The sequence below is a fragment of the Spinacia oleracea genome, chromosome 6 (genome assembly GCF_020520425.1).
Source record: "Spinacia oleracea cultivar Varoflay chromosome 6, BTI_SOV_V1, whole genome shotgun sequence".
NCBI lineage: Eukaryota > Viridiplantae > Streptophyta > Magnoliopsida > Caryophyllales > Amaranthaceae > Spinacia > Spinacia oleracea.
The window spans coordinates 30,592,730-30,664,818 of NC_079492.1; the positions used below are offsets into that span (position 1 = coordinate 30,592,730).

Here is a 72,089-nt window from a genome sequence, read left to right on the forward strand (position 1 = left end):
GCCGGGCCGCGAGTTTTAATTTAATATTTCATAATTAATTATCCGGAATAATTATTGGTTTGAGTGGGAGCCACTAAATGAAATTAAAATGAAATAATTATTTTAATTATTACGTAGGTCGCATTATTTTAATTAAATTCAATTTTAATTAGAATAAAGTCTAAGGATTAATAATTTGGAAATTGATTAATCTTTTAGGACGCGTTTATGTGAACGTGAATTTTAATTACTTCACGTAAATACTTGCATATTAACATGGGCCATTCGTTTTAGCATACGAATGGGTGAATGCGTAGAATATATATTTTATGTAATGCAGGTACTCCAAGTGACTATGGCCAAATTTAGGATAGTTAAATACGGTCTGCGCACCGTTCTATCTTTGAATGTAAAGTTTTAAAATATGGTCTGCGTACCATGGAAATTTTGATGTAATTTATTATTTTGAAGTATTTCTAGTTTAGAACTTTAAGTTAGCATTTGAACGAAGATTCAAGACGATGCCAAGTTTACAAGGAGGTGATGAAGATTGGATGCTTCAAGACAAGAAGTTTTGGGCCATACTAGATCACCAATTATTTATGAAATTTAATATATATATATTATGCGTGAATGTATGAATGTATGTATGCTTTGCATGAACAGGTTGTTTACTATGAATCGATTAGTTTTAAGTTCACTAAATAATCGAACCAACCTAGAAACAACTAGGTCCAAGTAATATTGAATTTTAAAAATTGCCTTTCAAATCAACACTTACAAAAATCTAGGGATCTAAGATAGTAGGTTTACGCTAAAGCGAGGTGCTATTTTAGTTGACTTAGGTGGTAAGGCATCCTAAAGGAGCACGTTGATTGTGGTTACAACTCAAACAACAATGGCATTAAGTTGTGGCAATGGGATAAATTATGGCATTAATTTATTAACCAAGAGTAATTTGGAGATTACTAGCAATAGGTTTTGCTTACCTAAAATCTTCAACTACTTAAGACATGCTAAAGCTGCTTAAGGATTTAGGACTTTTGGGGTCTTGGAATCGTTTCATTCATTTCGGACCATGTTTTTGCTTTTTGCCTGAATGAAATGTTTTAATAGCTTTAATGATTGCATGTTTTTCTTTTATTTCAAAGTTATTGAATTGTATGAATGGTTATTTATTGCAAATTCTTTTCGATTGTAGTAATCAAAATGGTCGCAAACATAACAACAATCATATCATCTGAAATTCTGGATGTCGAGTTAGACTTGACTAATTTTCTTGAATGGAAAGGGAAACTTGTCGAAGTTTTGAAAGTTAATGGCATACATTATGTCATTGAACAACCTTTCCCTAGCTATGATGCGCGAGGCATGACTCCTGAAAGGTACAGAAGTTGGGCACTTCACAAGTACCTTGTCACGGAGTTCATCCTTAAGTCTATCCCTGAGAGTTGGAGAGGGAGGTTCATTACTTTTGAACCTCAAGCTCTCCTAAGTAGCCTCGAGGATAAGTGTGCGGGTTTTCGACCCTTGTGCCAAACTGATGGCAATGGGGTTGACGAATTGGCTAATTCGATGAGCAATCTCAAGCTCGTAACCCCACGCAAGTCGTGCCTAGAAATCGAACTTTTGGAGGCACAAAGGCGCATCTACTCTGTCAAGATGGACAAAAACACATCAATTCGGTCTCATGTGGATATGATGTCTGGATTATTTTTCACAATTGAGAGACTTGGTGGTTCCATCAAAGAGTCGGTAGCTATTGCACTAGTGCTGAATTCTCTTCATAAGGATTATGAGGGTTTTAAGATGCACTATCTCTTTCATCAGAAAGAGAGCACATTCTCTGAACTTGTGGAATTACTCATGAAATGTGAGAAAATCCTTAAGTTCAATCAAGACCCTTTGAATGTGAGGTGCACTAAATTCAAGAAAGTAGGCAAGGGGAAGAAAAGCAAGGCTACATCTTCGTCCACTCCCGGAGGGCATCTGGAGCCTTCCAAGAGCAAGATGAAGAAGAATGCTTCTCCTTCCACATCGCAATGCTTCAATTGTAGTGAAATTGGTCATTATAAGCGAGATTGCCCCAAACTAAAGGAAGAGAAGAAGGACGGAAACGTTGCTTCTCCTTCTGGTATGTATGTTATACATTGTAATCTAGCTAATTCTACTTCTTGGGTATTAGATACTGGTTGTGGCTCACACTTATGTTCCAATCCACAGGGACTAAGGAGAAGTAGAAATCTTGATAAAGGCGAGATGGATCTACGCGTGGGAAATGGAGCACGGATTGTTGCATTAGCCGTAGGATCTTATTTTATTTCTTTGCCTAGTGGGTTTGTTTTGGAACTAGAAAACTGTTACTATGTTCCTAGTATCACCAGAAACATCATTTCCGTTTCAAGTTTGGATTCTAAAGGTTTTAGTTTTCAATTTAAAGACAATAGTTGTTCTTTTGCTTTGAATGGAATGTTTTATGGTTCAGCACAACAAGAAAAACGGTCTTTACGTGCTAGATACGAGCAAACACATTTATAACATAAATACCAAAAAGGCTAAAACTGGTGATTTGAATCTCACATTTCTGTGGCATTGTCGATTAGGCCATATAAACATAAAGCGCATGGAATTACTTCAACGCAAAGGAATTCTAGAATCATTCGACTTAGAGAAGATTGATCAATGCGAATCTTGTTTACTTGGCAAAATGACAAAGCAACCTTTCTCAAAGGTAGGAGAAAGAGCAAGCGAACTACTAGGGCTAATACATACCGACGTATGTGGGCCTATGAGTACGAAAGCTAGAGGTGAGTTCAGCTATTTCATAACGTTTACGGACGACTTCAGTAGATATATGGCTATATTTACTTAATGAAGCACAAGTCTGAATCGTTTGAGAAATTCCGAGAATTTCAAAATGAAGTAGAGAATCAACATGGCAATAAAATCAAAGCTCTAAGATCGGATCGAGGAGGTGAATATCTTAGCCACGAGTTTGATGACCATCTAAAAGAATGTGGTATTCTTTCTGAATTGACTGCTCCGGGGACACCTCAATGGAGTGTCGGAACGGAGAAACAGGACCTTACTCGATATGGTCAGGTCAATGATGCGTCAGGCCGAACTTCCTTTACAGTTCTAGGGACATGCGTTGCAAACTGCAGCACTCACACTGAATCGTGCTCCGTCAAAAGCTGTTGAAAAAACTCCACACGAATTATGGACTGGGAAACTTCCAAAGTTATCTTTTCTGAAGATTTGGGGTTGCGAAGCATATGTCAAGCGATTAATTTCGGACAAGCTAAAACCTAAATCTGACAAATGTTTCTTCGTTGGGTATCCAAAAGAAACTATGGGGTATTACTTCTACAACAAGTCAGACAACAAGGTATACGTTGCTCGTGATGGTGTCTTTTTGGAAAGAAATCATATTTCCAAATTGACAAGTGGGAGAATAATAGACCTCGAAGAGATTCGAGACGAACAACGAACTCAGAACTCTTTAGAAGCAGTTCAAGTTGATGAACCTCCAAGGTCTTTAGAAGAGACAGTTGGAGTAGTTCCTCAAAACGTTGTTGCCCCTCGTAGGTCAAATAGAACTATTTTTCAGCCGGACAGATGGACATGCGTCCTCTTGACTGAAAACTTAGACGTTCTCATATTGGATAGTGATGAACCTTTGACTTAAAAGTAAGCTATGACGAGCCCAAGCTCCATTAAATGGTTAGAGGCCATGCAATCTGAAATAGACTCCATGTCTGAAAATCAAGTCTGGGATTTGGTTGATTTGCCGGATGGGTTCACACCTATCGGATGCAAATGGGTCTTCAAATTGAAGAAAGACAAAGATGGAATTCTATACATATACAAGGCTAGATTGGTAGCAAAAGGTTACAGGCAAGTTCACGGCGTTGACTACGATGAAACCTTTTCTCCAGTCGCGATGCTTAAGTCTATTCGGATAATCCTTGCGATTGCCGCTTTTCATGACTATGAAATATGGCAAATGGATGTCAAAACTGCCTTCTTGAACGGTGTTCTTGAAGAGACTGTGTTCATGACACAGCCGGAGGGTTTTGTTGATCAAAAGAACCAAGGAAAGATATGCAAGCTTAAGAAGTCCATCTACGGACTAAAGCAGGCATCAAGGAGTTGGAATAAACGATTTGATGAAGCAGTAAATAAGTTTGGCTTCATCAAGAATCAGGACGAATCTTGTGTATACAAGAAGGTCAGTGGGAGTAAAATTGCATTCCTAGTCTTGTATGTTGACGACACACTGCTTATTGGAAACGACATTCCTATGTTGGAGTCTGTAAAGACTTGGCTCGGGAAGTGTTTCTCAATGAAGGACTTAGAAGAGGCACAGTACATATTGGGCATCAAGATCTATAGGGATAGATCTAAAAGGATGATTGGACTAAGCCAAAGAACTTACATTGACAAAGTGCTAGCTAGGTTCAATATGATGGAAGCCAAGAGAGGACATCTACCCATGTCACATGGCGTATATCTAAGCAAGAATCAGTGTCCCAAAACATCTGATGAGCGTAGAAAGATGAGTGGAATTCCATACGCTTCGGCTATTGGATCCATCATGTATGCTTTGATTTGTACAAGGCCGGATGTTTCGTTCGCACTCAGTGCAACGAGCAGGTACCAGTCAGAATCAGGTGAGGCGCATTGGACTGCTGCCAAGAACATCCTAAAGTACCTGAAAAGGACCAAGGATCAGTTTCTGGTTTATGGTGGTACAGATGAGTTGATTGTTAAGGGCTATGCGGACGCAAGCTTTCAAACCGACAAAGATGATTTCAGATCACAGTCTGGGTTTGTGTTCTGCCTCAACGGCGGAGCAGTAAGCTGGAAAAGTGCTAAGCAAAGTACTATTGCGGATTCTACAACTAAAGCCGAGTACATTGCTACCTTAGAAGCAGCAAAGGAAGTTGTTTGGATTCGGAAGTTCATCGAAGAACTTGGTGTTGTCCCCTCCATTAAAGGACCAGTGGCTTTGTATTGTGACAATAGCGGAGCCATTGCCCAGGCAAAGGAGCCTAGGAGCCACCAGAAGTCCAATCACGTACTGCGGCTCGATTTCATATACTTCGAGAGATCGTTGAAAGAAAAGAAATCGAGATTTGCAAGGTTGGAACTGACGACAACGTCGCGGATCCATTGACTAAACCGTTGCCACAAGTGAAACACAACGCACATGTAGCAACCATGGGAATCAAGCATGCTGGAGAATGGCTTTGATTTTCTAAGTATTATTTTAGAACATCTGTTAGATCTATGTTTAAAACAATTGGTTTAACCATTTCATATTTATGAAATTTATTATTTCATATTCATTTAATTGTGGTTTAGAATTAAATGATAAGTCCATGTGATTCAAATCATTCAAATGGGATGTCAAGATGGATTCTTTGACAAAGAAACACCCATAAGTGAACTTGAATATTGAAGTCACAAAGGATCCCTAATCCAGGTCATTAAAAAGTGGACGACCAATGAGTAATGAAGATTCGATTGCAAGTAGATTACTTAGTTCTTTTTCTTAAACTAGAGTGACTGGATGTCAGAATCTTTTGCATAGATACTTATTGGCTCTTGTATCGGATTGACCATGAGAACGCTTTAAGAGATTAAAGTCATGTCATAGGTAGTTCTCATTAATGGTGATTAGAAACCGTTCCTCGGAACATGAGCGATTATGTCTGCTCGTTTGAGAATTAGTTCGCTTTGATACTAGCTAAACGTCGCACCGTAAAAGGAGGCTATGAAAGCAGTTATTGGGCGTACTATGAATCAAAGTGAGTGTTCATAGATTGCAAGAATGGATTGTCCTCCTATCTTTGATAGGATATGGTGTTGTTGTGTAACAAGGCCTCTTGGAGAGTTAGATACTGTAAAATGCATGGCCGTGCTCAGAATGGTTAGGCTTAACCTTCTGCAAAAGTTTGACAGTTGAACTCTGTAATCCGAGAAACACTTTTGGACCTAATAAGGATGGCTTGGATCTTACCTTATGTTCAGTAAGTAACACTAAGCGACAAAGGAATGTGGATGCACACTTGTCTGAATTACAAGTGGGAGATTGAAGGAAATATGTCCTTGACCCAAGGTGCATTAAGTCTAATACCAAGGTTCAGATTAATTGCAAACAATTAATTCAGTGAGATCAAGTGATCGGAACAGCTAGCTGGAGCAATGCTTCCGATCAGTGAGTTCTAATGGATATTGAACTCACAACTTACTCTTGACTGAACCTACAAGGTCACACCAATGACACGTAACAGATCACCGGATTAAATGAATATGAAATTCATTTAATAGCTTTTCGGGATTTAAGTTGGAAACGTATTATACGATACGACCTTGCATCGGAATCATATATTGTATCGCGAATATTCGTAAGCTAGGCGAAACGAATAAATCGTATCGTACGACGGTGATTCGTCGTATACGAAACGATAAATAATATTTCGGAAATATATTAAACGCGAATACGAGGAGCGGCCCACGAGCCGAGTGCACGAAGCACTCAAGGCCCATGGGCGCGCGCGCTTGGCAAGCAAGCAAGGCGACACAACAGCGTTGGCCCATGGCCGAGCAGCTGTGTGCGCGCGCGGGCCAAGACCACGACACAGCAGCAGCAGCGCGGCCCACGGCCCAGCTCGCTATGCGTGTCCGTGTGATGCTGCGTGGGCTTGCTAGCCGGCCTTGCCTTATGGCTTGGTCGGTTAGTAAGGTTATGTAAATAACCTTATGACCTAATTTCCAACTTACTGCAATCACAATTCAGATTACACACAACCCTAGGAGAAAACAGAGAACCCTAATTCTCTCTGTGCCTCCATAGTGTGTTCATCCCAAAAAGCAAATCTCTTGATCAATTGTCTAAGCTACGATAATCAAGACGGATCTGATCGTGTCGGTGAACCATGTAGAGGAACGACAAGTGGAGTTCTTTGTTCGTGTTCGTTGACGGATTATTGTGGAAAACACGCTTCGAATGTAAGTTTGCTTAATCTGTGCTTTATACATGTTTCCTGGCTTTGGGGATTGTTCCGCACATGTTATTATGTTTAACTGTATTCCCCAACATAATTGTCGACTAAAAACGATTCCTAAAATAAGTTATTGGTCTTCTAAATAAAACTTGTGTTTGGAATAATACCATTCATAAAATAGTTTTGAAGTTCACCTAAGCTACATTTTCCAAAATCACTTGTACAAAAATCAAATCATTCTGAGTCTGAACCAAAATTTAGTCCAAATGTAAAATCCATTATCCTGAAATAGTTGTTTTATACATAGCACCAGTTTTACTGCTTGGCGTCCGGCTGAAGGTCAACGATTAACACGTGTCAAGTCTTCCACTCCAATTGCTAATCGGATTGCAGAAATAGTAACTCTTGTCTCCACCCGTCATTCTCCTTTTCCAGGGCCTCCAATCTTCCAACCTCATTTCTCTCCTACACCAACCAACAACATGTCGCTCGATTACATGCAACCACAGCTCAAACTAATGGCTACGTCTATGGAACAGCTCTGCATACAAAATCAAAACATAGAATCTACTCAGTTCCAGAATTAACAAAAAGAAACTCGAGAAAATGGTCCTTCAGCAGACCATGGGAAGAAAATACTACTCAATCGATATCCAACCTCTTTTTGCCAAACTACCAGAAAAGTTCAATACATCTGATATTCCCAAATTCAAGGTGACTGATACCCCAGGAACCACATGTTAAGCTTTGTGGGTGCGATGAACCTCAAGGGCATGGACAAGTCTATGTACTTACCAGCCTTCCCTTTTTCCTTGGAATCAACTCCACTTCAGCGGTTTTATCACCAGGACCCTAAAACCTTCCCCGCTTGGGAAGATTTTACCAACATCTTAATACAGCAATACTCATCCAACATGGACTTCCAAGTAACCATGCACGAATTAGAAGTTCTTTCTCAGAAGAAAAAAAAATCAAGGATTCACCACCTACTTCGCCAGTTAGAGAGATCAGGCTGCCCATGAAGGAAATATGTCCTTCACCCAAGGTGCATTAAGTCTAATACCAAGGTTCATATTAATTGCGAACAATTAATTCAGTGAGATCAAGTGATCGGAACAGCTAGCTGGAGCAATGCTTCCGATCAGTGAGTTCTAATGGATATTGAACTCACAGCTTACTCTTGACTGAACCTACAAGGTCACACCAATGACACGTAACAGATCACCGGATTAAATGAATCGGAAATTCATTTAATAGCTTTTCGGGAATTAGTTGGAAAACGTATTATACGATACGACCTTGCATCGGAATCGTATATCGTATCGCGAATATTCGTAAGCTGGGCGACACGAATAAATCGTATTGTACGACGGTGATTCGTCGTATAAGAAACGATAAATAATATATCGGAAATATATTAAATCGCGAATACGAAGGGCATCGGAGTTGCCGGCCCGTCGAGCCAAGCACGTAAGCGTGCAAGGCCCAACGAGCCAGCAAGCTCGCGAGCAAAACCGAGCAAGGCCAGCCCATTGGGCGCGAGCACGCAACAGCACCCAACAGCAGCAACGCATCGACGAGGGAGCAGGCCCATGGCCCAGCTGCTCGGCGCGCGCGCTGTGGGCTTCGGCCTACAGTGCGTGTTGCTGGGCGGCTGGCTGTGTGGTCCGTGTGCTCGTATGTGGCCGGTCAAGGCTCTTTAGTCTTGGCCGGTTATGTCATTAATACAATAGGTCAATTGTATTATTCCAACACACATAATTCATTTACTCAAACCCTAGACACAGAGAACCCTAATTCTCTCTGTGCCTCCAAAGTGAGTTCTTCCCAAAAGCACAAACTCTTGATCGATTGTCTAAGCTACGATAATAAAGACGGATCTGATCGTGTCGGTGAACCGAGTAGAGGAACGACAAGTGGAGTTCTTTATTCGTGTTCGTTGACAGATTATTGTGGAAAACGCGCTTGATGTAAGTTTGCTTAATCTGTGCTTTATACATGTTTCCTTGCTTTGGGGATTGTTTCCGCACATGTTATTATGTTTAACTGTATTCCCCTACAGCCCAAATAATTCAAACGCTTCCCAAACCTAAACTTTTCGAAAATCTTATTGATAACTTAGATCAAATTTACAAGAATCTCGTTTGGTACCTTGGTCTAGATTCTTTCAAAAGATTCTACAACGTAGGCATCAAAAATGAGGATGAAATCTTCAAGAATGCCAAAAATACTACGACAAAACCTAAGTATGCGCCCAGAAACAACAAATACAAAAAAGGCGAATCGTCTCAAGCACAAAAAGTCCATGTTGTTGAGGGAAATATTCAAAGGACTTAACGCTGGGTTAGAGACCGGAAATTAACCCCACTCAGGTCTACTCTAGAGACGGCTTACGATCGACTCTACGCTCAAGGCAAAATGGCTCCCATAGGGTCAACACTTGATCCTACAAATAAAAATAGATGATGGAACGCCTCTGCCCACTGCAAATACCAAAGAGGCAACGACCACACCACCGAGGATTGTTGGTATCTCAAAATACAATCCAAGATATAATAGAGGAAAACAGCATTCCTTGACCCAGTGTTAGCAAGCCAAGTAACGAAAAGAGTCCTCTGGGAATTTGCTGCAAATCACTGGACCCCCTTGAGTGCGTAAAATTTGATCCTTTGATCTACATCACACCTCAAGGAAAGCCATTAGCTAAAGTACCAGTATTCGATTATGCCGGAAACATCTGCGGCATATGGGATGACGATACTGAAGACGACTACCTATTCCAGGCTGAGACCACATGCCGAAATTACTTCACCGAATCCTGGCCAGCACAGGGTCTCTATTCTTATATTGAGCAAGCTGAGATCGACAACCTGGCTCGATCTGGAAGAATATACCAGCCGGATATCAACCCACCACCCGTAAGGAGTATCCCAGTTCGGCAGAACCCCGAAAACGCCGGGCCTAATACTGTGGCTGAAGTCACAGAGGACCCTTTTATGAAGCAGCTAAAGAAAACCAAAGCGGAAATAACCATTTGGGATCTGACGTGCACCTCAAAAGTACATCGTGACAAGGTGATTAGGTCACTCGACCACGTCTCAGTCCCTACTGACATCATTTCAGACTCACTGGTAAACCAAGTTCCTGGGGACATAGAGGATTGGGTAATAGTACTGAGAATGGAAGTGCGCACAAGTAAGGAAGGAAGTGCGCACAATAAAGTACTTTATCTAGTAATTGAATGCAAAGGGAAAAACATCCCCCTCGGGCTAGTAGACAACGATTCAGCCGTAAACATCTGCCCCCTCCGTACAACCAGGTTCCTAGGCCAAAAAGATGCCGACTTTCAAACGTCTAACCAAGGAATAAGGGCTTACGACAATTCCAAGCGAACAGTGTGTGGAAAAGTCAAACTTACCATTCAAACCGGACCCGTAGCAAGGACTACCGAATTTCAAGTAGTGGACATCAAACCGACATTGAATCTCCTACTAGGACGCCCATGGCTCCACGATTTAGGAGGTGTAGCATCAATTCTGCACCAAATGGTTAAATTTAACCACCACGGAGTAACAATATCCATCCATGCCCCTCCACTTGACGTCAGTTGTTCCATGACTGAAGTCACGGGCAAAGTAGATGACTTATATGGCTTCCAAATGGAAAAATCCGTCTAAGCCATCGAGTCATACGATCCGACATTCTTGGATCCACGAGCATCATAAATCATAGTTGCGAAGGGGTCAAAAAACACGACGGGGCGCCTTTAAAAGAGTATAAGGCCCACAAAACTTTTCCCCTCTGGTTGTGGCAAGCATATTAAGTAAATAGGAACTAACTGTTGGTGTTAGCCTCTTTTTACTAGCCTATAGGAGTCTCCATTCAGTTTAAGAAAACTGACAACCCCCGGTTATCGTGATATGCTTGGAGTGCAAACATATTTGACTAACAACGGGCATAGGTTCCCTTGTGATACCTGGTGTTGAGATCCCTCAACGTACATCCAGCGGAGCAGAGATTGAGAATTCGGGGAACGTTTACTAATACGGGGAGTGCCCAGCATTAGCCCACGCGGCGGTCCTTACTAGTTCAATGTGACGATGATGGGACGTGCGTTATGCTACATTACTACTCTGAGTTGATTTTAATGCACATACATGAAGTAAAAACAGTCATCAAACTAGTGATTTAGGTTAATTCAAGGTGCTTAACAAGAATCAGATTTGTCTAGAGATTATCTTATTAGGCGTGATTAAATAAACAGATTAAGTGAATAGATTTATAAAGGTGGTGAAAGCAATAAAAAAAAAGGTAGATTTCAGGTTACAGTATAGCGTAGGCTATACTACGGTTCTCTGGAACACCTACCACTCGCCTTAGCAGAGCCTCCTTTTAGCTTTAGAACGACCTTTATACTGACTTTCAGATTCTTATCCTTCCTTCAACTCCGGCAGATTTTTCTCTTAGATTTCTTGGTTTTGGCTTATGAATTGGCTAAAACTTCTGTAGTAGTTGGGATGGTTTGAATAATTATACGGACAGAGTTCTGCTTGACAAGAGTTAATACGGCAGAACTATTACGAATACGGGGTGGGACGTCAACAGAATTTTAGTATATCGGAGAGGCAAGAGAGAAATCAGAATATCAGAGGAGTGAAACTGAATTGATGATTGAAAACGGGGTGCATAATGGTTGTATTTATAGTGTAGGTAGTCAAAATAGGATAGATATGGATGCGCTAGAAAAAAGTAGCGCTCGCTATGTGAGCGCTGGAAAAAAGCAGCACTGCCACTGTGCACGCTAGAAATTTCTAGCGCGCATAAAGTGAAAGTCAAAATGAAGCGCTAGAAAAAATTTGCGCTGACATGTGAAGCGCTAAAAAATAACAGCGCTTCTAATCCAAGCGCTGGAAATTTCCAGCGCAGGCAGATCTGCGGGTTTACTAAAAATTCAAACTTTAACAGCTCATAACTTCTTTATACGAACTCAGATTCTTGCAAATAATATCTTTTTGGAATTCTACAAAATCTAGCTTTCTAATGCCGCCGTTCTCACATCAATGAGATTCGTAAATCTTAAGTTATGACCCAAAGAGAGGAGGTCGGTCTGTTTTGGCGAAGCCCAAGTAAAAGTCTTATAACTTATTCGTTTTAAATCGGATTTGGGCATATGATAAGTCTATGGAATGATTATTCTAAGGCATATTCAATCATGTGATGTTCGTGATCCAAATCATAATTTATAAGACAGACTTTGATTTCTTAAGCACGTATCATTTGTTAAACGGGCTAACGAGCGTATTATAGGCACTCGTAAGCATTTTTAAGTAACTTGGGTTAAAATTTACATGTATTGTGCCCAATAATTATGATTTAGAGAAGTTCTATTGTTCGAGCTATGTTATTCTAGAGTCTGGAGGCAGGCACTAGAACATTGTGGCGAGTACAGGTGTGTTGTAATGCGGATAATCATATTCTATATTTCTATTAACGTAACCACATATTAAGTCGTATAGGGATGCGAATGAGACTAAATATATTTCCAATCTATTTCAGAATGCTTTCTATTTATGAAAGTTATTATATTTAACAGGTTTCGCTCTGGATGGTCTCTTCAGTCAGTTGAGGGTCTTTCTTCAGCTAATAAGAGTGTTTTGTTGGCGAGCGGGTTATGGTTTCATCATCGAACATACCTCTTTGGGCCTAGGGGAAAATGTAGGCGTCTATAGTTAGCCCTCACTTTGATTGAGTCTGGGCAAGACGATAATCAAAGTATTGGTAAACGGAGTGCCTCTGGGAACTTAGTCTGATTAAGACTAAGTTGAGGCGAGGGTCTCACAAGCCCCAGAGTGATAACATTTGACTTAAGTGTCATCACTAGGAATGTCAATAGTTCCCTCACGAATTATTGGGAATCTATTGACTTTAACTGACTTCTCACAAAGTCATCAAAGAGGTCCAAATAGTGAATGGAGTTTTTCGAAAACAGATACTTAACTTTGACTTGGGATGACGGGATATAAAGTAAAAGATCAGAAATGAAGACGGGTAACGAGTAAACTTTTTAAACTGGAAATGAGGAATCTGGCGACCTCTAACTGGGACGTTAGTTATCCGTAAGTAATATGAGGTGTCTGGTAACCTAGATCTAGGACTTCTGGTAATCCGTAAATAGGAATGAGGTATCTGGTAACCTCGGTCTAGGATTTTAGGTAATCCTTAAATGGGAATGAGGTATCTGGTAACCTCGGTCTGGGACTTCTGGTAATCCTTAAATGTGAATGAGGTATCTGGTAACCTCGATCTGGGACTTCTGGTAATCCTTAAATGAAAATGAGGCGTCTAGTACCTCGATCTGGGACATCTGGTCATCCTTAAGTGGGAGTGAGGCATCTGATACCTCGATCTAGGACTTCTGGTTAACCTTAAATGAAAAGGAGGCATCTAGTTACCTCAATCTGGGACTTCTGGTCATTCTTAAGTGAAAAGGAGGCATCTAGTTACCTTGATCTGGGACTTCTGGTCATCCTTAAGTAAAAAGGAGACATATAATTACCTCGATTTGGGACTTCTAGTCATCCGTAAGTGGGAGTGAGGCATCTGGTACCTCGGTCTGGGACTTCTAGTCATCCTTAAATGAAAAGGAGGCATCTAGTTACCTCAATCTGGGACTTCTTGTCATCCTTAAATGAAAAGGAGGCATCTAGTTACCTCGATTTCGGACTTCTGGTCATCCTTAAGTGAAAAGGAGGCATCTAGTTACCTTGATCTGGGACTTCTGGTCATCCTTAAGTGGGGAGAAAATCTAGATTTATAATTTCTAGGGATCTGGTCCTTTAATTTCTGAGGATCGGGACCTTGAATTTCTAAGGATTGGGACCTTTAATTTTGGAAAAGATCAGGACTCCTAACTTGAACTTGAAAATGAGGAGTACTTTAAGAAAATTGTTACCTAAAGTGGGCCACGGAATTTCCCGAAGTGTCGTTGCATGTCGGTGGGCCAATGGAATAACTTATTATTATAGAAAATAATAATTTGAAAAACCGTTACTGTTTCTGCGGGAGAAAAATATAGCAAAAGGTCTTGCGCGCACAAGGTGTACAATAAATTTATTGTACACCAAGATAACTTTTACCCATTTTTTCGTAACTTTAACCTAGTTTTAATTAACTTTTATATTAGTAAAAAAGAAAGTTGATAGAAATGATTAAATTATTAATTTTATACATTATAAGTGATTTTGAAGAAATAAGTTTTATTAAAATGAAAAAATTAATCACTTAAAAATAGATAACTTTTACATATATAAGCTTAACTTTTAAGCATTTTGAGTTAACTTTTACTTCGGTGTACAATATTTATTGTACACCCATTGTAAATAAGAATTTGTGAAAATATAGTAAAGTTGACGGTTATTCGCAGTATACGAAGGGCGAGGTGGCCCGACAGTTTTCTGAATGAGAATAATTATGCGCCAGAATATTTTGGCGCGTGCATTCGTTGCACTTGAATTTTCAAGCGCGTGCATTTTTTATATACGGGCAACAACGACGGTTTCTTTGTCGTTACTATAAGGATTGAGGTGTAACCGGCCGAATAAGAGTGACATTTGAAGAGATTGAGCTTTTTGTGAAACAACTAGCAGCGCCAGAATATTATAACGCTCTGATCAGGAGCTTTTATTATTTCCTGGCGCTAGCTAGATAAGCGCCCGATATTATGCATGTTGGGCTGTTTAAATATCTTTGTCGTGATTAGGTGAGAACCAAACTGTAGCTCCAGAACTTCTGGCGTTGGCTTTGGTGCGCGGGAATATTAGTGGCGTATGTGTGCCTAGTGCTAGAAATATCTAACGCTGGTCTTTAATTCCACTTTTCCAGACTTAATCGGTTTTATTCCGAATCTTACATCTTATTCACGGTTTAATCTCTTTTAAGGATATCGGTTGGAGTGCAACCTTTATCTTTCCTCAAGGATTAATTGTAATGCAATGTAATCACTTTGAATATTTATCTTACTAGTCTTATATGCACGCGATGCGTGCGAAATTTTTAAAAAACTTAAATTTGTGTTGTTACAACTAATATATCACAACAAAAAAATCAAAATTTCATTACTAATTGTTCCAACAAATCGAATTCAGAAATTGAACTCTACACAACAACTATTCTTCACAATGACTGCTGACACCAGTTATAGGCTTCATCCCCAACTTCTAAATAGCTTATCGATCGGCTCTTCTTTTGACTAAAGAAACACCATCACTGTTAGCTACAAAGAATCAAATAAAGGATGAGAAAAAGAATGAAGGAAAAATCGAAAAGAGCAGATCAACACATCAGAGAAAGAAATAGAAGGGAAAAGGGAGAAGGAAAATCTTGCAACAAATATGAAGTTGTAATTACCCAAATTCCACTGATTAGGATAGAAAATTACGAACTGGGCGAATTCGCAGCCACCATTGAAGTTGCTTCAAAAACTGCAAACTACGAACTTTGAAATTACCTGAAAAATAAATGCCGAACTGGAGACAATCAGGTTTAGTCTGGGTGTGCATAAGAAATTTTACAGCGGAAGAAAAGCAGACAAATTTTAGATTCACTAAGAAGTGAGCTGATAAAATTCAGAATATACTCATAAGTGTTACAACTGCCCCCTAAAACTATAGCCTCAATTGAGCTCCCACTAAAATTATAGCCTCATCTGGTCAAGATGGAACGAACTTGTTACTAAACTGCCCCCACATTTACATACTATATTACTATACTAAGTAGACCTCTAAACCCTTACAGATAGTCAATACATTCGCCAAAAATTGCAAAGTATTATTTATAGCCTAATCACTACTATAATCACTTGAAGCATCAGATTAATAAGTGTCATCTTGGTCCCTATGATCATCACACATTCGCATTCTATCTCATCTCAGTTTATCTCAATCCTCATCATCTGAATCAGCATTCAAATATCATCCAACATCTTCTTCTAATTCACCTTGTTCATATTCACCGCAATCAACATCAACATCTAAGAAGGAAAGAAATGGAGAGAGAAGTCCTGAAGTACAGAACAACTAAGAAGGAAAGAAAAGAAAACTCAATTCCTCTCAGTCAGATCATCAAAACTACAAATTGATTCATCACTAAATTAATCAATACCTAAAACAAATAAAAAAATCCAATCCCAAAATACAGAGCAAATAATAACAAAAATATCGAGGCTCTAATCATCAAAATAACTCATAAAATCCAAAAAGAAATCCATAAAAACAGAAAATTAAATCAATCTAAAATATAAATCACAAACCCAGATCATCAAAACTACATATTGATTGAATTAGTTCAGTGGAGAAAGGTGGATCTCAGAATAACAGGGTTTTGTTGATACTTTTTTTCCTGCAACCAACAGAACCAACAGGGCAAGTAAAATTGAGGTTTCAGCCTTGAGGAGGAAGACCCAAACGAAAGCCATCATCTCTTTATAAAAAAAAAATCAAACAAAAAAATAAAATCCAATCAAAACAAAAACAAAAATACAGGCCAAACGGACTGAGCACATTATATTGGCGAAAAAATTAACATACCTGAGAACAATTCCGAAGAAGATCGAAGTAGAGGTTTTGAGGAAGGAGAGAGAAAACGCAGAAGATCAGAAAACGCAGAAGATCGAAGGAGAGAGAAAACGCAGAAGATCAGAAAACGCGGAAGATCGAAGGAGAGAGAAAACGGGAGGAAAGAGAGAAAAAAGAAGGAAGGGTTGACCGGTTTAAAGGATGTTTTAATTAGGGGTGGGGTTTTTGGGGTTTGGAATGGTGGGCTGGGGGTTTTTTGGTCTTTTACTTGGGGACACCAAAAGTATTTTTACGAAATTAACCCTCCCCTCTTGGCTTATATAATAGAGATTATAAAGTTAACACCTAAATTTTCTCCAATTTCTTGATTATAAGAAAACTAATTGATGTACTTCTGATGTAATTATATGTTGGGATGTTAAGTGGATGATACTAAAATATCCCAATCAGTCCTCAAGACACCTCTTGGCTTATATCCCAATCAGTCCTCAAAATATTGGATATAATCAATTTTATCGTGGTATAATGTAGAACAAATCCTAAAAAGTTTTATACCACAATATTACAAATTGAATGACATCAAAGAGTATAACCATATAGTCTTGTATTCACGCGATAGACTGTCGTAGAATGACTATAGAAGCAGAACTGCAATTTTAACAAAATCACAACGATATTAAGTTATTAACATACATGAATATCAATTGTCTAAGAAAATTCGGCATAAACTAAATAGATTGTTACTAATAAAAATTGCTTCCACTGGTATGATAGATGGTCCGAAAACAGATATGATGTTGGTTTCACCAAAGCCAAACCAATTCAATCTCAACATAATTGCAATACACCAAAGAATAACCAATTCCATGTCATATCAGTTCCCTTTCTATTCAAATTACGACCCCGAACACGAAAATGACAACCCCACTTCCAATCTTATATTGGTTCCCTTTCTACTGGAATCACACCAAAGCATAATCAATCCAAACTAAAAAATGTAAACAATTACAAAGAATACAAACCCAAAACCAATAGATTATACACAAACTAATGCACCACTTAAAATTTAAAATATTGGACTTTTGAAAACTTTATCGTAGAAGCAAATTATTCTGTAATGTGAAAGTGGTGTTAAAACATAACCCAGAAAGTACATGGACATAGTTACTTACCCCGTCAGTTGCCAACACGATGAACTGGTCTTTGGTGGTAATATTCTTCTGTGTCACTTCAGGCACTGATATAAGGCCAAAATCCTTGATGCAGTAATCCCCAAAATCTCTAGACATTGCTAGGCCTAGCACCTCCTAATCAGGTAGCCACACCCTATGCACTCCTGGCTCATCGTCTAAGCAGAATACTCGCCATTACATTGCATTATTCACTCAGCTTCCTCTATTTGAAACAAACAATAAATAAGTATTGAAACACCGTCACCATCTAAAAACTACCAAGCGCTTTCTTATTGAAACTACCTATTGTTACTTGAAAAAACAATCACTCTTTTTTCTCTAACTGCAAATGATCTTTCTCCAAGTCCAAATGAAATATCAGAGAAAACTGTCAAATCCATAGATAATATGAAAACAAAGACTGATAGTTTTGGCATTGCAGTTGGATGATTACAAAATCACCCTCCACTGAACGGAAAGCTATTTAAATAGTTAAACTTGGCCGGACAACAATTTTGCGGTTTGGTTTGAGGGCTAAACCACACCAAACCGGACCCCGTGAACATCCTAAGATATATTGTTCATCAATAGCAACCAACGGAAGAACCAGCAACATTACAATTCAAAATTAAAGTTTCAAATAAACGCAATTTAATGTAAGTGGAAGATATTACAAAAAAAACAAACAAAAAAGGTCCGATAACAGAAAATCAAAAACCAATTCAACACCCAAGTTCTCTTTTAATCAAAAAATCCAAATCCCCAAAATTTTTGAACACCCAAGTTCATAATTTTCAAAAGAAATATCCAGAAGAACTTCAAACCTCCAAATTCCGACTTTTTGGACAAAATTAAAAGTTCCACCATATCTACATTCAAATCAAACAAATTAACTTCAAATCAAATTCAAAATTAAAAATTATAGGAGAGATAAGCAAACAATTCCATAAAATAAAACAAAAAAAATCAAAACAAAAATAAAAACCATATGAGAGGGAAAGGTTACAAAGCAATCACTCTTCTTTCTCTAACTGCATCATCATTTATTGACAAAAATAAAAACCATATTGTTTTTTCAAAAATAAAAACCATATTGTTACTTGAAAAAACAATCACTCTGAGTACGTTTCACGAATTTGGCTAATGGATCCGTGCTTTCCGAAAATGTCGTACATCTCTTCGCTGGTGATGTTGAAGGGCATGTCAGAGGAAAAATTAACCAAAATGCGTCAATTGCAATGGACCTAAAACCCTAAAAATAAGTTTAAAAATACCTTTTTGCAGCATCAGCAGCGGTCGTTGACGCAGTGGTGAAGGAATTCGCTGCCGCCAATAAATCTCTGCATTTCCCTCCGATTGACCTTAGAGCCGCCATTGATGAGGGACGACGGCGAGGAAGTGTTACCTAGGAAGTCTAACCCTAGAAACGAAGGTGAGAGGAGAGAGAAAAGTGAGAGGGGGAGAGAGGCTCGGCTCTCCTCAGACCAAGCACCGAGAAATGAAGGTGAGAGGAGAGAGAAAAGTGAGAGGGGGCGAGAGGCGGGAGGGAGGCAGGTGAGAGGAGAGAGATGGGGTAAATGAAATCTAACCCTAGAAACGAAGAACCAGCAAGGCTCCGATAAACAACAAAATGAGGGTATTTTTGTCTTTTTGCTTGGGGACACGAAAAGTTAATTTACCGAAACGCCCTCAGCTGTTGGCTTATATAATAGAGATACGGTTACTATTTCTGGTAGTTGTTTAAGCATGGAAGCTACTATAAATGGCAGTTACTAAAAATGGACATACAGGTTTCGGGTTCTCGTCGGTCATTTGTTTTTCGTGATTTCGCGTTTTCTCTTAACTCTTGCTGCCCATTTTTTCGTATTTTGTCGATTTCCTCACCAAATTCATTCCCAAGTCACTGGATGGCTAGTATGTAAGTAATTCATATTTTGCCATTTGTTTCGTGCATCGAATAATTTTCCTTTTGTTTTTTTATTGCTTTTTAAAACTTTTTTGGTAAGACAATCAATGATGTACTTTAAAGAGAAACTTTATTGATCTTTTGGTAAAAGTACATGATAGAACGCTTGACAGCAATTTGACCTCTTATTCTATTTTATGAAAGAAATGAAAGGGAGAATGACATAGAATTAGTTTGTAGTGCTATATTCTAAGTCTAAGCTTCTTTAAACTTTGAGTCTGCATCTTCGAGCTTTGAACAATCTTTAGTCTTCAGTGCAGCCAACAGTCTAGTTCGTAGTTGTACATTTCCAGTCCAGGAGAGATTTGCTTATGAGCTTGTCATTTTGAACATTCTGGTGGTGAATGTTCGATATGGTAGAGGGTAATCATGCCATAGTTGCCCCAAATGTTGTTTGGTACTAAAGGAATGCTATGAGAATTCAATTAAGTTTTAAAACACTGAAGGTGAGTATTTGATCTTAATTGAAGTGTAATGCTCTTAACTTCATATCTTATACGGGAAGGGTCAAGACCCGATCCTCAATTAGATCTTGTATTGCATTATTTAGGTGCCACCACTGTTGGATAAGATGGCCTTTTCCCTGATGATACTCGCAATATGAGTTAGGGTTCTAATACTTGTTTTTAACACGAGGGTCTGGGGTGGGACCTATTGGACGTAGTATTCCTTGAGTAGTGAGTTTTGCAAGCATTTTTGTCTATGACTCGCCTACCGGAGTGAATTTTTTGTCTTTAATCCATCTTTTAACCTTTTTCGATTGGCAAGCAAGCTCATTAATTGTCTTCCTTTTTTTGAAGGGGGAACTCCGTCTCGTTAGAGAGTTTAGTTAGTTTATCCTTTGATGGTTATGCTACGTTACAAATCTGAGTTGATTTTAATACACATATATTAAATAAACAGTCGTCAAAATAGTAATTTAGGTTAATTCAACGTGCTTAACAATAATCGAATTTGTCTAGATATTATCTTATTAGGCGTGATTAAATAAACAGATTAAGTGAACATATTTATAAGGGTAGTGAAAGCAATAAAAAAGGTAGATTTCAGGTTTCATTATAGAGTAGGCTATACTGCGGTTCTCAGAACAACCACCACTCGCCTTAGCAGGGCCTCCTTTTAGCTTTAGAACGACCTTTATACTGACTTACAAATCCTTATCCTTCCTTCAATTCCGGAAGAGTTTCCTCTTAGATTCCTTGGTTTTTGCATATGAATTAGCTAGAACTTCTGTAGTAGTCGGGATGGTTTGATTACTAGTACGGACAGAGTTCTGCTTAACAAGAGTTAATACGGCAGAACTATTACGAATACGGGGCGGGACTTCACAAGAATTTTAGTATACCAGAGAGGGAAGAGAGAATTCAGAATATCATAGGAGTGAAACAAAATTCATGATTGAAATGGGGTGCAGAAGGGCTGTATTTATAGTGTAAGTAGTCGAAATAAGATAGGTATGGATGCGCCAGAAAAAAGTAGCGCTCGCCATGTGAGCGCTGGAAAAAATCAGCGCTGCCACTGTGCACGCTAGAAATTTCTAGCGCGCATAAGATAGAACTTAAAGGGATTGAGTTTTAGTGAACTTCAAAATGAAGCGCTAGAAAAAAGTGTCGTTGACATGTGAAGCCCTAGAAAATAACAGCGCTTCTGATCAGAGCGCTGGAAATTTCCAGCGTAGGCAGATCTGCGGATTTACTGAAAATTCAAACTTTAACAGCTCATAACTTCTTTATAAAAACCCGCATTCTTGCAAAAAAATATCTTGTTGGAAAGCTACGGAATCCAGCTTTCTAATGCCGCCATTCTCACATCAATGAGGTTCGTAAATCTATAGTTATGGCCCAAAGAGTGGACATGGGTTTGACTCATAACACAAAAACGGATTTTGTAGAAGCTATAACTTTCACTCTACTAATTTCTTTGGGCTGAAACTGACTATGGAAGATAGACTAAGGTTAGACCTACGGATTGATAGGTTATGGATCTCACAGTTCTTAGTAAAACTCTTTTTATGACCGTTTTAGTGTTTTTACTTTGGCTATACGGGTTGCACTTTAAGTTACGGGATGAGGATTAAGGGAACTATCCTTGGTGTAAGTAAACACTAGGGGAAGGACTTTAAGGGTGTGAAAATTCCATGAAAGGTAATTCTAAGTGTACGATGACTCTAACGGTTGGTTTTTACTTGGTTTAGACTTTTAGGAAATAACTTTGGTTTAGACTAGGTGAATGATGGACTCAAGGAAAGACTCGCATAAATGGTGACAGGCTCGGTTAGGGTTCTTGACTCGACTTGACTCGTCCTTTGCCTCGAATATTATTAAGAGATTACAACGAGCAATTTGGTATAAATCCAACGTTATTAACTGATTTTTGAAAACAGACTCTTTTCTTTGTTTTTTGGAAACTTTTGCTTTTAGTGAACGTCAAAGATTATTTTAGCATGAACGGTGTTATGCTGGACATTAGTGTTATTAGAGGACTAATAACTACTTTACGAATCATTTTTTATTTTAAGGCAGGAGTATGTGAAAGTTGTCGGGAGTTGAACCAGTGGCTCCAGAAATTTCCAGCGCTGAAGAGTGCAGCGTGGGAATTTTCTAGCGCTTGTCTGTTGTTCGCTGGAAATTTCCAGCGCCTGCAGGTGTTTATGCAGTTGGCCTTTTTTAGTCGATTTATTGTTCTGTAGCTTGAATTTTACCAAACCGCGCCCTTCATTTGAGCGTTTGTGCACCCAAACGTTCAACATTCCGACGCAAACGAAAAGTAATTTGCGTACTAGCCTTTGGGCTTGATTGGTAAAAGCTAATCCGGATTTTTGATAATTTTGACTTAATGAGGCTTAATTCCGTGAGAATACCTTCGACACAATTTTGAATATGCGTTCCGTAATGGGTATTTTCAGCCAGACCTACGTAATGCTTAAGGCAGATGCGTATTTTGGTCTTTCGAATTGGTTGCACGATACACTGGACTCTTAACTTTTAAGTTCTAATTTGTAGGCTTAAATGCGAGGAATAAGAAGGCGTGCGCTGGAATAAAAGCTGTGCACCGCATCGCAACGCTGGATTTTTCCAGCACTGGCTTGGTCAGCGTAATTGTTTCTGGGGCTGACCGTTTTGGCATATTGATTTCCTCGTCGCAGGCGTTAGAAATTTCTGGCGCTTAAAGGATGCGCGCTGGAACTTTCTAGCACTGCCCAGGGAAGCGTTGGTTTATTCTGGCGCTTTGCTCTTGGTTGCGGAATTTTATTCTGATTCGTAGCTTCATAATTATTTCGACGTTTTAAAGCGTTTTTTGAATTTTGAAAGCGTTGTTGACCTTAAACTGAGTGTCTGGTTGGTTAGTTTCACATAGCACATAAGAATTCTACACAAAACGAACAACAAGCATGATTTCGAGTATAATGCGCATTTAGTTTATGCTAGTCTCTAAGGTTCAATAGACTTGGGTGTCAAAGTGTACCAAACCTATCGACAAGCCCTTGTCGGAGTAGCCAAGTTCATGACGAATTTTATCAAGGCCTATCTGGTACGTGCTGGAGTGGCATATACCGTGAATGGACCTAGGAGATAAGCGGTTCGATTTTGGTGGATGTGTTACATTGCGAATGCATCGAGTGGAAATAATTGTGGCGTAGCTTCGATTTCTGCTATACGGCTTCCTCACCGACGCACTACCTGCACGGATTATTTCAATATTGTCCCCAGTGGAGTTGCCACTGTGAGGGGGTCGAAAAACACGACAGGGCCCCTCTAAAAGAGTATACGGCTGGCACGACTTTTCCCCTCTAGATGTGGCAAGCATATTAAGTAAATAGGAACTAACCGTGGGTGTTAACCTCTTTTTACTAGTCTATAGGAGTTGCCATTCGGTTTAAGAAAACTGACAAAACCCGGTTATCGTGATATGCCTGGAATGAAAACATATTTGACTCACAACGGCCATAGGTTCCCTTGTGATCCCTAGTGTGGAGATCCCTCAACGTACATCCAGCGGAGCAGAGATTGAAAATTCGGGGTACGTTTACTAATACGGGGAGTACCCAGCGTTAGCCCACGTGGCGATCCTTTCTAATTCAATGTGACGACGATGGGACATGTGTTATGCTACGTTACAAATCTGAGTTGATTTTAATACACATATATTAAATAAACAGTCGTCAAAATAGTAATTTAGGTTAATTCAACGTGCTTAACAATAATCGAATTTATCCAGATATTATCTTATTAGGCGTGATTAAATAAACAGATTAAGTGAACATATTTATAAGGGTAGTGAAAGCAATAAAAAAGGTAGATTTCAGGTTTCATTATAGAGTAGGCTATACTGCGGTTCTCAGAACAACCACCACTCGCCTTAGCAGGGCCTCCTTTTAGCTTTAGAACGACCTTTATACTGACTTACAAATCCTTATCCTTCCTTCAATTCCGGCAGAGTTTCCTCTTCGATTCCTTGGTTTTTGCATATGAATTAGCTAGAACTTCTGTAGTAGTCGGGATGGTTTGATTACTAGTACGGACAGAGTTCAGCTTAACAAGAGTTAATACGGCAGAACTATTACGAATACGGGGCGGGACTTCACAAGAATTTTAGTATACCAGAGAGGGAAGAGAGAATTCAGAATATCATAGGAGTGAAACAAAATTCATGATTGAAATGGGGTGCAGAAGGGCTGTATTTATAGTGTAAGTAGTCGAAATAAGATAGGTATGGATGCGCCAGAAAAAAGTAGCGCTCGCCATGTGAGCGCTGGAAAAAATCAGCACTGCCACTGTGCACGCTAGAAATTTCTAGCGCGCATAAGATAGAACTTAAAGGGATTGAGTTTCAGTGAACTTCAAAATGAAGCGCTAGAAAAAAGTGTCGTTGACATGTGAAGCCCTAGAAAATAACAGCGCTTCTGATCAGAGCGCTGGAAATTTCCAGCGTAGGCAGATCTGCGGATTTACTGAAAATTCAAACTTTAACAGCTCATAACTTCTTTATAGAAACCCGCATTCTTGCAAATAAATATCTTGTTGGAAAGCTACGGAATCCAGCTTTCTAATGCCGCCATTCTCACATCAATGAGGTTCGTAAATCTATAGTTATGGCCCAAAGAGTGGAGGTCGGTCCGTTTTGGCGAAGCCCAAGTAAAAGTCTTATAACTTATTCGTTTTAAATCGGATTTGGGCTTATGATAAGTCTATGGAAATCTTATTCCTAGGCTTATTCAATCATATGATTTGCATGATCTAAATAATAATTTATACGACAGACTTTGACTTTGTAAGGACATACTATTTGCTAAACTGGCTAACGAGCGTATTCTAGGCACTCGTTAGCATTTTTAAGTAAGTTGAGTTAACATTTACATGTATTGTGCCCAATAATTATGAGTTTGAGAAGTTCTATCGTTCGAGATATGTTATTCTAGAGTTAGAAGGCAGGCACTAGAATATTCTGGCGCGTACAGGTGTGATGTAATGCGGGTAATCATATTCTATCTTTCTATTGACGTAACCACATATTAAGCCGTATCGGGATGCGGATGTGAATAAATATGTGTCCAATATATTTAAGGAATCTTTCTATTTATGGAAGTTACTATATTTAACAGGTTCTGCTCTGGATGGTCTCTTCAGTCAGTCAAGGGTCGTTCTTCAGCTAATTAGAGTGCTTTTTTGGCTAGCGGGTTATAGTTTCATCATCGAACATATCGCTTCGGGCCTAGGGACAAATGTAGGCGTCTACAATACCAAAAATGATGCTATCCTAAGGCTACTTCCCCGGGATTCCGCTAGGCATAAGGGAGAAAGACATGACTTACCTCCCTTTTCTGAATTCCTCTCCCCTCTTTGGATTGGGTTATCAACACGTGATGATTGGGATCCCAGAATTTCAGGGCAGCTTAAATGAAATTAAAGTCGATTTTTATTTGTTGTAAACCTAAGAAAGAATCTAAAGCATATTCTTTAAGCAATATCTTTTCGGTCAGGGTAACTGAACAGCGCCACTTGCTAACAACAAATTTCAAGGAAACAAGGGGAACGGGGGTCGACATGATTGCAATGAAAAGAAATGAAGACTCAGGAAATTCTCAAACAATAAATAGCAGTGAAGGGTGAAGATTAACGAACGTCACAGGCCTTTATTATAGCTACGCCAAGAAGAATTCGAGACGGTTTAAAACAGACAAATAACTTGTACTTCTGCAGTAAAAGGAAACCTGCGCTTGGAAAATTCTAGCACTCTGTTTTATACGCTAGAAAATTCTAGCGCTCAAATGCTATGCGCCAGAATATTCTAGAGCTTGTGGTTCAGTTTCCAGCAAACTCTCTAGGCTAATATAATTATATAAGAATTGGATTTAAAATCTATTTTTTATGTAAACTATGACGTAACTCAGCTATTCCAGGACAATTAGGATTCTATCTTTTTCATAGGATTTGTAATTCTACACGTATTCGATTTCTAAGATAAAAGTTTTCAAATTCGACAATGACTCTGAACACCGGTGTTGACCCTAAAACTTGAAATGTGTCATTTTCTTTTATGTGTTTATTTTATTCTTTTAGAGAGTCAGTATTCCTCAGAGAAAGGCAATACCTCCAACTAAAGAAAGAACTGGAAAAATTACTATAATTTTTGCCATTGGAATCAATGCACAAACAGACAAAATAATAAAGGTACAAAAATGCTAAATATATACAAAAGTCTGACAAAATTGCGACTACCAATACAAAAAATAATACATGTAATGGTCTAAAGCTAGGACCCACTAAACCCCGGAGGATAAGGCCCATCCTCGTCATTTAGAGCACCTCAACTCGGACCCTCGCCGCTAAACAGGGCATCAAACTGGGAGGACCTCCAACTTTGCGACTGCCCAACAGACCAAAGAGGCAAATGAGTAGTCTGCGTGGGCATCGGCATCCACCTAGTTCCAAATAGCGGTGGCTGCCACCCAGGCTACGACGGCTGCTGAAACGATTGAGGCTGCCAACTAGCCTGGAACGGCTGAAAATGAGGAGGTTGTTAACCCATCTGAGACACTGTCACACCAAACGAACCGGTATCACTCCTCCTAGGATCCACCTACTGTGGGGGAGGCCTCTGACCCGACCCAACGTCAGACATATAAGGCCTAGCCTACGGGCCCGAGAAGCCACGACCACCCGCAAAAGAATGGTGGTCTCTCTTAACTGTTAGGTTATGAACAATATAATTCATGCGGAAAAATCCATAAATCCAGGAATCCAAATTAATTTCCACATAATCAATTATCATAATTTAGTATACATACTATGTGATGTGTTCCTTCCCTAGCTGCTCCCGAATCGAACAAGAACAAGTATAGAGCTCCAAATGTCGCTCGTCCGTAGATAGTCCACAGCACGTTCGGATCCGCCTTAAGTTCAACCTATTAGGATATAATCTAAGGTTTTATGTGCACTCGGGAACTCACAATAAGTGATACAAATTAATAAATTCGGTTGAATTTAATGTGTGTTTTATGTTCTATAATTTGTGATCGTGGATCACATATATATAGGGGAGGAAATAGAATAGTCATATCCTACTAAGATTGGATTTACTAAAGCCATTAGGATTCTAGTTAATCTTAAACTCTTAGGATTTTAGAAATAATCAAACACTATTACTATTATATTTATTCCAAATTTTGGTTTGCGTAGGATTAGGAAAATAGTTAGCTTGAGGCCCAAGATACTTTCCGCGAAATAGACTTGGCGCCCAAGCCAACAAGTGCACGAGGTTGGGCCACGCATGGTGCTGCTGCTGCTCGTCGCCCATGCAAGGCTTTCCACCCACGCCATGGCGCGCTGCTGGCCCATCGATAACGCTCGAGTGTGCATGCCTACTGGCCTCGTGCCTTACGGGATTGCTCGTCGAGCAATTGCTCGTTGTTCTTCCGTTTTGTTTTCCGATTTCGGAATTTACTTTCGATTCGAACAAAATTTACGTTTTCGATAATACTTCTTATTCCGGCAATATTTTCCAATTTCGACAATATTTTCGATTCCGGTAATATTTCCGATTCTGCCAATATTTCTATTTCCATTAATATTTTCCGAAACGAACCATATTTCCGCTTCCGGCAATATCTTCATTTCTGGAAAATATTCTTTCTTTGCCTTTTGTTGATTTCAGCTCCCACTGGAACCAAGACCCATCTTTTTCGAATGTCCATAAACAGAGTATTTACTGAATATTATATTCACCTAAATACTTGATTCGTTTGCGCACTATTTGTGTGACCCTATGGGTTCAGTCAAGAGTAAGCTATGGATTAATATTATTAATTCCACTTGAACTGAAGCAGCCTCTAGCTAGGCATTTATATCACTTGATCTCACTGAAATATGAACTTTTTAATTAATACTGAACCGCATTTATTAGACTTAGCATTAAATACAAACTTGGACCAAAGGCATTATTTCTTTCAGTCTCCCACTTGTCCTTAGGAACAAGTGTGCATTTCCTAATTTCTTTGACGCTTGATGCCTGCTCATGAACATAAGGCATCCTTATTATGTCCAGAAGCATTTCTTAGTGTCTGAGTTCAACTGATCGAATGAACAGATATTCATAGCATATGATTCATCTGAGCACGGCCATGCATTTTACAGTTTCTAGCTCTCGGAGTGGCCTTGTACAACTTTCGGCATCTCATCCAGATTTATGGGAGGACGATCCCAATCTTGTGATCTTGAGGTTAGACTTCGTTTGATAGGTGATTACCTATGCGACTCTTGACAATGTCAAAGTAACCAATTCTCAAACAAGTAATCTCAAATCACTCAGGTATTGAGGATTACTGTCTAATAATATAATGAAATTTACTTATAATAGATTTTCATCTCTTACAGCAAAGTTTCATAGGTCTATCGGATACCAATCTCATCAAGTAAGTATCTATGCAAATGATTGTGACATTTTCATGTCCACATAGTTCAAGAAAAAGAACTACTAGTCATCTTGCATTCTAGTCGTTTAGCGTTTTCTATGCGTCCACTTTTATAGAAAACTTCCAACCAGGGACCATTTTCAACTTTTGACATTCAAGTTCAATTGATTATCTATCTTGAATACTTGTCAAATTGAAAGGAATCGTCATTTAATAAACCACGAAATTAAATGGTAAAATGAAATTAATCATTTATATAAATGGTTAACCAAAAATGTTTTACAAAGTATTAAACTCTAAAACTTTAAAACATTTAACAAGGACATCAAAGTCATTCTCCAACATGCTTGATTCCCATAGATGCAGTGTACAAGTTGTGCTATGCTTGCGGCAGAGGTTTAGTTAATGGATCTGAGATGTTGTCGTCAGTTCCAATCTTGCTTATCTCGACTTCTTTTCTCTCTACGAATTCTTTAGAATGTGAAATCTACAAAGTACATGTTTGACTCTCAGGTGGTGGCTAGGCTTCTTTTCCTGTGCAATAGCTCCGTTATTGTCACAATATAGAGCTATTGGTCCTTTAATGGAGGAAACTTCACCAAGTTCACCAATGAACTTCCTTAGCCGAATAACTTCCTTTACTGCTTCATGTACAGAAATTCAGTTGTAGAATCCGCAATAGTGCTTTGCTTAGCAGTTTTCCAGCTTACTGCACCTCCATTGAAGCAGATGACAAACCCAGACTGTGATCTAAATACCTAGATAGAGGCCGCTTAATTTCAAGTGAAATTAATATAATTAATGCCACAACTTACTCTTGACTGAACCCGTAAGGTCACACAAATAGTACGTGAACTGATCAAGTGTTTAGTTGAATATTATATTCAATAAATACTCTAATTATGGATATTCAGAAATGACTGATGTTGGTTTCAGTGGGAGCTAAAAAAACTGCCAAAAGGCAAAGAAATAATATTTGCCGGAAAATAAGTTATTACCGGAAACGGAAAGATGGGTTATAACGGAAATACAAATTTTATAGAAGTCGAAGATATTGCCGGAAACGAAAATATGGTTCGTATCGGAAATATTATCGGAAATATTACCGGAAACGGAAATATTATCGGAATCGGAAATATTGTCAAAATCGAAAATATTATCAGAATCGAAAATATTATCGGAAACGTAAATATTGTTCGAATCGGAAAGAAATTCCGGAATCCGAAGCACGAAGCGAGCGACAAACCATTGCACGAAGCAACGGCCCATCGCTCGATGAGCTAAAGCACAGCGCCAGGCACCAAGGCCTGGCGCCAACTCTAGCACGCCAAGCATAAGGCCCAGCGCATAGTTGCTGCCTTGCGCGTTGCTTGGCCCATGGTGCCAAGCTTGCTTGCATTGCAAGCTTGCTTGGGCCATAAGGCACTTGGTCGGTTGGCTTGCCTTGCAAGCTGCCGGCCAGCCCTAGATTTTTTGGAATATTGGTTTTTGGTAAATTTCCTTGACTTTCCTAAAACCGTGCTAGGGTTTTGGCTCCTAGGGTTTTTCCTATTTCCTATAAATACATGGCCTATGGTCATGAATAAATACATCAATTGAAATAAAATTCAATACACTTTGCCTATCACCTAAAAGTGAGATCTCGAAATCATAAACCTTATATTATATCCTAGTTGGTACGATATAAGGCGGATCCGAATGTACTGTGGACTTTCTACGGAGGGACGATGTTTGGCGTTCTAACTTGTTCTTGTTCGGTTCGGGAGCAGCTAGGGAAGGCATGCATCACAAAGTGTGTTCACTAAATTATGCTAAATGATTATGTGCATTTAATTTGGATTATGGCATTCATGGTTTTTCCGCATGACATTGGATTATTCATAACCAAACAGTGGTATCACGAGCCTCTAATTAATTGCATAATCATTTAAATTAATTTGGGTTAATATTATAAATTTGCAAAGAATTAAAGGGGTGAATTAAATTGGAATAATTAAATGCAAATTCATGCGATTATTAATTAATACGTTCGCAGGATTTTCACATTTTTGTCAATAATTCTCGGAATCTTATGTTTTTATAGTAAATTCTGCATGTAAACAACGTTTTAAAACTTTGACGAAAATCAAAGATTTTGTGCCGAACCCAGAATTCCCAAATTCGAAGCCTAACTATGACTTTTCAGAGGTTTTAGTTTTTCGGATGCATAATTATAATTTTAATGATAATAAAAATTAATATTTGCGAATCTTGTTTAATAATCTTGAGTTAATAAAAGACCTACAACATAAGATTAACAATTTTAAGTTTTAAATTCGTTAATTATGCTACCTAATAGCTTGAGAGAGGGTTCGAAGAGGCGACTCGTCGACGCCATGGCTACCACTCGAAAGCAAGCTAAACGCAACAACAATGGCGGAAAATCGAAGCCAACTGTGAAGGGGTCGAAAAAGCACGAGGCTAATGCATGACCTCGTCCCTCGTGGGCGTGACGTCGTCAGATCAAGTGTATTTAGATTCCCTGTGAGTTTACACCCAATCGACTAGTAATATAGGAGTCGCCATTCAGTTTTTAACGACAATGAGAAAAACTAACAAAACCCAGTTATCGTGACATAAAGGGAGTGCAATTATGTTCGACCACGACGGCCATAGGTTCCCTTGTGATCCCTGGTGTGGGGATCGCTCAACATACACCCGCAGGGCAGAGATTGAGAGTTCGGGGGACTGTAACTGCCGAGAGGAGTGCTCATCGATAACTCTAGAGGCAAGTTATCCTAACTAGCTCAGCATAAATAATTGAAAGGACATGCGTTAACTATTAAACTATTCTGAATTGATTTTAGCAATATGCAACACATAATACTAAATCGATCGTGATTATCTTGTTTAGATTGATTTAAGGTACCTAGCATGATAGTTCAATTGTCCAAGGTATTATCTTTATTAGGCGTGATAGATCAATCAAATTAATGGTTTAACAATTTTATAAAAGGGTGATGAAAGCGATTAAATCATGCGGAGGGACACATTACGACGCACACTTGAGAGATGCGTCACGGTTCTCAGAAAACTAACCACTTGGCTTTGCTATTTCTCCTTTTATTTAACGAATCTCGGGTTTCTGAGCAGTGTTCCAGTATTTAGGCTTAATTATTCAGCCACAAGGGACAGTATACGTTCTGTTCGACTTTTGGGTCGATTGCGACAGAACGCGGGATCAATTTCGCAGCGTGAGGCTTAAGCTTAGGGTTGTTGACAATACTCAGATTATAAATTATGTGTCCTGTTCACGTCGTCTTTAGGGGTCTATTTATATGAAAAAGTGGCGTAGAAAGATAGATTTTCAGGATTATGAATACGAAACGGATTAGGAAAAGAATCCGTCCCAGGTATTTTCGGCGCCCAGCACTGGGCGTCAAAGATTTAGGCACACAGGGCTGGGCGTTGAAAATAGGATCTGGGCAGAATTCTTTGTCAGACTGGACTCTAGAGTACGGAGTCCATTAAGAGACTTAATCCGAGTTATTTGGTGCGTATCAATTTACGACGGAATGCGTCTGGGCCCTTTACGAACTTTAAGTTCGTTATGAGTTTAATTAATACGTTAACTCTTTTATCGAATTGCAATAGGAATAGAATTCCTTTTACAATTTCTATCTCTTTTAGGATTTCTGTTGGAGTGCAACACCTAATTCTGACAGGTTTCTATCTTTTTATTCTTACTACTTTTAGCAATTTCCTTTTACGGCAGCTACTATTTTTAGCAGGTTTCTATAAATGGAAGCTTTGGCTGAAATGAAAGGGTGATTTGAGATTCGTTATTTTATAGGAGATGCGTTGCCCAGTGGATATTAATGTTCTCATCATCGAACCTTCCCTTTCGGGAATGGGGACAAAAGTAGGTGTCTACAGTTAGCCGCCACTTGACTGAGTCTCGAGATGAGACGATGGTCAAAGTACTAGACGGAGTGCGTCATACAAGCCATGGTGTATGTGACTTGTTTTGTGAGGGTCTCACGAGCCCCCGAGTGATAACATTTGACTTAAGGGTCATCACTTGAAGTGTTAACACATTCCTCACGTGTCATTGGAATCTGTTAACCAATAGTATAGAAACTCCCTCACTTTGTCATTGGAAGTATCTACAGATGTTTTCGAAATCAAAGCTATAAATTGTAACCAGGCCTGGCCCAATCACGAGGTAAAAATGTTTTTAAAGATTCTCATTTTCAGGGTTAGCTAAACGAGAAAACCCCCTTGTTTTTATAGGACGTAAAACGAAGGAAAATCCAGTACATCGCTCTTTTTTTATGGAAAAGCGGAAAAACCAATCCTTTGATTTTTGGAAAAGGGAAACCATCTTTTGATTTTTGGAAAAAGATAAACCATCCTTTGATTTTTGGAAAAAGATAAACCATCTTTTGATTTTTGGAAAAAGATAAATCATCCTTTGATTTTTGGAAAAGGGAAACCAGGAAAAGTTATCGCTGCAATGACTAAAGACCTGCGCGGTTAGTGGCGCAGACCCCGCCCGCTGAAGGTGGGCGAGCCTGTCCTGCTGAGGGTGGACGCCCCGTCCAATAGAAGTGGACGAATCTTTTTTGGTGTTTTGAAAATAAGGACCTACGCGGTTTGTGACGTAGACCCCGCCGGCTGAAGATGGCGAGCCTGTTTTGTGTTTTTGAAGATTTCATTTTCGAAAAATGAGGACATGCGCGGTTAGTGACGCAGACCTCGCCGGCTGAAGATGGCGAGCCTGTTTTTGTTTTTGAAGAATTTTATTTTCTTTTCATTTTCGAAAACTGAGGACCTGCGCGGTTAGTGACACAGACCCCGCCGACTGAAGATGGCGAGCCTGTTTTTGGTTTTTTGAAGGATTTATTTTCTTTCGATGGATGCTCGGATTTAGTTGCAACCTGAATGTGGGTTGACAACGTGCTTAGACGGACCGTTGTCTCGTGGTCATCATCTTTCATGGTTTTGAGCTAGTCTGTACGGCTAAATTTTGCCACTACCTGGGTCCTTGATTAGGGGACTATGTGTAAGTATCAACGGAGACCTTTGTCTTGAGGTCGTAATCTGGTTTTATCTTTTGAGATTATCCAAACACGGGACTTCGTACAGCGTAGTCTGGGAATATTGTTTTAACTTTGCATACTCTCTTTTGAGATATATTTTTCTTTCGAGCCCCCAAGCACTCGTGCTTGACGGTCATTTCTTGTCAAAGAGGTTCCTTGGGGATACGCATTTTGTAATGTTCTTGATCGTGTTTGGGATCGTGCTCGTAAGTGAGAGCGATCTTTGTAGTGGTGTGCTACTCTTAACAATGCCGTGAGGTGCGACTTTCAGTAAGGAATCGGAAATTTTCAAGTCGAATGGATACGGCAGGACCCTATAGAAATCAGAGCTTCTTTTGGGCCTGGGCTCATTTTCGGCGCCCAGGCCTGGGCGTTAGAAATATTTCACGCCCAAGTGGGGCGTTGAAAATATTGCTTGGGCTGGTCTTTTGATGACACAGTTGGCCTCTCGTTCGTCCGTTTACGTATTCTCTTCTCTTTTATTTTTCTTTATTTTGATTTTCAGCGTCCAGAGCTGGGCGTCGGTATATCTGGCGCCTGGTCCTGGGCGTTGAAAGTGCTTCCCAGGCAGGACTTTCTCGTGATGATTTCTCGAGAAGCCGTAGCCGATTGGTGGACTACGGTGTTTGTCGCTTTGGGGAGATTATTTAAAGGAACTGTTGCTCTTAAGGTGTACAGTTATTGCAAAAGTCGGGCGAGTCTATATGGCCCGAGTGTGAGGGGGTCAAAAAAGCGCGAGGCTAATGCGTGACCTCATCACTCGTGGGTGTGACGTTTCTTTTTGTCAAATCAAGTGTAATTGGATTTCCTGTGAGTTTACACCCAATTGACTAGTAATATAGGAGTCGCCATTCAGTTTTTAACGACAATGAGAAAAACTGACAAAACCCGGTTATCGTGACATAAAGGGAGTGCAATTATGTTTGACCACGACGGCCGTAGGTTCCCTTGTGATCCCTGGTGTGGGGATCTCTCAACATACACCCGCAAGGTAGAGATTGAGGGTTCGGGGGACTGTAACTACCGAGAGGAGTACTCGCTCTTCGATAACTCCAGAGGCAGGATATCCTTACTAGCTCAGCATAAATAATTGAAGGGACATGCGTTAACTATTAAACTAATCTGAGTTGATTTTAACAATATGCAACATATAATACTAGATCGATCGCGATTATCTGATTTAGATTGTTTCAAGGGACCTAGCATGATAATCCAATTTCCCAAAATATTATCTTTATTAGGCGTGATAGAACAATCAGATTTAATTAGTTTAACAGTTCTTAAAAGGTGAGGAAAGCAATTAAATCCCGAGAAGGGGCACATTACGACGCACCCTTGAGAGGTGCGTCACGGTTCTCAGAAAACTAACCACTTTGACTTTGCTATTTCTCCTTTTATTTAACGAATCTCAAACTACGGGACAGGATACGTTCTGTTCGATTTTTGGATCGATTGCGACAGAACACGTGATCAATTTCGCAGCGTGAGGCTTAGGCTTAGGGGTTGGAGTCAATACTCAGAATATGAATTGTGTGTGTTTCTTTCACGTCGAACTTGGGGCTATATTTATAGAAAAGAGTTCGTGGAAAGATAGAATTGTAGAACTCTAATCCACGAGGAATTAGGAAAGAACACGCCCCAGGTAATTTCAGCGCCCAGGGCTGGGCGCCGAAGATTTCGGCGCCCAGAGCCAGGCGTTGAAAATAGGGTCTAGGCCGTTTCTTTGTCAGATTCGGACTCTTAGAATCCGGAGTGTATGAGACTTAATCGAGTCTTTTAGTGGCGTATTAGTTTTATGACGGGATGGGTCTGGGCCCGTTACGAACTCTAGGCTCGTTAGGATTTTAATTTAATACGTAACTCTTGTTTTCGAATCGTATTAGGAATAGGATTCTCTCGCAACTTCTATCTCATTTAGGATTTATGTTGGAGTGCAACACCTAATTCTGACAGGTTTCTATCTTTTATGACTTGCCACTTTTAACAACTACCCATTACGGCAGTTACTATTTTTAGCAGGTTTCCATAAATAGCAGGTTTCTATAAATAGCAGGTTTCGGGTGAAATGAAAAGGGTGATTAAGATTCGTTATTTTATAGGAGATGCGTTGTCAAGTGGAGATTTATGTTCTCATCATCGAACCTTCCCTTTCGGGAATGGGGACAAAAGTAGGTGTCTACACCGAGGAACATACTTTGAGGCGTAAGACTTTGATCGCTCTTGTTGCTATTTTGAACGTATATTTTTTTTCTTTTGAACGTGTTCGTGAATGTTCGATACTTAGAATGCATGTGCGAACGAGCGTTCATAGAATGGCCGTTGCGTGCGGTCCATTAATCAGTTCGCTTGAATCATTTTTTTTTTAAGCAATGACTGATGTTGAATAGTTTGCTTAGAAGCTTGATAGGGTTCGGGCCCATTCCTGAAGTGGGATCAAGCATTGTGCCCTTTTGATCGTTCAAACATTTGCTTTGAGACTTTTTTTTATTTCGCTATGGTCGTTTCGTAGCTTGGAGCCCCCAAGTATGCATGTTGGGATGCTTCCTTTTGGCGTACGATTTTTGTAGGTTCTTTCGAGAAAGATGCCTTGGGGTTCCGCTCGTGTAGGTGCGAGCTATCCCTTCCTTTAATCCTTAATGTAGAAGTCGTGTGGCTTGCATTTTGAATTTGGGCGATAAGTAGTCTTTGCCTCTTTTACACATGCTTTTGGTCGTGCCCGCATTAGTGCAATATTCCTCCAGGTTATGGGATATTATTATTATTTTTTGCATTGGAGTACTTCATCACGCCTCGTTCAGGTGCTTAAACAAGTGTAGCACCTTCTGCGTAGGTGTGCACGGCTTATTACTTCGTTCGATGCGAGGATTCATAGATGTTTCTTTCTTCTTCTTTTTTACCCTTGATTTTTCTTTCGTTTTTGCTTTGGAACGACGTAAACTGTGTAACGGGCGCTTGTAGGGCGAGCATTATGTGCAGTAGTTTGATCGGAGTTTTGGTGACTCGCGATTTTCAGTTACCCTTGTTAGTGGGGTGACTTTATATATTCTAAGTAGCGCTTAGAATTTGGGAGGGGTTGTAGCCATTCTAAGGTTCGTTTTACACGATCAAACCTTAGGATTGTGCCTCTATGATGTATGTATAGCATTAGCGTCGAGAATTTGCGATAAAATCGTCATTTCGAGCATTTTTAGAGTGTTTTTCTCAAGCCCCCAATTGTAGCTACGGGATTGGCTTGGTGCTATAATGCTTGGCATACGTTTTTATGCATTCATGGTGACATGGATCATGAATAGTTTGAACCAGACTCGTTTAGTGCGAGGTACGTTCGAGTAGTGATTTGCTACTTCTCTTGTAAATGTCGTATTGTGCGACATTGCCATGGTCAAGGTAGTGACTGAAGGAAATAATGCCCTTGGTCCAAGTATGCATTCTATGTTGAGTCTAATAAATGCGGTTCAGTATTAATTAACAAGTTAATAATTCAGTGAGATCAAGTGAGCTGAATGCCTAGCTAGAGGCCGCTTCAGTTCAAGTGGAATTAATGATATTAATCTACAGCTTACTCTTGACTGAACCCGTAGGGTCACACAAATAGTACGTAAACAGATCAAGTATTTAATGGCATTAAATACTCCATCTATGGATATTCGGAATCGACGGATCTTGGTTTCAGTGGGAGCTGAGATCGTCACAGGCAAGAAATGAATACTCCGGAAACGATGATATTGCCGGAAACGGAAATATGGATCGTATCGGAAATATAAATATTATCCAAGTCGTAGATGTTGCCGGAAACGGAAACATGGTACGTATCGGAAAATATTATCGGAAATGGAAATATTGCCGGAATCGGAAATATTGCCGGAAACGGAAATATTGTCAGAAACGGAAATATTATCGGAATCGGAAAATAATTCCGGAAACGGAAATATTAAATATTTGTTCGAAACGGAAATCAATTCCGGAATCGGAAATATTAAATGTTGTTCGTATCGGAAATGAATTCCGGAATCGGGAATTTAATCGGAAGCGTATCGTACGAATTAGCATCGGACGAGGCCCGCTAGACGAAGGCCCAGCACGAAGCCAGGCCATCGCCCAGCGAGCCGCACGCAACGCACGCCTCGACCAGGCCCAGCGCAAGGCCAGGCCCAGCCAAGGGCGCGCGCGCGCGCACGCAGCACCGCACATGGGCTGTGCGCTTGTCGTGGGCCGCAAGGCCTGCGCGGGTGCACGGCTTGTGCGATGCGTATGCCGGAAATCCTAATTCTATTGGGATTCGTGCGAAGATTAAAATCCTAATCTTATTAGAATTGCTTTGTTATTTAGAGTCCTAATAAAGTTCTAATTAACAAATCCACATCCTAGTAGGATTACAATTCCTTTTCCATACCTCTATAAATAAGGGCCTAGGGGTCATTATTTATACAATAAGTTTTCAAGTATTCAAAACTAGGATTTTTAAGCAGAAAAATCAGCCATAACTCTTGCCCATTTAGCCGAAAATAATAGTACCTTAAGGGCGATTCTAGTTAGTCAATCTTAAGGCGGATCCGGACGTGCTGTGGACTATCTACGGAGGGACGACACTTGGAGTCCGAAAGACTTGTTCTTGTTCGGTTCGGGCGCAGCTAGGGAAGGCACGCAACAAAGAGTATGCATCTAAATTATGCTATATGATTATGTGTAAATAATATGTATTCCTGGCTTAATGGTTTTTTCCGCATGATTTATGAATTGTCATATGTATCATAACCTAACAGTGACATGTTGAAGTGTGCCTTGACCAAAATCTAGGTGCATTTCTTTACCCATAATCATATTTAGAAATCTTTTTGACTCTCTTGCAACATCGAGATAAACACACACTTAGCTTAAACCAACGACACTTTATTATGTTCGAAGAAGTCTTAAAAAATTATTTGAAATCCGAGTCCTACTGTGTACAATCCGAGGTGTCCTAGGTAAGTTGACTTATAGAAGGGTTCGTACAGGATTACATGAGTGAATCAAAATACTGTTACGATTTTTGGAATGCTGTCTAAGGATTTGCTGGAAGCCAGGGTGCAGGCGTCAAGATATTACTTGTGCCCGTGTGGCACATGCTTTAGGCTTTTAAGGCCATCTTTTCCAGAATTGTGGGAATATAAACCGTTTTCAAATTGACTTAGATTTACTTGGTGTATGTCTGAACAAAAGGTCAAGATATAGTTAGTTCTTTCCCTAGCTCTTTCATTTCAATTTTTAGCCCTCATTTGCTATTATGTCTTCTCATTAATGATGCTTTCAGATTTCGATTTTAGATGCCCGTGTCATATGTTTGAGTAGGGTGAGCCTTGGTTAAGTGCCAAGTCCTATTGACAATGTCTGATTTTTTCAAAGGGGATTCGCAAGCATTTGAATGAACGGGTGCCCTGAGTTCGAAGGAACGATGGGGCGATGCTGTAGAACAATCCTCTTTATTGCAAGCTTACTGCCTTTACTACTTGTTGGCGGTTATGACTGTGTCTAGTGGTGAAAGAAGGTCTTTAAGTGAGTTATTTTGCTTTAGGGAGGGTCAAGTCGAGTACTTTAGAGGTCATGGACGGTCGCGCTAGCCCCCATTCAACTGAGGCAAAGCGATCTTTTGAGTATTGGCTAAGTGCCTAGGAGTGTGAGTGCTCTTTCTGGCAAGGGTACGTGCCCCTTATTATTTTTCGATGTGTGCTCATTTTGGCATCTTGATGACTTGGATTCTTCCTTTCACTTAAGTTTTGTTTCGATTTGGATTGCAAGTAATTAAATTTCAATAAGGGACTCTATTTTTTTATTCTTGTTATTCTATAGGCTTTAACATTTTTGCAAATTGGTTGGACCGAATCATGGATTGCCTACGTATCCGCCTTAAATAGACTTAATTTGGAATCAGGTCTTGCGTAGTTCTTAGCAAGAAAATGGTTTCTTAGAATGCCTATTTTAAACAAGTACGTTCGAGTGGAATCGTAATGTTTGAAATAGGGTGAAATAAGTGAAGTTTATTATTATTTTAATCTGCTGCTTTGCCGTAAGCCAAAATTTGTTTTATTTTTTAAGTACTTGTATTTGCACAAAAATCTTTTCATGTGTTTTTTAGTACGTATACCCCTCCAAGTGTTCGTTATTTTTCCGTGTATGTGCGGATAAAATGACCAGCACTTCTGGGCAAAATTTGGCAAGCAAAGAGATTCAGCGCCCAGGCTGGGGCGCTAGAGATTCCGGCGCCCAGCTCTGGGCGCTGAAAATGATTTCTGGGCAGGTTTTTTTTGGCGCGTTGCTTCTTTTCGTTTTGTGCCAAATATTTGCGAATCTTTTTTTGTGCGCTAAATGCTTTTTTTTAGACGAACTTTAAAGGCGCTTTGCAAAGTTTATTTTAATTATTTACATTTTTTTTACGTTAAGCGTAGAATGTACTTTTTCATTTGTCTCTTTTTTTTATTTGTGACTCAAGACGGCTTGAAAGATGGGTTGAATGAGATAGGATAATTTGTATAGGTATTAGTCAAGCATGAGGATTGGAAAGGGTAGAAGATCGTAGAACTTTATGTAGTTTTTGTGGTATGATTTGGATTGGTTGACTCAATTCTTTTCCTTCGTTTTACTTGAGTAAATTTCGCACTATGGGAGGTACGGGCTAGGTATTTCATGGCTCGCTCTTTTCGCTCTCCCTTTTCTCTTTCTCTTTTTTCTTTTTTGCTTGGGATTTCTCCCCTTTTTTCTTTGGGATAAAAGGTAGATGGTTGTGGTCTTTGAGTCACGAGGCGAGATTGAGTGAGCCTCGTTTGGTAGGCCTATAGTGGACCTTTTAATTGTCTTACTTTGCAAGCGTATTTAGTCGTTTCTTAAAATGTGCAAATAGCGTAGATTCAAAACGTTGTTTTTACTTTATTGAAATTTAACGAAAGAATTACATCGAAAATAATTTTTTGCTTCTTTTCAGATTCCAGTTTCCCGGATTTAATTGGTAGTTACGATTTAGACTCGAACTTTCATTAATCTTTTCTGATTATAACCCGTGTATGAATACAAGGAGGTGGCCTAGACTCAAAATAATGAAGTGGCGTAAGCCTATAATACTTGACTAAGCGACTCTCAGACTTAGGCTAATTGGACCATAACTTTGGTTGGTTGACACTTTAGATTTTAACCCTTGGATGTTCATTCGTCATGCGCCATTTTTCTTAATGTTGGCAAGGTAGTTAGTTGGGGAGATCGAATTTTCATATTTGCAAGACTAGAATCATTAGTGCAGCTTCCCTCTTAGTGTGTATTGCTTTACCCCGATGGCAGCCTTATGGCATGCCGATTTGGGTATTTTCATGGTTCGTCATGTTGCATTCGTGGAAAATCTTTTAGTCCGGATTTAGGAGTATTTCAAGGAGCGAGTGGCTCGAGAGGACTATGATAGTCGTGACCCAATGTGATCATAAGCCTTGAGGCCATTAATTTTTTTATGCCAATGGTATTGACACCTTAGGCTCACTTTGGGGGTTGTGCGACTATGGAGGAATGATTTTCAGAATGTGACTGTTTCCATTTTGCAAATACTTGAATTACATAATATATTCCTTTTATTGGTGAGAGAGAGTGTTGAGGCCGTAGATTCTTAGCAAGGGATGACAATTACATATGGGTGCTTATTGATTTAAATGTTAGGAAGGGAGACTCGATATGTTTAACCTTTTAACTTGCAGAACGACACCAAGCATTAGGACCGATTCTATGTATAAACAACTAAGACTTAGGATTTAGATTGTACTCTGGCATAGCCTAGTCTAGACTCGGATTTATTTATTTTTTATTCTAGACATTATTTTTCCTTGAAGACTCTATTTGAACATTATTTTTTGAATACCTTTGCCCATGTGACATTCAAGGTTATTTTAATTAGCATGCTCGGTTTTGGTTCCCAACATTGTCGTTATAGGAGGCCTAATGACGACACAAGGAGTTATTTATTTTATAAGTCGTTCTTAGAATTGAGTGCCTTTTCCATACGTCCTCGTAGCAAATTTGTTACGAATTTTTTATTGCTACGTATATTTTGTGCGCGGGCACCGAGGCTTCGGTGCCTGGCCCAAAGGCCAAGCAGCAACTTCAGCGCCCAGCAGGGGCGTTGAAATAATTGGCGCCCAGCGAGGGGCGCTGAAAACGCGTCCCTGACTGGTACTCGTATTCTGTTCGTCTATTTTTTCGTACATACGACTTAATTTTGCGTGCTTGCCCAATAACGTCCTTTGCGCGTTATGCAGCGTCGTGGGATACGTTATAGGCCGTCCTGGGCGTCGCTTATTTTTGTGGCGATCGCCCGGGGTTGCGGAACACGTAGTTTGGTATAACTCTTTGGCCAATTGGTGTTTATGAATGTTTGGGCAACTTTTAGGGTTGTTAATTTTCTAGCGTTATTTGTCACACACAATCACAATATAATCACGTAATTCGCTACACATAACTAGCATTACAACATGAAGCAAAAAATAATATGTCACGTAGTTTATGATAGGCTTCTAGGGGTAAGATTTGCGCCTGGCTTGGTACCGCTTCTATTGTAGATCCAACACATGCCCCGGTCGAGGTAGTGCATTCAACAGACGAATTTCGTCCCAAGAGGCCAATCACGATGTAAGCCAAGGGGGCATGCACCAATGAGAGGGACCTTAGTGGGCGAGCGATTGGGTTTGGGACGGGTGTACTACTAGCGAAAAGTGGCGAGTGGACAACATTCGAAGCGTATGCACCCCCCGGTTGGCGATGGGTATCCTTAGTCCCGACTCCCGAGATGAAACATGCCAAGGGAGTCGAGATTCGTTATGCGGTTCTGTCCGTTCACATTAATATGTTGATTTTCAGGTCGTCCCAACTTGATAAGGAAATAAACGCGGAGTAGGATCGTTTCACCCTTCGGCTATTTTGATTACCTACGAGCACGAGTATTTCATTAACGTTCCCCAGCGGAGTTGCCACTGTGAGGGGGTCGAAAAAGCACGAGGCTAATGCATGACCTCGTCCCTCGTGGGCGTGACGTCGTCAGATCAAGTGTAGTTAGATTCCCTGTGAGTTTACACCCAATCGACTAGTAATATAGGAGTCGCCATTCAGTTTTTAACGACAATGAGAAAAACTGACAAAACCCGGTTATCGTGACATAAAGGGAGTGCAATTATGTTCGACCACGACGGCCATAGGTTCCCTTGTGATCCCTGGTGTGGGGATCGCTCAACGTACACCCGCAGGGCAGAGATTGAGAGTTTGGGGGACTGTAACTACCGAGAGGAGTGCTCATCGATAACTCCAGAGGCAGGTTATCCTTACTACCTCAACATAAATAATTGAAGGGACATGCGTTAACTATTAAACTATTCTGAATTGATTTTAGCAATATGCAATACATAATACTAAATTGATCGTGATTATCTTGTTTAGATTGATTTAAGGTACCTAGCATGATAGTTCAATTGTCCAAGGTATTATCTTTATTAGGCGTGATAGATCAATCAAATTAATGGTTTAAAAATTTTATAAAAGGGTGATGAAAGCGATTAAATCATGCGGAGGGACACATTACGACGCACCCTTGAGAGGTACGTCACGGTTCTCAGAAAACTAACCACTTGGCTTTGCTATTTCTCCTTTTATTTAACGAATCTCAGGTTTCTGAGCAGTGCTCCAGTATTTAGGCTTAATTTGTCAGCTACAAGGGACAGGATACGTTCTGTTCGACTTTTGGGTCGATTGCGACAGAACGCGGGATCAATTTCGCAGCGTGAGGCTTAGGCTTAGGGTTGGAGTCAATACTCAGATTATGAATTGTGTGTCCTGTTCACGTCAGCTTTAGGGGTCTATTTATAGGAAAAAGTGGCGTAGAAAGATAGATTTTCAGGAATATGAATACGAAACGGATTAGGAAAAGAATCCGTCCCAGGTATTTTCGGCGCCCAGCACTGGGCGTCAAAGATTTAGGCGCCCAGGGCTGGGTGTTGAAAATAGGATCTGGGCAGAATTCTTTGTCAGACTGGATTCTAGAGTACGGAGTCCATTAAGAGACTTAATCCGAGTTATTTGGTGCGTATCAATTTACGACGGAATGCGTCTGGGCCCTTTACGAACTCTAGGTTCGTTATGAGTTTAATTAATACGTTAACTCTTTTATCGAATTGCTATAGGAATAGAATTCCTTTTACAATTTCTATCTCTTTTAGGATTTATGTTGGAGTGCAACACCTAATTCTGACAGGTTTCTATCTTTTTATTCTTACTACTTTTAGCAATTACCTTTTACGGCAGCTACTATTTTTAGCAGGTTTCTATAAAAGGAAGCTTTGGCTGAAATGAAAAGGTGATTTGAGATTCGTTATTTTATAGGAGATGCGTTGCCTAGTGGAGATTTATGTTCTCATCATCGAACCTTCCCTTTCGGGAATGGGGACAAAAGTAGGTGTCTACACCAACAACACCTCAGTGAACAATAAGAAAGCTACTCATCATAAACAGGCAGAAATTCCTAATGGAGAGGATGATGACGCGACCTCAGAACACTCTGAAATTCGAACAAACCCAGAAATTGAAGCTGTGTTGGAGGAATAGATTCTCACCCCGAAATCTGCTCTTCAACATCAACAAAGTTCACAGGTCAGGGATGATTTCAATGCGTGGCTTAATGGGCTACAATCAGGTAACGATGCTCGTTCTCATTTTCAATCGAAAAATGGCGCGAATCGAATTTCTGATCAAATTTTGCAATCTCTTGATAATGTTGATAATACTGTGAATGAGCATATAGGAAGACACATTAATAACTTGAATACTGAACCCCTACCTGAGATTGTACAAATTGAACTTGAAGATATACAGGATGAGATTTCGTTTTGGGAATCTGCAATTTTACTCTATGTGTTAGGGGATAACCCACCACAGAATGTCATGGAAGGCTATGTAAGGCGTATTTGGGCGAAATTCGGGGTAGACAAGGTCTCACTGGTGGGAAGGGGATTGTTTCTAGTTCGTTTTACCACCATGGAAAACTGTCAAAAGGTCATCAATGGGGGTTTTCAGTTTTTTGATGGGAAACCTGTAGTTGTGAAACCTTGGTCTGCTGACATGAACATAGCCAAGGAACCCACTAAGAAATTGCCAATATGGATCCAATTGCCTCGATTGGAAGTGAAATATTGGGGGGACAAAAGTCTTGCTAAGATTGTAAGCCATTTTGGTACCATGATCAAAGTGGATCAGGATACTCTGAATAGAGATAAACTAATGTTTGCCAAAGTTCTTGTTGAGGTAGACATTGACCAAAAATTCCCTAATGTGATACAATTCCTTAATAAGAATGGTGATAGGATTGAACAGAAAGTCAACTGGGGCACAGTAGTAACACCTGCAAGAAAACTACAGGAGTGACCAGGAAAGTCTGGAGACCAAAAGTTGTCTCACAAGCATCAACCACAAGGGAGGAGATAGATAAGGATACTCAAGCTATCACTTCTAGTTGTTTTGTTCAAGCCACAAGGTTTAGCAAACATAGAGGCCAACAACTAAAGCCTGTCAATACTGCAAACAAGTTCCAGATGCTCAGTGTTGAAGGAGATAATGATTCTGTGGAGATTCAGGTGGAACACTCTAATGAGGTGTTAGTGATTCAGGATAGTCCTTTAGGCAGGGGGGTGATAGCCCCTATGCCTAATGGATAACATCTTATGCTGGAATGTAAGGGGATTGAACAGGAAGCAAAAACAGCTAAAAGTGAGAGAGATGATCTCTTATCACAAAGCTAAACTGTTCAGTCTCCTTGGTACTAGGGTGAAGGCTTCAAAAATGGGTAATCTCTATTTGAACCTTTGCCCTACTTGGTGTTTTTCTACAAACAGTAGTTGTCACAACAATGGGAGAACTGTTATTGCTTGGGATGCAGCTGCTTTTACCATTGATATTATTCATATGACTAGCCAGGTCATTCATTGTTCTGTTACTCCCTCCTCCACTCAGGAGTCTTTCTTTTGCACCTTTGTCTATGGACTGAATACAGCTAGGGAAAGGGAAGCTCTGTGGAACACTCTCTCATATGTGGCTAGGGTATGCAGTACCTCTTCTTGGATCACTATGGGGGATTTCAATGCCATTATGGAGTTGGAAGACAGGATTGGGTCCAGGTTAGATTGAGTGAAGTGCAACCTATGAGACAATGTATGGCTTTGTGTAACTCACTACCATCAAAACTGTGGGGAGACAGTTCACTTGGAATAACAAGCAAGATGGGGTTGACAGGGTGTTCATGTAACACCCCCGATTTACTAATCTTTAAATAAATAAGAAATATAAAAGACTTTATAGAAATTGCGGAAGCTTACACCTAAATCGGAGGTATCACCGCCACACTTCACCACATTGTCAAGTGCTAAGGCTTACAAAACTTAAACTATTACAACTCGGTTACTAGGTGGTCTATTTACAACTGAAAAACACTAAACTGTCATACAAGAATAAACGATAATACTGGAACTCCTTTAACTTGTAACTGCATCCTTCACGATCAATCTGCTCCAGTCAATCTTGACTGCTCACCATAGAGGACAAATTCCAAAAGGATCGTCGCAGGGCCACCATAAGAAAAAGACATGGCCGCAAACACACATAACAAATAAACACACACGTCAGCAAAAGCTGAGTAATCATCGCTTATTGAATAACCAGACGTATAATAATAATAATAATAATAATAATAATAATAATAATAATAATAATAATAATAATAATAATAATAATAATAATAATAATAATAATAATAATAATAATAATAATAATAATAATTTAACAAACACATAAGTACAAATTGATGAACAATTCTTATAAAACTAGTACCTATAACCATAAGTAACAAGGGTTTATTGTTAATTTCTTATAAGTTCACCATTAGAGGAATGTGGATCGAGTCCACCACCCAATAGTATATATTGAACTATTGGATGTAACCACCAGAGAGATGTGGATCGCGTCCACCACCCATTAGTATATATTAAACTATTGGATGTAACCACCAGAAAAATGTGAATCTAGTCCACCACCCAATAGTATTGAGCTATTGAATGTAACCACCAAATAGGTCTTAGTCTTTAAGTGTGCACACCCCCCGGTGAGTGTTTTTAACTCAAAGGAGTAGATTAAGCCTAGGGTCGTGCTCATGGCTCCGACCAAATAATAAAGCACAATGTGCTATTTAAGCGGTTCATATAATATCTTAGGGAAAAAGGTATTAGAAGATGATCAATTATCATCCCAAAATAAACTACATCAATTCCCAATAGTACAATATGCATATTCTCCAAGCTTAAAACAATAATATTGTTTACCTCAACCTTCTACCCAATGTCAATTTCTCGATCAACCCCACAAAGATAGTACATTAGTACGCTAATCCTTATTAGCCAAATCATATATTTCCCTTACAGTAGTAAAACCTCAAATAAATTAGGGTAAATACCAATTGAAGAGAAACGTAAGCAAGTAATCAATAATGTAAGATAAATTGCATCGTATAAGAAAACCAATATTCTAAAGTAGATATAATCGTGCATATTAGCGAATTTAGAGCAATTTAGACACATTACAGCAAAGCAGAATACATAAACCAATAGCATACGCATTACACAAAATAATGAATAAATACGAATAACTCGTAGAATAACACGATAGACTAGGTGCGTGTGATTACAATTAACATATACAGATAATTCGAATAGACTAAGTACATGTGATTATAACTAATAATATACAAAAGGGACTACGCGTGATTAGTAACTACTAATTAATAAAGCCAAGAAACTCTATAACGATCTAAAACTCTAGAATATATAGATTGACCTAATCCAAATTTCCAATATCAATCCACAAATAAACTAGACCCTTAGATATCTAAACATATACAAAATAACAGTGACTAATATAATAAGAAATCTAAATCAACAATATTATTCATGAGTTGAGCATTTATCTAATACACGTTATCACATTATTCACTTATAATAAGACATAAAATTTATACTATATATAACAAACAACTCCAAAGACCTATACATAATTATATATAATAATCAATACTTAATTACGAATAATTTAAAGAAACTACGTGTGCGTGATTACCTTCCAATGATTATTTATACTCAAAATATCCGATCAGGTCAAAGAACCGGGTAAAAGGCTAATTGCGGCTATTGTTTTTAGTTGATAAAACTCATGTTTTGGTTGATTATGTGAGGTCTAATCATGAGTTTGCAAATTTGGGATTAACACTAAATATCAAAATGGATTTCATGTGATAAAAAGGTGCGCATGAACAATGGCAGTAGGACTCTTGAGTTTAATGCTCATTGGTCAACTAACACAAGGCTCTGGAGGGAGAAATAGAAAGACGGCTGAGGCAACATACCCATCTTTGTTTTTTTTTTTTTACAAAACAATTAGGGTTTATGGGTATTTATAACTCCCCACAAGAGTCCTACTAATAATAAAATAGTGTTTTAAATTTTCTGAATAAAATATTAAAAGAGACTAACTAAAAAGGAAATATTGTTTAGTAATACTTATAACTTCATTTTCTCTATAAAATATATAGTATGAAATCATAAAATATTGGGGTATTACAGTTCACAAGGATTGACAGGGTGTTAGCCAACTCCAACTGGGGTGATTATTTTGAGAATGCAGAAGCTTGCTTCTTACCTGAGGAGGATTTTGATCACTGTCCCATGGTTCTTAGTACTCACAAAACTGATGCTGTGAAGAGACCTTTTAGGTTCTACAATATGTGGACCTCCTCTCCAAAATTCCTAGAGATTGTTCAGACACACTGGTGCAAGTTTGTTTATGGGTGCCCCATGTTTAGGGTGCTTCAGAAACTCAAATGGATCAAAGCTGACCTGAAATTGTTAAACAAAGCTGGTTTCAATTCTATGGAAGAGAGTATGTTAGATGTAGGGATGAGTTCCTGTCTGCTCAGAAGCAGCTTCATTCCAACCCCACTAATTGTGAGATGGCTACTGATGAAAGAGATTCTGCTGAACAATACAGAGCTGCCAAAGCAAATTATGACTCTTTTATGCATCAGAGAGCCAAACTCCACTGGCTAGAACATGGTGATGAAAAATCCAAAGCTTTTCACCAAAGCATCAAGCAAAGAAGAAAGCAGAATCAGATCTATTCCTTGCAAACTGGTGATGGAGAATGGATCAACTCTAGTGAAGGGGTTCAGAAGGCTTTTTTGGACTTCTACAGCAATCTTTTCAGGTCATCAATGGCTCACAGGATTCCTGTAAAGTCTACTATTGTTGACAGAGGGGTTAGACTCTCTAACACCCACATTGATATGCTTGACTGCAACTTTTCTATGGAAGATATCAAAGGGGTTCTTGACTCTATTCCAAGCAATAAAGCCCCTGGTCTTGATGGCTTCAATAGCTTCTTTTTCAAATCCTCCTGGGATATCATTAAAACTGATCTTTGCAGTTCCAATCAAGACTTTTTCAGAACTGGCAAACTCCTCAAAGAAATCAATGTTACTTCAATCACCCTGATTCCAAAAGTGAGTGTTCCATCTTCAGTGAGTGACTTTAGACCAATTGCCTGTTGTTCTGTAGTTTACAAATGTATTTTGAAGCTCCAGTGTGCCAAGCTCAACACAGTGCTGCCTGACATCATATCACCAAACCAGGGTGCCTTTGTAGCTGGCAGATCAATCTTGCATAATGTTCTTGTGTGTCAGGACATCACAGGCCAACTGCTTTATGAAACTTGATCTTAAAAAATCCTATGATACTGTAGAGTGGGCTTTCATTGGTGAAATCATGACAGAGCTAGGGTTCCCTAATCACTTCATTCAACTCATCATGACTTGCCTCACTACAACTCAGTATTCTATACTGATTAATGAAGCTCCTACTGCACTCATTCAACCAAAGAGAGGACTGAGGCAAGGAGACCCCCTCTCTCCCCTTCTCTTTACCCTGTGTATAGAATATGTTTCCAGAGCCATGGCTACTGTAGGGGATCACCCCCTCTTTCATTTCCATTCCAGATGCATGAGCTTAAAACTGAATCATCTATGTTTTGCTGATGATCTCCTTATGTTTTGCAAGGGGGATAAGTCAGTGATCCAAGTTATGCTACAAGGTTTCCAACTGTTTGCTGACACTACTGGACTGCAGGTTAATTCAGCAAAGTCCTCTCTTTACTGCTGTGGAATGAATGGTAATGTTATAAATGAAATTGTGAACCTCTCTGGATTTCAAGTAGGCAAGTTGCCTTTTAAATAATTGGGTGTGCCAGTTAGTCCCTGGAAGCTAAAACCTGGTGACTGTGATTGTCTGGTGGACAAAATGACTCACAGAATTAAAATTTGGAGCTCTAGGCACCTGTCTTTTGTAGGAAGAGCCCGGCTGATTTACTCTTTCCTCATGAGCATTTGTGTGTACTGCTCCCAATTGTTTATTTTTCCTAAAGCTGCTCTGAAGAGGATCAATTCTATCTGCAGAACTTTCCTTTGGTATGGCACTTTTGAACACAACAGACCAGGATCAGTAGCTTGGGATAATTTATGTCAACCTAAGGGTCATGGTGGGCTTGGATTCAGGAATATCATGCTCTGGAATCAAGCTGCAGTTGGTAAACAGGCATGGGGCAATTGCCAAGAAGCAAGATAACATGTGGGTGAAATGGGTGCATGCTGTGTATGTTAAAGGCAAAACATGGGAGGAATTTGTTACTCCTGCAGCAGCAAGGTGGGTGGTTAAGTATGTGTGCTCTGTCAAAAACACAATCACAGATTCCCTTCATTCTTCTCAATGGATGCACTCTCCCAGTTTTTCCATTAAGAAGCTTTATGAGTCAATGTCTATTTACAGCTCCAGGGCCAGTTGGTGCTCTCATGTTTGGAATAGGTTATCTGTCCCCAAACATAGATTTGTTCTCTGGATGGAAATACAGGATAGACTCAAAACCAGAGAAAGATTACACAAGATGCAGGTCACTTGTGATGCTGAGTGTGGAATATGTGGAAACTCAGTTGAGAATGTTGGTCACCTGTTCTTCAAATGTTTCTTTGGGAACAAATGCAAAGATGCCATCCTGGATTGGCTTGGTTTGACTTGTAATAAGGACAATATTAGTCAAGTTTTTATCTGGTTAAGGAGGCACAGTAAAGGGAATTCAAGAAGGAAGTTGCTTATGCTGTCATGGCAGCTTTGGTGTATCACATTTGGTGAGCCATGAACTTAGCCATTTGGGAACTAAAGGTTCCTTCTGTTGATGCTACAGTGAAGAATATTCAGGCTGATATCAGGGGTAGAGTCCAGAATCTGATTAGCAAAAAGGTGAAGGATATTGATAGGGAGTGGTTTAGCTCCTTGTAATTCTGTATCCTCCTAGTTTTGTGATTGTAACTGGTTTGTTAGGCTTTTGCCTTCTAGCTGCTTAGGGCCATCTCCCTGGCAGTTTGTAATCTTGTGGTTCCTTTTAATATATTGCTCACTTACTTGCCAAAAAAAAAAATTATGCTATCTAATTCCTCATTATAATTAATTTTTTGAATTTCAAATAATTCGGAATTTGTTTTGATTTTCATAATTAGTTAGTAATTTAATTGGGCTCTTATGAATAAAACACCACCTAAAAATTTGTTAAACTTTGAATCTATAAAATTTTAATACCTAAAGTGTTCGAGGGCGAGCAAGCAAGCACAAGGCAACAACGATGGGCGAGCCGCACATCCGAGTGCGCATTGTTCCTAGCACTCGCTGCTTATGCGAGTAGCAGCACAGCAAGGCAGTGCAATGGCGAGCAATGCGCTTCTACGCCACGCCACTGCCCAGCGCGCGCTGGTGCTAGCCACCGAGGGATGCCACGCGCTCCCTGCTTGGTTGTGCTGGCGTGCTATGTTGTGCTATGCGACGACGAAGAGCACGCACATGGGAGCTGCACTTGTGCATGCGTCCCATGGCTGTTTGACGTAGAGATTAGCGTGGAAAGGCATGGGCTTTTTGCTCGTGGAATTGCCTCGGCTTTTCGATATACGTTTAATTTCGTTGAGCGTTAAATTTAATTAATTAAATTCGTGCTTATAATTTTTCTTTGAATTTAATTTTATTAGTTTAATTATTATAATTAATTTTATACTAATTATTTAATAAAATTAAAACCTTGAATAAATTATGATTGAATTTATTTTAATCAACTAAAATTAATCAAAAGGAATTTAAAATATTAAATATAAGAGCTTTAAATTTTAAAATAAATATTTGGTTTCCGATTAGACTTGGAAAGATATTTTTATATTTAAAAATTAGTAAAGCATATAGTTCTTGGTTTGAGTGGGAGTTTTATTCATGAATGGTTAAACTCTTGATTAGGTCCTTGTTACTTAGGATTAATAAAATCGATTAGAACTAAGAAGGTCAAAAAACTGGTAGATTCTTGAGCCTTAATTAGTTGTTGCAATTATTATGTGATACATTTTTCTGCTAACTTGCTAAGTGTGTTATTCATTAATAAATGAATGGGTGAATGGTATATTGTAAATACATTGTTTTGTAGGTTGCGGAAAGTGACTAGTATGGCACAAATAGGATAGAAAATATGGTATGCGTACCATTAAATTTGAATGTAAAATATGGTCAAAAGTACCATGGTTTTAATTGAAATTCAAGAACGAAGTTCCAATCCATTTTCAAGACGGAGTTTGAAGTTGAAGTTTCAAGATAAAGTCGGGCCATACTAGATCACACTTTATCTTATGCATGTATTAAGATATTTATAGCTTTAAATATGTCTTGATATTATGCATGAGATTATGGTTTGCTTCTGTTGCATGATTAAGGATTTTAGTTCACTTAAAATCTAACCAACATAGTAAAAGCCTTAAGTTCAACAGTTTAAAAAAATTGAGTTAAAATGTGTCATTCCAAAATAACACTTACTCACCTTTATATCAAGTTAGTGATAATTTTCCGCCATAGCGAGGTGTCACTTCTTGATCTTAAAGGGGTAAGGTACACCATTAATTGTGAGTACATTTTTAGGTCGATTAGTGATAGTTTTCTGCCATAGCGAGGTGTCACTTCTTGATGCTAAAAAGTTGAGGTACACAATAAGTTGTGAGTTCAAGTTGATATTGGTTGAACTCAACGATATAAGTAAGGAGTCCGTTTATGTCGTGGCAAATGGGATAGGGTTTCCTAATAAGTTCTTAGACGTACCTATCAACCAAGAATAGTTTCTAGACTATTAGCAACGGATTTGCTTACCTAAAATATTTTAGAATTAAGACAAATCGTGATTAATTTTTCAATGATTTTGGGGTCTTTTATTCATTTTATTCACATCTTCCGGAACTAAACATTTCGAATAAAATGCCAATGACTTGTTTAAATTGCATCTTTGCTTTTCAAGTTGTTCTCCTGATAAATGTTTAGACTTTGCATGCTTCAATGTATGTTTTAATTTATATTTATAATTAAATACCTTCCACTGCAGTAAATCTGTAACGCCCCGACCTCTAATTCAATTATTTAATCATAATTAGCAGCGGAATTAACCTAATTCGGTCGGGACATTACTGCCGTAACTCCCTCTTGGGAATTACAAGGCAACCATCAATATTAAGCTATTAAATTCCAAAATTAACATAATAATTCTTATTAATTTCTTTAAAAAAAGTACGTAACTTAATCAAGAATCTTTACTTAAACTTGTTATAACTTAACATTAACTTAGGTGAGCTTTGGTAATAGTGAAATCCTCGCCACTACTCGTTTCCGTGGTCCCCAGCAGTACCTAAAACGGAAAACAAAACGGTGAGCCGAAGACTCAGTAACGAGTTACCCTAGCATCGTAACATCATTTCAATTCATTTTATTTAATAACACAGGGAGAATAGAATATATTAAAACATTTAATAAATCATCATTTCAAAAGCATCATTTCGAAACATCATTTCAGTAATAACATTTCAGAAACATCATTTCAGGAACATCATTCATTAGCCTTTTTCCTTTTAATATTATTATTCTGGTCGTCAGGACTTTACAGGAAAACATGGTAGGACGTCTCCTACGAACAGGGGAAGCCAGTGCTTCATAACAGGGGGAGTCAATGCTCCATAACAGGGGAAGCCAGTGCTTCATTTCAGGGGGAACCTTGGTTCCATATCAGGGGAAGCCAGTGCTTCTTATCAGGGGGAACCTTGGTTCCATATCAGGGGAAGCCAGTGCTTCTTATCAGGGGGAACCTTGGTTCCATATCAGGGGAAGCCAGTGCTTCTTATCAGGGGGAACCTTGGTTCCATATCAGGGGAAGCCAGTGCTTCTTATCAGGGGGAGCCTGGGCTCCATAACAGGGGAACTTGACCAGTTCTTACACTTTCATTTATCATGTTTACATTTCTTTTAGTTGAACATTAATCAGGAAAATCTCAACCATTCAGGGTGGTTCAATAAACCATTAAATCTCGTTATTTCATAAAATCATTTCTTTCAGGAATAATAATTCATTAAATCAATACTTTGCATAAAGCTGCATTATCGTAAAACAATTCAATCAAATCATACTTGTAATCCCGCAAATCATAAAACATCATTATAAAACATTAATCATTCATAACATCATTCATAAATACATTTCGAAGGGATTGCGGGTACTAGCAATAACCGTTACCTCAATTCCACGATTTGCTAAGCTTTTTTCCTTGGTTCGTTCGTCCTGAGCTCCGAGTTCGATTTCTTTCAAAGTATCAAATTATTGAATTAGTTACTAAAACGATAAACACTTTAAAACCAATATTTTATAAATAATGAATTCATAGATAGTGAATTTTGAAATAATGGATTTAATAAAAATATAATTTTTATAAATTATTGAAAATAATATTAAACGAAATTTCAATAAAAATTACATAAATCGATTTACATGAATATTATTTAATTTCATAAATTAACGAAAATATTATTTAAATCAAATTTTTAGTCAAAGTATAAATTTGAAATTATCATTTAAAGTTCCATTTTATTTCAATGCTTAAGTAATCATTTATTTTCCTAAAATATTAAGATTAGTAAGTATATGGACATGTTAACAAAACTCACTTGAGCTATTTGGGCCAACAATTTTGGGCTTGGTATGGGGAATAAGAAAACAGTTCCAATCTGGAACTTGTTTCCTGGGAACCTCGAGCAAGAACAGAGGAGGGCAGGGCACGAGGGAGGAGGGAAACGGACGAAGAGAAAGAGGGGGAGGGGAACGGAGGTGGAGGCTGACGCCTGGGAGGCACGGTGGCGCAATAAAGCGACGGTAATGGTCGTGGTTGTGCGACGGTGGTTTGCGCAAAGAGGGAGGGACTGTGCGATGGCGTGGGTGGTTATGGGAGGAGACTGCAACGGTTTTCCGGCGGGTTTAGGGGAGGCGTGTCTGGGTGGCGCTGCACTAGGGAGGAGGAAAGGGGTGGAGCGTCGCCAGCGCAGCAGCACCACCTTGCTGGCTTGGCGCGAAGGTAGGGGGTCGAGTGAGGAGGGAGGCAGGGAGTTGGGCGCAAGGGCGAGGGAGACAGGGGAGGTGCGTGGTGGTGGTGGGTTGTTTGCGACGGTCGGGAAATAAGGAGGTGGTGGTGCGGTGGTTACAGGCGACAAAAGGGGTGGTTTGCAGGCGGCATTATGCCGGAAAAAGGGGCGAAGAGGGTGGCTCCATGGCTGAGATTTGCAGTTTATTCAAAGAGAAAATAAAAAATGGTAATAAACTCTATTGTTTTGATCTTGAAATTCAATGGTGAATAAGATGTTGGTGGCTGATTGCTTGAATCAGAGAAGAGAGAAAAGGGAAGTGAAATTGGTCTCTTGTGTTGAAATTGTTTTTTGAAATTGTTGAATTTGTAAAGGATAAAGTGGAAGAAACAAACTTGGTTTTTTATTTTATTTTTTTGCTTTGAATTTTGACTGAAATGAGGGAAGAAGGAAGGAAGGAAATTTCCTCCTTACTTTGTACGTGGAGAGCAAGGAAGAGAAAGATGCCAATTTGTTCCTTAGGGGCATTTTGGTCATTTCACTTAGTTAGGCAAGATTTATGAAATTTGGTTTCTATTTTTAGAAAATTAATTTGAATAGAAATATTTAATTAAAATTAAGTTTTAAAATAATCCTTTATAAAAATATCGTTAACGAAAAATGAATTTAGTTTCCGAATAAATAAGAACGTTTTGAAATTATTAAAAATCCGAAATCAATTACGAAATAACTAATATTTAAAAAGTAGCTTAAACTCGTAAATTTGAAATTAGATCATAGAATCTGAAAGTTAATAAATAGTGTAACAATATTTAAAAATTCAAGCGAAATAAAACTTCGTTAATTAAAAATAAAGTTCGAATTTTAGATTTAAAACGATTTTAAGCTAAATAAAAATAATTAAGCCTAATTAACCGAGTTTTAAAAATTCGGGGTATTACATTCTTACCCCCTTAGAAAAAGTTTCGTCCTCGAAACTTGAAAATTAGATTTATAAAATGTTTGTTGAAAATTGAAAACGCTTGAATCAAAGTATGATGTTTTATTTTAAAACCAAGATCTCACAATTTCAATTCTGACAATGTCTAGCTTTCATTCCGCCATCATCTTTTAGGACTCCGCTTCAACTCGAGACCTAGGATCGAAGAGTAAAGAGTACAAAAGGGGCAAAGTTTATATATTGATCCTTAATCGTCATTAAGGTCAATTACATTCCGCCATCGTCTTTCGTATCTCCACTTTACTTAATAAAATAGGATCGAGGAGCAAAGAACATAAAAGGGGCAAACTCGTTAGCATAGACTAGGCTCCTATTTTACTTTGCGAGATCTTGTTTGAAAATATTTCCTACCAAAATAGTAACTTTTAATGCAACTTATAATTCTGAAAATATATGTGTACATAATTAAAATAAATATTTATCTATTATTTGCAATACTCAAATAATTTGTAAAAGTTGTTTATTATATCAATCTCGTACTCTGAGCTCAGGAGAACTTCCATCGGAGGCGGCATCCATGAATAACAATTAGATTACCAGTACAATCATGTCAGCACAAACATAATCCATATCATAGAGACATAATTCATATGAAAATTCAAATTAAGCATAACATTCATAATCATTTGATCTAACACACGATCATGGTTGACCATAACATAATCATTCATAGAAAACATAGTAATTCATACATCATATCATTCGTGGGCGAATAATTAGAGATATTTCGCTTTCATTTTCCATTGGGCTTCTTTGTTGCAGGAAACTTATCGTTGACTTTCGTTATTCAATTCGTTTCGATTTCGATCTCCGATCTTTTCTTCTACGTCAAACAACTTCGTTGACTACGTTCGTTGCAGGGGTTTGAGTCCAATCGCGTGACTAGAAATATATCGTTAGACATATGACTTCGTTACTTATCCTTAGGTCGAAAAATCTCATATTTTGCGAAGAATGCTAAGCCATCAAGCATGCCTTTATCATAAACAATCTAGCTTCTAGAAAACTTAGTTCATCCTACCTGGTTTTACAAACATGTCATTTTGTCAATTTCTATTCTCAACTCCATTTCATTCCTCAATCATTCATAACTCTTTTCGAATTTCATAACATTCATTAATATCATCAACCTGATAGACGGAATTCTTGATAACTTATTTCAATGCTTTATATGCAACCTCAATTTCATGTCCTCGCCATAAATCGTACTTTTCCTCATAACATTTTTGCAAAACCTTACATTCTCTAGTTCAACTTCCTTTATGGAGATTATCAAGTATCCTTTTAAATAAATACACAAAAATACTCCCTATTAAAGGCGCAAAAAGGTAAACCAAGAATACCATCAACGTAACTGACATACTAATTCCTGATTACTTGTTTTGGTATAATTCTCAGAACTTCATGTGTACATTCAATTTCATCTTTTCACCATAAATCATATTCTTTCATAACTTTTAAAAGTTCTAGCTTAGCTTCCTTAACATATATGAATACACACTTAGGTACCTACAACCACAAAACAATCATTATGAAGGGTGCGGAAAAGTAACCCATAAATCAATCATAACTTGAACGCTTTAAACCTTGAATAACCTTAATTTAATTGGTGATTCGCCACTTATAAACATACAAACTCATGCTCTTTCGATAATCTATCCTTTAACCTTATTGACAGACTAATTCTTGATAGCTTTATTTTGGTAAAATCCTCAAGATCTTATTTATGTGTCAACTCAAATAGGTCCTTTATCATAACTTATGTTGGGTTCATAACTTTTCTGTATAACTCCTTAGCTTCCTTAATAGAGGCATAAGGCATACCAATCATCTTCTAGATAATAGACTTTAGTACTTATAAACATTAATGTATTCGTCATGACTAACACGGGGAGGTAACCCTAGAATCAATATCATTCATAACTTGAACACTTTAAACCTAAAATAACCTCAACTTAATTAGTGATCCATCACTCATGAAATACATCCTTGGTCTCGTTTGGTACTATAATATTTATTCTATCCTTAAAGATTTCATAACCATGAAAATTCCTCAAAACAATTCATATCCACAAAATCTTTGAGTTCGCACCGTGCTTAACTTAACTTCTTCCAAGGAAATGCTTAAACTTTGCCTAGTTTATCTAGGGTAGAAAAACTCATAACATGACATGTGACGGTAAACATAAAATCCAGGGAAGTTTGATTCTAAAGCGAGAGAGAGCTAAATCAAAATAATATCGGCGTTGGCGTCATCTTTGTCCTTTATCATGTAATCTCTTACGTATGTTGACGAGCGTGATGGATTTAGCATTGTTGTTGCTTCGTTCATGATTGGTCGAGGTTGATGTTCCGATATTCGTTGGAGGTGGTTTAGGACAATCTTTAACGAAATAATTTTTTCCTTGACATAAATAACAAGTATTCGTTTTAGCACAATATTCAATTCCATTCGTTAGAGCATTTTGAAAATCTCGAGTAGTTGATCCATATGATTGACCTAGTCTTCAAATTCCATTGAATTGGCTTGCGATCATAGATTGGTGGATTCGAGGGTGATTAGTGACGCAATTTCGTTTGCATTAGTGACTTTCGTTTTTCGAGAATCTTGACCACTTCAGCTGACAACGTACTTGCAGTTCTTAATCGTTCCATCATCTCCTTGGGGTCTACTATAGATTGCTCGTCATAGAAATCATCGTAGAGAACATCATTGTGAGCGACGTTATCGTGAATGTTGCGCTATGTTGTGAGCTTCGTTCGTGGCATCGTTGGTAAGTTCGATAATCGATATTTCACATAACATATTCAATCAAGAAAACATCAATAACATAAGAAATGAATCCCTTTTATCCCGTGCGTTCCTACGCTCACTCTCATTTCATTTTAACTTCACTTGATTTTAACATATTCTTTTTAACTTCTTCCTTAAAACTCTTTGCTTAAAGCCTATTGAATTCTACTATGCGCAAAAACCCGTAAGGTTTAGCACTTATGGTCCAAAACCTTTGCTCTGATACCAAACTGTAACGCTCCGACCTCTAATTCAATTATTTAATCATAATTAGCAGCGAAATTAACCTAATTCGGTCGGGACATTACTGCCGTAACTCCCTCTTGGGAATTACAAGGCAACCATAAATATTAAGCTATTAAATTCCAAAATTAACATAATAATTCTTATTAATTTCTTAAAAAAAAGTACGTAACTTAATCAAGAATATTTACTTAAACTTGTTATAACTTAACATTAACTTAGGTGAGCTTTGGTAATAGTGAAATCCTCGCCACTACTCGTTTCCGTGGTCCCCAGCAGTACCTAAAACGGAAAACAAAACGGTGAGCCGAAGACTCAGTAACGAGTTACCCTAGCATCGTAACATCATTTCAATTCATTTTATTTAATAACACAGGGAGAATAGAATATAGTAAAACATTTAATAAATCATCATTTCAAAAGCATCATTTCGAAACATCATTTCAGTAATAACATTTCAGAAACATCATTTCAGGAACATCATTCATTAGCCTTTTTCCTTTTAATATTATTATTCTGGTCGTCAGGACTTTACAGGAAAACATGGTAGGACGTCTCCTACGAACAAGGGAAGCCAGTGCTTCATAACAGGGGGAGTCAATGCTCCATAACAGGGGAAGCCAGTGCTTCATTTCAGGGGGAACCTTGGTTCCATATCAGGGGAAGCCAGTGCTTCTTATCAGGGGGAACCTTGGTTCCATATCAGGGGAAGCCAGTGCTTCTTATCAGGGGGAACCTTGGTTCCATATCAGGGGAAGCCAGTGCTTCTTATCAGGGGGAACCTTGGTTCCATATCAGGGGAAGCCAGTGCTTCTTATCAGGGGGAGCCTGGGCTCCATAACAGGGGAACTTGACCAGTTCTTACACTTTCATTTATCATGTTTACATTTCTTTTAGTTGAACATTAATCAGGAAAATCTCAACCATTCAGGGTGGTTCAATAAACCATTAAATCTCGTTATTTCATAAAATCATTTCTTTCAGGAATAATAATTCATTAAATCAATACTTTGCATAAAGCTGCATTATCGTAAAACAATTCAATCAAATCATACTTGTAATCCCGCAAATCATAAAACATCATTATAAAACATCAATCATTCATAACATCATTCATAAATACATTTCGAAGGGATTGCGGGTACTAGCAATAACCGTTACCTCAATTCCACGATTTGCTAAGCCTTTTTCCTTGGTTCGTTCGTCCTGAGCTCCGAGTTCGATTTCTTTCAAAGTATCAAATTATTGAATTAGTTACTAAAACGATAAACATTTTAAAACCAATATTTTATAAATAATGAATTCATAGATAGTGAATTTTGAAATAATGGAATAAATAAAAATATAATTTTTATAAATTATTGAAAATAATATTAAACGAAATTTCAATAAAAATTACATAAATCGATTTACATGAATATTATTTAATTTCATAAATTAACGAAAATATTATTTAAATCAAATTTTTAGTCAAAGTATAAATTTGAAATTATCATTGAAAGTTCCATTTTATTTCAATCCTTAAGTAATCATTTATTTTCCTAAAATATTAAGATTAGTAAGTATATGGACAAGTTAACAAAACTCACTTGAGCTATTTGGGCCAACAATTTTGGGCTTGGTATGGGGAATAAGAAAACAGTTCCAATCTGGAACTTGTTTCCTGGGAACCTCGAGCAAGAACAGAGGAGGGCAGGGCACGAGGGAGGAGGGAAACGGACGAAGAGAAAGAGGGGGAGGGGAACGGAGGTGGAGGCTGACGCCTGGGAGGCACGGTGGCGCAATAAAGCGACGGTAATGGTCGTGGTTGTGCGACGGTGGTTTGCGCAAAGAGGTAGGGACTGTGCGATGGCGTGGGTGGTTATGGGAGGAGACTGCAACGGTTTTCCGGCGGGTTTAGGGGAGGCGTGTCTGGGTGGCGCTGCACTAGGGAGGAGGAAAGGGGTGGAGCGTCGCCAACGCAGCAGCAGCACCGTGCTGGCTGGGCGCGAAGGCAGGGGGTCGAGTGAGGAGGGAGGCAGGGAGTTGGGCGCAAGGGTGAGGGAGACAGGGGAGGTGCGTGGTGGTGGTGGGTTGTTTGTGACGGTCGGGAAATAAGGAGGTGGTGGTGCGGTGGTTACAGGCGACAAAAGGGGTGGTTTGCAGCCGGCATTATGCCGGAAAAAGGGGCGAAGAGGGTGGCTCCATGGCTGAGATTTGCAGTTTATTCAAAGAGAAAATAAAATGATAATAAACTCTATTGTTTTGATCTTGAAATTCAATGGTGAATAAGATGTTGGTGGCTGATTGCTTGAATCAGAGAAGAGAGAAAAGGGAAGTGAAATTGGTCTCTTGTGTTGAAATTGTTTTTTGAAATTGTTGAATTTGTAAAGGATAAAGTGGAAGAAACAAACTTGGTTTTTTTTTTTTTTTTTTTGCTTTGAATTTTGACTGAAATGAGGGAAGAAGGAAGGAAGGAAATTTCCTCCTTACTTTGTACGTGGAGAGCAAGGAAGAGAAAGATGCCAATTTGTTCCTTAGGGGCATTTTGGTCATTTCACTTAGTTAGGCAAGATTTCTGAAAATTGGTTTCTATTTTTAGAAAATTAATTTGAATAGAAATATTTAATTAAATTTAAGTTTTAAAATAATCCTTTATAAAAATATCGTTAACGAAAAATGAATTTAGTTTCCGAATAAATAAGAACGTTTTGAAATTATTAAAAATCCGAAATCAATTACGAAATAACTAATATTTAAAAAGTAGCTTAAACTCGTAAATTTGAAATTAAATCATAGAATCTGAAAGTTAATAAATAGTGTAACAATATTTAAAAATTCAAGCGAAATAAAACTTCGTTAATTAAAAATAAAGTTCGAATTTTAGATTTAAAACGATTTTAAGCTAAATAAAAATAATTAAGCCTAATTAACCGAGTTTTAAAAATTCGGGGTATTACAAAATCCTTTAGAAAGGTAACAGTAAATGTCTTCGATTAGTAGTGAATCTGAGAACGATTCACGGAAATGAGACAAAATTAGCAATTTAAAATGTACGTTTCTTACATAGACTTTATGGTTGTTTTCGACTAACAAAGTCGAATGGCAAACCAATTGGTTCTTGTGGATTCAAAATACAATGTAGTTTTGAGATCATAAAGCATTGAGTTTAACACTCAACTTTACCAATGGTTAACAACTTAACATCTTTGTCCATTTAATTCTCGAATGAGTCTAGTTCCTAGACATTCGAATAGATCGATGCTTAGAGAACTTTATAAGCTTCTGGTAAGGTCATCTAGTTGAAGCAAAATATTCAACATAAAATGGTAAGACCTTTGTTGGAGTGACGTTGGACATGTCTAACACAGTATAAAAGTCAACACTAAAGAAGTCAATTCTTAAGACTATAAGAAAGGGTACAAGAAATAGGAAAACAAGGAACAAATGAAAGGAGTTACAATTTCGTTTCTACCTATAAGTTTATGTTTAAAGAGAAATGACCTAGCAATCAAACTTCCTTGGTATCATATACCGCTTGAGGTTCTTACTTCGGTAATAACTCAAACAATGGAAGCTAGGCTACACTATTGACCTACAAGTGGGAAATGAAGCATGGCAATGCTACATTAGTTGTAGAGTCATCTAGTTTGTTTTAAGTCCTTTCAAAGGCTGGAACTTAATGGCTATTTCGTTCCATAATCAGCATACCTAAATTTCTGTTTCCAAACACAGAAAGACTCACATTCAAGAAAGACAAAAACAATGTTTGTTTGTTATTTGAATGAAATGGTCATTTACGGGTTTAGTCAATATGCTTGATAAAAACAAACAACTCTTTAACAATAAAACTTTACTAGGTTCAAATCAATCTCTTGATTTGAGTTCCACAAACCTTTAGCATAGTTTCTTAGACCCTACCAACAAGGTAATATTCAAAAGCTCTATTTTGATAAAATTTTGAAAGTTGATTAATTTCTAGATCTTTCAAGAGAACCTGTTGAAAGTAACAAAAGAATTGAACTATTGTTAGAATTCCTAGACAATAGAGTTCAAAGCTAAAGAAATATTTTATGACTTAATTATTTCACCTATATTTGAGTGAATATTGGTTTATTTACTCAATGTGATATAAGTTTGAATTTGTTTGGCTAGTTCAAAGATTCATAGAAAAGTATAAAATCGCCACTTGCCAAGAAGTCATAAAGATCTAGGTTAGATCATGTTTATGATTACTTAGGCCAATAATGATCATCAATGATTGTGTGTTGTAATCTCACGATCAAGCTCCATAATATATGGTATACCTAAATTGGAATGATCGAAGTTAATTAATACTTGATTCGATCAATGATGAATCATAAAGGTTTTCCTATAATTTCTAAACAAAATGCTCAACTACCACCAAACTAAACCAAATTCGTCAGAGCTATTGAAAAGTAATTTCAGAATATCTTTTGAATAAAATATATCTAAGAGTTCCTGAACTCAGTGGGAGCTTTGTGTTTGTTATCCAACAAACTAAGGCCCAAGTATAGATATACGTTTCATTGTGATTTATTCAAATGAGACAAAAGGGTAATATTTCTACCATGGATTTTGAGAACACAATGTTTGTTTGCTCGAAATAGTGTCCTTTTGGAGATTCGTTTTCAAAATGACAAGTGGGAGAAAATAGACCTTGAAAGTCTTCGAGGCGAACAACAAACATAAACGGACATTTTGGAGGCTTCTAGAAGTTCTTCAGAATATCCGAACACTTATTCTCTAAAGGATTTTAGAAATGGCTTTAAAGAATATATCTCTTAGAAGACTTTACGAGTGCTTCAAGGAGAATAGAATATTCAAAGGACTTTCTAAGTGGCTATTGATATTCTATTGTTTGATGCTCTACACCCATGTAGGCATAGAGTTCAGGTTACGAGACTATGAAATTCTTCTAGCGGAGAAACCTACAACTCATAGTCAAACTATTATCATTAATGAATTTATGACTTGTAAGAAAGCTATGACGAAAACCGAAATTCCCTAAAATGGTTAGAGGCCATATATAGACTCAATGTTTTGATGACAAAATTTAAATTTTGTTGATTTACAAGAATGGTTCACACCTATTGGTTGCAAATTAGTTTTAAGGATAAAAACCACCAAAACATAGAATTGTGTTGTCACACAAAGCTATATTAGTTGCTAAAGGTTACAAGAAAATTCACCTCATGGATTGTGTTGAAACCTCATGCATAATTGCAATTCTCAAGTCTATAAATCAAGAAATAATTTCATATTGGTACATATTGAAATTGGATGACAAGACGTATTCCTCAATCAAATATTGGAAGAAACTATGTACATGAAATGTCATAGGATTTGTGGATCCAAATAATGCTTGAAATGAATGCTAGCTTATGAAATCCAAGTATGGATTTAGGCAAACAACTGGGAATTGGAACTGTATTTTAGTGAAGCTAATAAGTATTTTAGTTTCATAAAATATACATGATTCTTATGGATGTATAAGAATTTTAGTGGGAGCATGTAAAACTCAATCAGTCCTATGTGTATCACACATATGTCATCATTGTAAAATAACATTCAAATGCTAACGACTTAGATTTGAAATTATTTATCAATGATGGACCAAGGCGAAACTTAGTACACACTGGGTATTAAGATCTATAAGCAAAGATCTTTGAATATTGTTTTGGATTAAGTAATGGCATTTACTAAACCAAACACGAAAGAATCCATTGGAGATATTCGACCCATGTGAATAAATCTAAGTAAAGAATGTTTGAACTATGTATAAGAATTTACTAAGTTAAACATCAAAAGATCTAAATAAGAATCTTCACCTGCATTATATGTCAAAGAATTTAGCTGGATTCAGTATTTACTGAAACTGAATGACCTAAAATTAGATGAATAGAATTCAATTGGGAATTATTCTGCAAAAGCAATTTATCATGAATGATATGATATGAGGATCACCAAAATCGTATCGTATGGCTTTAGGCATAACGAACATATACCGATCTCTGTTGATCTAAGTAAAGACCGACTAGATTGAGATCAAGAAAATCTTATGGTACTTGAAAAGGTAAATAGGAATGGTTCTTGATTCAAGGAAATGAAGATATTCTAAATATTGATGCTACACGTATAAACACTGGCAAAGGATCAAGCAAGATCCCTTTCGAGTTAACCATTCGCAAGGACGAGCTACAACGCATCGTGTTTTGAAATGGCAACATGAATTGAAGACCATGAGTTGTTGTGTGGAAAATTAAATATTAAATTCTATGTTCTAAGATACATATCGAAGTCATCCACATATTTGTGAACTGCTTGAATAAAAAAAATCCAAACATAGCATCACTAGCAACCTACACAGTTGAAGTAAAGTACATGTTGCCTAAGAAGCAATAAAAGAGGCTGTTTATGTTAAAGAGTTCTTAACTGAACTTATGTGAATCACATGTCTGCTGACTTGATGGTTCTTCATTGAAAATTGTGTAGAACCACCATTGAAGCAAGAAAGACTAGATCATGAAATAAATATACTCAAAAGATCTTATCATTCTATCTCGAAAGACATTCCATGAAAAATATATTAAGATTGGCAAAGCATGATAACTAAAACCTATGCAACAAGTGAGATATAACACTCACATTGTCGCACTGGATGTCAAACATAGTTTTATATTCCATTAATTTTTTAAAAGATGGGTTCAAGACCCATGGTTGTAAAACTTTTGGGTTGAACATTTATCATATATGAAATGTATTTTCATATTCCATTTAATCTTGGTTTAATATTAAATGATGAGTCCTTTAAAATTGACAATATATTCAAGATAGACTGTCAGGACCAGTCTTGTGACTAAGAAATTTCTATCAAGTGAACTTGAATGTCAAAAGTTGAAAATGGTCCCTAGTCGGAAGTTTTCTGTAAAGATGGACGCATAGAAAACGCTAGACGACTAGAATGCAAGATGACTAGTAGTTATGTTTCTTGAATTATTTGGACATGGCAATGTCATAATCATTTGCAAGATACTTACTTGAAAAGACTAGTATCGAACAAGACCTATGAAACTTTACTGTAAGAGATGAAAATCTGTCATAAGTAAATTTCATTATCTTATTAGACACTAATCCTCAATGCCTGAGTGATTTGAGCTTACTTGTTTGAGAACTGGTTGCTTTGACGTTGTCAACCGTCGCACCGTAAAAGGAGACCATAACGGCAGCGCTTGGGTAATCACCTATCAAACGCAGTCTAAACTCAAGATCACAAGATTGGGATTTTCCTCCCATAAATCAGGAAGAGATGCCAAAAGTTGTATAAGGCCACTCAGAGAGCTAGAAACTGTAAAATGCATGGCCAGGCTCAGATGAATCATAGGCTATGATTATTTTTTTATTTGACCAGTTGAACTCTGACACCGAGAAATACCTCTGAATGTAATAAGGATGACCAGTATTACCTTATATTTATGAGCAGGCATCGAGCGACAAAGGAATTAGAAAATGCACACTTGTCCCTAAGGACTAATGGGAAACTGAAGAAATAATGTCCTTGGTCCAAGTTTGCACTTAATGCTAAGTCTAATACATGCGGTTCATTATTAATTAATCAAGTTAATTATTCGGTGAGATCAAGTGATCGGAATGCCTAGCTAGAGGCCGCTTCAAGTCAAGTGGAATTAATATAATTAATGCTACAACTTACTCTTGACTGAACCCGTAGGATCACACAAATAGTACGTGAAAGAATCAAGTATTTATTCGGATATTATATTCAATAAATACTCTAATTATGGATATTCGAAAATGACAGATGTTGGTTTCAGTAGGAGCTAAACAAATTGTCAAAAGGCAAGAAAGAATATTTACCAAAAATGAAGATATTACCGGAAACGGAAATATGGTTCATAACGGAAATATAAATATTATCGAAGTCAAAGATATTGCCGGAAACAGAAATATGGTTCGTATCGGAAATAGAAATATTGCCGGAAATTGAAATATTACCGGAAACGGAAATATTATCGGCATCGGAAATATTGTCAAAATCAGAAATATTATCGGAATAGGAAATACTATCGGAAACGTAAATATTGTTCGAATCAGAAATAAATTCCGGAATCGGAAAAACGAATCGGAAGCACGAAACGAGCGACGGACCGTTGCACAAAGCAACGGCCCATCGCTCGATGAGCCAAAGCACACTGTCGGGCACAAAGTCCCAGCGCCAACGCTAGCATGCCAGGCACAAGGCCCAGCGCATAGCTGCTGGCCTTGCGCGTTGCTTGGCCCATGGCGCTAAGCTTGCTTGCATCGCAAGCTTGCTTCGGCCACAAGGCAGCTGGTCGGTTGGCTTGCCTTGCAAGCTTCCGGCCAGCCCTAGCTTTTTAGGAATATTGGTTTTTGGTAAATTTCCTAGAATTTCCTAAAACCATGCTAGTGTTTTCCTATTTCATATAAATACATGGCCTATGGTCATGAATAAATACTTTAATTGAAATACAATTCAATACACTTTGCCTATCACCTAAATGTGAGATCCTGAAATCATAAACCTTATATTATATCCTAGTTGGTACGATCTAAGGCAGATCCGAACGTATTGTGGACTTTCTACGGAGGGACGACGTTTGGCATTCTAACTTGTTCTTGTTCGGTTCGGGAGCAGCTAGGGAAGGCACGCATCACAAAGTGTGTTCACTAAATTATGCTAAATTATTATGTGCATTTAATTTGGATTCTGGAATTCATGGATTTTCCGTTTGACATTGGATTGTTCATAACCTAAGAATTCATACTTATGCTTCATTAGGTAGACATAACCATATTTATTGAAGTCATCAGTAAAAGTGATAAAGTAGCTGAAACCACCTCTAGAATTTGAACTCATTGGTCCACATACATATGTATGGATTAATCCCGATAGATCACTTGCTCTTTCTCCAACTTTAGAGAAAGGTTGCTTTGTTATTTTTCCAAGTAAGCGTGATTCGCATTTTCCAAAATCCTCCAAGTCAAATTGCTCTAGAATTCCTTCTTTCTAAAGTTTTTCCATGCATTTTAAGTTTATATGACCTAATCGACAATTCCACAGATAGGTGAGATCTGAATCATTTTTTTGGCGTTTTTAGTATTTATGTTATAAACTTGTTTGTCGTGATCTAGCACATAAAGTCCATTGACTAATTTAGAAACATCTCTTTAAAACAAAACGAGCAACTATTGTCTTTTATTTTAAAGTTAAATCCCTTAGCATCTGAGCAGGAAACAGAAATGATGTTTTTAGTAATACTTGGAACATTGAAACATTCTTCTAATTCCAAAACTAGCCCAAAGGGCAACGACAAATAATAAGTGCCTACACCTAACGCATCAATCCTTTCTCCATTTCCCACTCGTAGTCGACTTCTCCCTTGCTCAGTTTTCTACTTCTTCTTAGTCCATGTAGATTGGAACATAATTTTGAGCCACAACCTGGATCTAACATCTAAGTAGTTGAAAAAGAAAGTTAACATTCTATAACGAAAATACCTGATGATGGAATGATTGTTCCGTTCTTCTGATCTTCCTTATATTTGAGGCATTGTCTTTTGTAATGGCCAATTCCATCACAATAGAGAAATCTTGATGTGGATTTGTCCTGCTTTGTCTTCTTTTGGGGAATTGACTCAGCATTTCCCTTGGACTTTCCACTTTTCTTGAAAGGTCTCCCTTTAGCCTTGAGTAAATCTTTGGCTTCATAGTCGAGTACTATTTCAGCATTTTTGACAAGTCGAATAATCTCACCAACTATTTCTTCTCTTCGTACTTTCATATAGATTAACGGTTAAATCCATCATGAAGTGAGTTGAGTAAGATGGAGACAGCCATCCTTTCGCTTATTGGTGAACCTAGCAGACTCAAATGTTCAAACAGTGATAACATGTAGTTCACATGATCTCTAAGTGGTTTACCAACTTTTTGCCTAGAACGAAGGACTTGAGCATGCGTTTCTTGGACTTCTAGCCTGAAACATCTGTTATAAAGATCAACCTTTAGCCCTTTCATTGATTGAATCAATTCATGGACATTTAGGTCTCTTTCTTTCGTGCTTCCACAACAGATATCCCTTAGATGCATGAGAATAATATATGGTTTGTAAGCTACAAACCTTCTATGACAATCTCTAGGGATGTTGCTCAGCATGAGAGTCGTGACCTTTTTGAGATCCGCTTCCCATGTGGCATGTTTTTCAGGAGTCGTGTCTCTTGTGTAGTAGCTTGGCATGGGGTAGAATAGTGTATACTCAATGCCATTGAGTTTTAGCACATCAACTAGTTTCCCTTCCCATTCAAGAAAATTTTTTAGGTTCAACTTGATCATAAGTTCAGAACCATTGATGATGTTTTGATTTTTGTTAGCCATAGTGAAAACTACAATTGAAAAAGAATAAACAAATAAATAACCATTCATACATGCTCTTAATAAACTTCAATCCAAGCATGCATTATTCAAAATTTATTAAGCATTTTATTCAAGTTTATGTGTTCCGTCATGTGTGAATAAAATGAATCCAAGATCCTCAAGATCCAAGATCCTTAAAATCAAACTCAACAACAGCAGGTAGAATATGCGGGCATATAACACCGTTGAAGCACCATAGGGGCAGCCCTCTGACAAGACTGTCACCAGAAGGAAGTAAGGCATCCCCTTTCCTCCATACTTCTTCACTTAAACGGCCAGATCCGCGCCGATGCACTCTGTGACTACACTCTCCCAAGGCAACTCATTTTCCCTACGAAGGAAGATCGAAGCACCCGTGAAGGACAGACCAGTGAGAGTAGTGTAATCCTCAGGGGTGATAGTCATCTCACCCCAAGGAAAGTGGAAAGTGTTGGTGGTATCCTACCACCACTATAGAATCAATCGCAGAAACTGCCTAGAAGCTTTAGGGCGCAACAAATCCCTAATGACCAGCACGGTCTGATATAGCGGGCACGCCTCCACTACCCTCTGCGTCCTCCTATCCAGTTTGTCCAAAAGGACGGGAAATACGGACCCACCATAGCACCGACAAGCAGTATCCGTCTCAGCTCTACCATCCCGGACTCGAGACACCACATGGTGCCCCAAGTGATAATGGAGGTCAACTCCATCAAAATCGAGTGGACTCAACCAAGCTAGCTCCTCCTCAGGGTCCGACTCTTCTCCTCTGGCAGTCGCTGCCTGAGAAGTAGAAATATTGCCAGCAGCCCTCCTGGAATATCTCGTAGCTTAACGTGTAGGCTCACGCCTCATCGGTCGAGGGGCATGTACACGGGGAACTACTACGTAGTCTGAAGTGTCCCCCTCCTCGGAAGAGGATGTACGCTCGTCCGACATGCTAGTTTCGCAAGAAAACATGAAAACTATAAGGCATGCATCATACCTTAAACCCACAAAATACCACATACTATTCCAAGCATTCAAAGATTCACAATAAGCTAGTGATACCAAACAATTTTGTTTCTTAAGTATGAGCATGCTAATAAGTTCAAAATTGGTAGTAAACTCATACATGCAAAATTGACCGTAAAAACTCCGAATACAAAGTTCATGCATTCCCTATCATCCATAGATCATTTAAACCGCAAACAACACACCAAGAACACCTACATTGTGTCCTAACACCAATTTGTAGGCACACTTGGGGGCTAATTTTGAGAAAGCTCAAAATTATCAAAAAATAATGTAATTGCAAAAATTAACATGCTAGGGCACTTATACATGTTGTAAACATCATATACATGCAAACAATTGTAAAAATTGAGGCCAAAATCAAAAGGCCCCAATTCAATTTGAGCATGGTTTCTACACAAAATTTACTCAAAATCGAGCCAAAACTCAAGTTAAAATCAAAAATACTTACATATTGATGGTTTAGAACAACTTGGGAACAATATTGGTGAAGCAAACTATAAAATTTGAGCAGAAATGAGCAAGAATCGAAGAAGAAGCAGCAGCAGCAGCAGCAGCAAACGCGAAAATGGCGAAAACTGCTCTGGTGTTCGTATTTAAAGAAGTGCAGCGCTAGAATTTTCTAGTGCATCATTTCAAGCGCTGGAAAATTATAGCGCCCTGAAGTCACGCTCCAGAATATTCTAACGCATAATTATTCCCTGCAAAAAAATTCTGGGCCACTTCGCCTTTCGTATACCGCAAATAATCGTTAATCTTACTCTATTTCCTTCCCGCAGAAAGAGTAACGGTATTTCAAAAAATATATTATTTTTCAAAAATAGTAATACTCGGTTCGGTTAGTCCACTACAAACACCGGCATTTCGGGATATAAACGTGACCCAATTCAGGTAATGGTTCTCACACATTATTTCATTTTTTTTTATCTACTCTTCAATACTCAAGCTTTTAGGTGTTTCGTAATTCGTCAATACTCAATCCTTTTTTGGTTACGTAAAACTTTAAACTTGGATTGATTTTTGAAATATGTGGGATATTACCAAACACGTAAAATCTTGAATACTTGACTGAAGCTTCTAAACCACCTGTATCTGCAAACTGTATGTCGTATTAACGCATTGTTAAGCAGACCCTTTCCGCATAATCACTCCGGCCAGTCCTAATCATACTGAAGCTCTGGCCAAATCCTAAGCCTAAACTTTGGAAGAATCTCGCCCTACAGTCAGTCAGTTACCAGGAAGTTTGAAACACAAAAGAAAGGCTAGCAAAGACAATTAGTTAGTGTTCCTGAGAACCGTAGTATAGCCTACGTTATACTGTAACCTGAAATCTATATTTTATTTCTTTCATCACCTCTATAAATC

The 72,089-nt window shown here is 38.4% G+C and overlaps 1 protein-coding gene across 1 annotated transcript; it reads left to right on the forward strand.

Moving 5' to 3' along the window:
- Positions 1-19,113: 19,113 nt before the first annotated feature.
- Positions 19,114-49,496, forward strand: LOC130463042 (uncharacterized). Its single transcript, XM_056832061.1, has 6 exons — positions 19,114-19,290; positions 44,294-45,041; positions 45,104-45,338; positions 45,421-45,858; positions 48,366-48,560; positions 48,662-49,496. The coding sequence occupies exons 1-6, from the start codon at positions 19,114-19,116 to the stop codon at positions 49,494-49,496; spliced, it is 2,628 nt and encodes an 875-aa protein (XP_056688039.1).
- The last annotated feature ends 22,593 nt before the right edge of the window (positions 49,497-72,089 follow it).

Excerpts from the sequence above, each read along its gene's own strand:
- LOC130463042 (XM_056832061.1), top strand. The coding sequence starts at position 19,114 with ATGAGGGACGACGGCGAGGAAGTGTTACCTAGGAAGTCTAACCCTAGA. Across the intron at positions 19,291-44,293 it reads GAGAGGCGGGAGGGAGGCAG|ATTCTCACCCCGAAATCTGC; the intron begins GTGAGAGGAGAG and ends TTGGAGGAATAG. Across the intron at positions 48,561-48,661 it reads GTTCAGACACACTGGTGCAA|AGAGTATGTTAGATGTAGGG; the intron begins GTTTGTTTATGG and ends ATTCTATGGAAG.